The sequence below is a fragment of the Xenopus tropicalis genome, chromosome 8 (genome assembly GCF_000004195.4).
Source record: "Xenopus tropicalis strain Nigerian chromosome 8, UCB_Xtro_10.0, whole genome shotgun sequence".
NCBI classification, from domain to species: domain Eukaryota; kingdom Metazoa; phylum Chordata; class Amphibia; order Anura; family Pipidae; genus Xenopus; species Xenopus tropicalis.
In genome coordinates, this window is record NC_030684.2 from 80,068,256 (window position 1) to 80,140,344 (window position 72,089).

Here is a 72,089-nt window from a genome sequence, read left to right on the forward strand (position 1 = left end):
TGGTTAAGCTTCAAAAATATGACCTTATATCTCCAGGAATATTGTTTTCTGGTAAAGAGACTTGTTTTATTGGAATTTAAAAAAAAATCTGTAAAAAACCATTTTCTCATGCTCTTTATACACATGTATACACACACACACTCAAATACTGAGCTAAAGCCAGATCAAAGGGCTCATTTACTAATGCAATTGCTAAGTGCAAGGTGCAAAGCCAGCACACAAAATGCATATCTTTTTTACACAAAATGTGGCGTAGCCCTCAGAATTTCGGCATAATAATTTTTCAGAATATTTTTAACATGTATAAATTGATAAGTAGTTAGCAAAAAAGTAGCCTAAATAAATACTAGAATTCTTGAATGAATTAGAATTAATCAGATTAAATTATGTGTAGGACTTGGCCAGCTTTAAGTATATTGCAATATAAGCACAAATCATATAATTTTTGTTTTTAAGAGGAGGGCATTTTTGGTAGCTTAATGCACAGAATATCTCAGTGTCCTCAATATACTGATATGGGTGAGTGCAGAGGATTTCTTACATAATTACAAAGTTAAGTTGGGTTAAAAAAAGACCAAAATCCATAAAGTTCAACCCTTTCAAGTGAACCCCAGCATACACACATAGACCCATACTGACCCATCTATACATAAACTATATATACCAACATCAATACTAATTGTAGATTTTAGTATCACAATAGCCTTGGATACTATGTTCAAGAACTCATCCAGGCTCCCCATAAAGGCATTAACAGAATCTGCCATCACAACATCACTAGGAAGGGCATTCCACAACCTCTCTGCCCTCACCGTGAAAAACCCCCTACGCTGCTTCAAATGGAAGCTCTGTTCCTCCAATCTAAAGGGGTGGCCTCTGGTGCATTGATCGTTTTTATGGGAAAAAAGAACATCCCCCATCTGTCTATAATCCCTTCTAATGTAAAGAGTAATCATGTCCCCTCACAAGCGCCTTTTTTCCAGAGAAAACAACCCCAACCTTGGCTATAACTTAAGGAATGAAAACATAATTTTGCCTTTTTATAGTCCTCCCCTTGAGTATGCAGTGCAGTTTTGGCTCTAGTCCTTAAAGGAGAAGGAAAGGCTAAGTCACTTGGGGGTGCCAAAATATTAGGCACTCCCAAATGACTTTAAGCGCTTACCTTGTACCCCGGGCTGGTGCCCCTGTTCGGAGAAAACCACACCAGCCCAGGGTACCTGCAGCGAGCTTCTCCTCTTCCTGTTCACGCATGTGCAGTAGAGTGAAAAGCCGAACTTTAACAAAAAGCGCTCGCTGCAGGTACCCCAGGCTGGTACGGTTTTCTCCTGACAGGGCCACCAGCCCAGGGTACAAGGTAAGCGATTAAAGTCACTTGGGGGTGCCTAACATTTTGGCACCCACAAGTGAATTAGCCTTTCCTTCTCCTTTAAGGACTAGAGCCAAAACTGCACTGCATACTCAAGGGGAGGACTATAAAAAGCCAAAATTATGTTTTCATTCCTTAAGTTATGGCCCTTTTATGCAAGACAGTACCTTATTTGTAATGATGTGCGACTTTTTTTTTTTATGTGGCCGCGACTTGTTTGATGCTAGTGCAAATTATTCCTCACCATCATTTGTCATTGCACATTTTTGCGGCTGTTTCGCAAAAAAATCGCAGATGGCAAATTTTTCCATGCCTGCTGAGAAATTTCACTCATCGCTATTTATTTCCTTTAGTAGCCATGTAATGACATTGCCTGGAATTAGACAACTTGTTATCTACAAAAATCCCCAGATCCTTCTCAATTAAAGATACCTCTAACAAACTACCAGTGTGTGTAACTCGCATTTGCATTATTTCTACCAAAGTGCATAACTTTGCACTTTTTAACATTGAACCTCATTTTACAGTTTGCTGCCCAGTTTTCCAATTTTGTCAAATTGCTCCGCAAAGTGGCAGCATTCTGCACGTGTTTTGCAGTGCCAGGCCAAACCGGCCGGGCTACCTAGGCCGGCCCTGGTGTTTTGCCAATTTAGTATCATCTGCAAAAATAGAAACAGTACTTTTACTGCCCACTTCCAGGTCATTAATAAACAAGTTTAAAAGCAAAGGACCAAGAACTGACCCCTGTGGTACTCCACTAACCACACTGGTCCAATTAGAAAATGTTCCATTTACTACCACTCTCTGTAAACTATCATTCGGACAGTTCTCTATCCAAGTACAAATATTATGCTCTGGGCAAATATCCCTCAATTTTATGATTAACTTTTTGTGGCACATGTTGGCACAAACTCACAATATTGTGATTTGTAATGTATTCAAGTACCCAATCCCTTATTACCCCTTCCAAAAGCTTTCCTACCATTGATGTCAGACTAACATGCCTATAGCTGAGAACAGGATTCTTTTTTGAATAATGGCACCACATCAGCAATTCGCCAGTCTCTTGGCACCATACCAGACCTCAATATATCCTGAAAATTTAAGTGAAGGGGTTTGGCAATCACAGAGCTAAGCTTGTTAAGTACCCTGGTATGAATACCATCAGGTCCTGGACCTTTGTTTACCTGTTCAAGTCTCTTTTAAATTTCTTCCTGAGTGACCCATGCATCAGTAGTTATATTGCTAGAATTGGGTCTATTAAAAAGGAAACTTTCATTAGCTGGCTCCTCAGTTGTGTAGATAGATGAAAAAAACAAAATTCTGCTTTTTCTCTGTTCTCATCGACCAACTGACCTCTCTGTGATAATAAGGCTTCCACCCCTTCTTGCATCATTTTGCATATACATATATAGGCTTGATAAAGGAATGGCAAGCTCTAAACTGTTGCCTTTGTATTTGCCTACAATTTTTAACAATAAAGTGAATAAAGAGTGCAGGACTTTTTTTGTGCATTTTTATACATATATAGTTTATACAGCTTAAAAATAGCGATGAGCGAATCTGTCCCATTTCACTTCGCCAAACAATAAGTGAAATTGCTGAAAAATTGCAAAGTGGCGAAAAATTCACAAAATGTGGCTACCACATAAATTTTTGATGTGTGCAATTTTTGTGACGCAACCGCAACTTTTTTTAAGCTTTTTCCTCAATCAGCAAATTTTTGTGGCAGTTTTGCAAAACAATTTGCTGCAAATCAATGCCTGCCGAAAAAATTTGCTCATCACTACTTAAAAAACAAAGATTTATAAAATTAAGTATCTGAAAAATTGTGTGGATAAGGGAAAGTAACAATCCTAAAAACTAAATGGTAATAGGCAAAGGAAACGCATGCAGGTTAATTACGAACATGCAATACAGTATTTACATAGCCACTCCCCTGGGAAATGTCAATTATTGGTACATTTAGAGTAGATGTGTTAATAGGACCATTTGATCCAAGGTGTTACTGCAGGTGAAAGTGTTTTGTGGTCTGTGGGAACAGGGCTGCCATTCTAAAAAAATAAGTTTTTTATAGCTTCTCTGGCTATTCCCTTTACCTGAGGAAACATTCACATGCTTTCATCCTGTCAGAAATACCAGGTATTAGAAAACCCTGAACTGCAGCTGATCACTTTCTTTTCTTGTTAATGGAAAGAATGCAGTTTATGGCACACAAACATAGTTATCAGTTTAAAAGCCTTTACCAAGACAGTTGTAGGCATCTTGCTCACTGCAAACTTCCCTAGGAAACTCCAGTGAACTTGCAATAGGACTGTCATATTGAATTGAAAAGCGAACACATTGGGGCTGTAACAAACCTTTGTTTGACTATAACATACAGTTAGACAAAGACTACTGCATCTCCTGCCACTTGAGTTCCTCTCTGAGGTACAGATCAGTTTGTTACACCCTAAAACCAACAGGCATTGCAGACTATAAGCCTGAGGGATCCAGTCAAATACCACCCCCTCCTCCACTGGCCCCCCTTAATCATAGACAAGGTTCAACAAGTCAAACAGCATTATGAAAGTTCTTAGTTTTCCTTTTAAGCTTTACCCTGTTTCAGATTTCAAAATCCTATTCCTTTTTTCCCCTTGTCCCCACGCCTGCTCTGCCAATAAGGAGAGGGGTCCTGGGGTCCTGCCCTGCAGCAGTGATCCAGCACCATAAATTATCCAAACTCTGCCCCATAAAAATCCACAGAGTCAAGTGTTTATTTTGTGGCGTAAAACCTTGAGATTTGGGGTCAGGGAGAAGTGAGCATTTTAAGAATTTCTATTCAACCATTTGCCCCCACTATTTTTTTTTATTACAGACGACCATGAGCTAGAGAATATGTATTTATGGCAGGGCAGCTGGAAAACCAAAATGCAACCCAAATCTCTGACCCACTGTTGCACTCTCTGTGGGAGAAAGTAACCCTTTCAGCTTACTACCCTGTAACAGGCCTGCACGGTAAATCTGCAAGAAGCTTTAGTTGTTTCAGATGTTAATGGTTTTAAAAATTAGGTTAAAAGAGAAAAAAAGTTCATTATAGGATAATAGAATTTTTTTATCCTGGGGAATATCCTGTTGGAACTTTAGACAAATATCACATAGTTTTGCCCTTCTATGGATTAATTTCACCAGGAGAAGATTTGTAAAGGGTTGATCTTATTTGTTTTCTAACTTTAAATAAATGCAAATTAAATAGCAGAATTCAATTAACATTGTAAAAAGAATGATAACTAGATTTAAAAAAAAAAATGTTCTGGTAAAAGACAATAAGGGTATAACCCTATTTCTGCGTATAGAACTAATTTTGCTGAAGTCTGTTGAGCCATATACAGGCTGATCATTATAAACAATTCCATTATCAAACTGCATTATCATCTGTTTGTGTATGAGCCCCTTAACGAGCAATTTTAGCTAGTTAAGTTTGGTACAGTAAAACTAAATTATGATGTAAATGATTTAACTGAAAAACATTTTAAGATGGTAACGCTTGGCTGATCCCAGTGCATTGTTAGACCAAGGGCAGACGTACCATGTGCAATTTAGGCACACACAGATGGCCCTATGCTAAGTGAAGAAGAACTCTGACCACCTAAATTTCCTTGTTGGTGGATAACTTCCTACATTATTGTTCTCAGCTTGTTACTCAGATTAAATCAAGCTACAAGTTGGTTGCAGTGATCTGTTGGTCATCTGCCCCAACAATGGGAAATCAACCTATTATGCCATCAAGAGCTTACCATACATGGCATACAAACAATGATTTGTATATATTTAGTGCAGCACTACTGTATATTGCTTTTCTTTGTCTGATATGTATGATTACAGAATAATCACAGGCATGCACATCGGACATTGGATAATTTTATAGCAGCAGAAAATTACTCAGAAATACATTATGGTAAAGGACAAAGCATGTATCTAAAGGTTTTTAAGGGTGCTGAGCTTGAATCTACCATCCTATACTCCTAAAATCCCAGGCCTATCCATTTGATCAATGAGAATGCAGAGTACTATAATATCAGAAAATGATTTATCAGCTTGTTGTTGCATTGTAGAAAACAAAAACGCTAGATTCTAGCTGTCTGTATAAAGTAAGTAAAGTTAGTGAGCAGTGTTCTTGATCTAGCCTTTATCTAAATCATTACTTCTTGCTGTAAGGGTAATGATGGCACACAGGATTTTTTGTCACCCACAATAAATCTTCGCTACCACGACAACAAAACATCCCTTGATTCCTTTCAACTGGCTAACATGCAAATCGCTGGTGGGTCAACATAAACGCTGAAGTTGTCCGAAGGTATACTATAATCACATGGATTTGTTTGTTTTCTTATCACCTCCACTATAAATATATATAACATTATGCTGCTGGCTTGTGATATCAGGGCTCAGGTACATATGATGCAATGAAGATTGGGGGTGCTTTCTGTGAGACCTGTGACGGTCTAAGGGCTCTGGCACACGGGGAGATTAGTCGCCATTGAAAATAGTGGGTCTGTATTTGTTTTTATCCTTCTTCTATCCTCTCATCAACTGCCTGTGCAAACTAGTTCTGGTAAGTCCTAAATATATACTTTATATACCATATTGAGCTGCATGTTGAAATAAAATCTCCTATTCACTAAAATGGTAGCAACTAGTTGTCACAGCTATAAAACGCCACGCTTGTGTTGTTCTCCAAAACCTTTTCCACTTGAATGTGGGTCACTGGTATAAAAGGTTGGGGATCCCTGGTTTAACGAAAGGATAAATGGAAAAATCAAGAGGAGACGAAAGAGAATGTGAAAAGTGGAGAGGCAAATTGAACAATTGTGACAGGAGATAAAGATTTACACTGTGACAATTTGTATGATGAAAAAATTATTTTTTATGGATCAAGTGCAGTCACTTTCGCAGCAATTACGTAAATCTAAAAATAGAAATGAAGGGAACCAATGAAGTGAATAATGTCAGAATCAGTCAGAATGTAACCAAAGTAGAGAAGTGACTGGTGAGGTGGTTGAGCCTGGCAGTGCCTATTACAGAAGACATAGAGAAGCTGTATGATAGGGCAAACTACTTCAGGCTTTTGAGTTCAAGCCCACTTTCCACTCCAGCAGCTAGTCGGACCTCCCCCCATCACTCATAACAGAGATACATAAAACCATTGTTACAATGATTATTTTGCTTTAGCTTCAGGATCAAGTGAAACAGCAAAAACATTTACACCAAGTTTGATCCTAATTGCCTTTCAGTTTAGGGGCCCCAACTACTGCCTTGGGACACATTTCTGAAACCTGTGCCAAAGCGTGTTGCCAAGACGTTGTGTAATGAGGAAGTGATAGTCTTAGTGAGAAGTATCTGCTGGGAAGCAATGTGCTTTTCAGACTGCCAGTGGAACCAACCATGCTTACGGAGGCACCTAAGCAGCATGATGTGATTATAAAATGCTAGTCATGGATGTGCTTTGTACAGAAGAGGGTGAAGCAAGTATCATGTCATTTTTAATAGCAGTAGGGATAAATAAATACACATCTATTTTGGCTAAATACCAAAGCAAAAAACCCTAATTCAACATTCATTTGAAGGAAAATAGTGGGAAAAGATAGTGGAATAACAACATTTTGTTTAATTTATGGTTCACTATGTACTGTACCTACATATTTTGTTGTTAATACTGTTGAAGAGGGACTGATACTGTGTCTCATACCACATGGCACTTATATATATATATATATTTATTGTATTTATTTATTATATCATTTGTCCTCCCTGTGTGTAATTTTGTATTCTGTAAGATTGTACAGCGCTGCGTACCCTTGTGGCGCTTTATAAATAAAGTTATACATACATACATACATATGGGAAAGAATTATAGACGGACTGAAGAAAGTGAATGAGAGGAAATTTCTCAAGAACAGGAAAATGAAGGGTACAGACATATCTTACTCATTTCAGTATTTAGAATCACAATTTGCATCCTAAATACCAAATATCTATAATTTGATCGGGAGTGTCCAATTATTTTAAACATGTTTGACAAAATCATATGTTTGACTCATGGTCACTCATCACCAATAGGTGTATATGTTCATACCAAACAGGTTTTGCCCCTTTCCATCATTTAGCTGAATGTGACAAAACATAACTAAAAAGAAATTGATTTTTCAAGGGAAGATGGTTTATATTTTTCCAGACAAATATTCAGTATGCTTAGATCAGGATATTAGTGCACGCACCTTTCCCCTCCTTCCTTCCTCATTTACATCTTCCTTCCTATTTGTTATCCCAATTTCTATGAACTGCTCACATACAATTGACTGCCTTTTAAATGGGTTGTTCACATTTGAGTTAAATTTTAGTATGATGTAAAGAGTCGTATTCTGGGACAAACTGCAATTGGTCTTCATTTTTTATTATTCGTGGTTTTTGAATTATTTACTTTTTCTTCAGTGGCTCTCCAGTTTGGAATTTCAGCAGCTATGGGGTTGCTGGGGTCCAAAGTATCTTAGCAACCAGAGAGTGGTTTGAATGTAACACTGGAATATGAATAGTAGAGATCCTGAATAGAATGAGTAATAAAAAGTAACAATAACAATAAAATTGCAGCTTCACAGAGCTGGAAAGAAGGAGGCAAATAATTCAAAAACTATAAAAAATAAATAATAAAGACTAATTGAAAAGTTTCTAAGAATTGGCCATTCTATAACATAATGAAAGTTACCTCAAAGTTGAACCACCCCTTTAACATTTAAAATGGTAGTTACCCTTAAAATGAATTTTTAACATGTAGTTTGTAGTATGTTAAGAAAATTTGTCCTCCAAATATAACATTAATGGCACAAATAACCCAGCCCCTTTAACAATGCCATGTTATTTAAACCCACCTACACTTTCACCCCTTTCCCTTGCGCATGTTGATCTGCTCTTCTTTGTAATGACTTCACCCAGTTTCATCCACTTGTAACCTTTTCCATTGTGATCAACATATCTTTGTCCCCTCCCCATAAATGGTCCCACTTTTGGCAACGTATCTCTCATCCCATCTCCCTGATCCGTTAACTGCTGTCCTTCTATCCTAACTAATTCAAACTCCTGAATCTCTTGGCTTTTGGCACATGTAGAGTTGCATGTGCCAATGTATTTCTGCTGGTGAAGATATCTGTCACCGCTTGTCCTCAGACTCACCCACTTACCCCTTTCTCCAACTCTTCCTCAGGCACTTAAGTCTCACCTTCATCCATTGTTCTAAACTTTCTTTCTACTGATTTTTTTCTCAAACATCTTTTTGGGAGAAGATTTTTAGGTTTTTAGCTTCCCTGATTTGTTTTGTTTGTACATGGTATTAACCCAGAGGTCAGTGAAAGGCCAGTGATTCCTTTTACCTTCTCCTTTTTTTTGGAGAGGATCCAGATCTTATCTACCACATGCAACAAACCCACACCTCTGTTCTGGAACAACATGTCTTTGAATTCCCTCCACCCCAGGAGGCACAAACTGTCCCCAAATAGACCCTGAATACTGATGGCAGATAAGTACACACATAGTCCACTCCTCCCTCCATTTGTTCCAGGCTTTCCCATTGTGTGCTATACTGCAAGCTTTATATATATATAATGATCCCATTTGCTAGGGATGATTGTTCAGCAAGTAGAATTTTCAGGGAGATAGATGATTGTTTGGGGGAGATAGTAGCTTGGAGAAAAGGTCCCATATAGATTGTAAGCTCTACGGGGCAGGGACCTCCATCCCTTTTTTGACTCTTATCACAACTGTATCTTTGTGTTTATTGTAATACTTTGTATTTATCTATTATGTTAATAACCCCCTGTTTGTATTAATGTATTCTACTGTACACCGCTGCGTACATAAGTAGCGCTTTATAAATAAAGATATACATAGAAGGTGGGTTGGTGAGATGTCAGCTGGAGGACCTCTTTAGTTAAATTTGTTCTGCATTGATATGCATATAGACTAAAATTCCCATGATGCATTGTAAGGTCTTTATTTAAATAAGGGAAACAGTCCATTGCATCACTCTAGTCATAATCTTTCATCCTTCACATTCACAGAAAAACTTAATTTCGCCTAATGCACTGAAATGCCATTTCATTGCTAAATATGCTGTGCTCAAAATGTTGAATGGACAACAAAGCTCATGAGTACGATGAGGTATTTACTCACATGAGGGCAGTATGTGCAACAGCCAGATACTGTTATTGCTGCCAACACATTTTTCAAACTGCAGTACCATTGAATTATGGTCTTTGGTCACAGGCTTGTGCAAATCTCAAAAATGCACTTATGACAGTTCTTCACGTTTGGCTGACAGGAGCAAATGTTCAAAGGGTGACTGTGACCCTGAATAAAGATGAAGGCTTATAATATTTAATGTGGGGTCAGTCAGTAAGTTATAAATAAATAGCCAGTGCACTCAGCCGGTTAGCTTTTTTTCACATCCTACAATGTTACATGCTTATCTGCATGGAAGAAACTGTAAATATAAAGGCATTTTATCACAATGATTAGAAATAGAGGTCCTGCTTGGCATTTTCCCAATGGAGCCACCTACCCCTGGCACTGATTATTTTGCTGGAAGGTAGTAAAGGTATCAGACCTTTTATCCAAAGTGCTCGGGACCTGGGGTTTTCCAGATAAGGGATCTTTGTGTACTTTGGATCTCCATAACTTATGTCTACTAAAAAATAATTTAAACATTACATAAACCCAACTGGATTGTTTTGCCTCCAGTAAGGATTAAATATATCTTAGTTGGGGTCAAGTACAAGCTACTGTTTTATTATTCCAGAGAAATAAATCTTTTTAAAATTTTTAAATAATTTGATTAAAATAGGGTCCATGGGAGATTACTGTAATTTGGAGCTTTCTGGATAACAGCGGGGGGGAAACAAGGATCCCATATCTGTGTTACAGTGCACTAAAGGGCACTCTATGGGGCACATTCATTAAAACACGAGTTTGAATCCCGAATGGGAAAAATTCGGATTGGATACGATAATTTCTGAAGATCGCAAATATTATGAAAATGCTTACGAAAAAATCGTATTAGTCACGATAATGATCCGAAAGTCAAAAAATTTTCATACCAAATGATTGTAAACAGCGGCAGAACCTTTCCAAACTTTTCGCGCAATCATACGAAAAAGTCGCGCGGGCGTCCGAAAAAGTCGCGCAAGCACGAAACAATTGCCGAAAATACGCTCGGAGCGTTCGTGTCTTAATAAACCTCCCCCTATGTCTTGCACTGGTTGTGTCTGTTAGTGCATCTATTCCAGAGCACAGCACAATCAGGTGCAAGGAAGCCTTACGTTAAAACCCTGCCATGCATTAAGTACAAGGACATGTGTCTATACAGACACTCTGTCTTATGCTTTGTGTATGATGTCCAAGATTCATGCATGTAAAAGGTCCCTGATGCACCACACCCAACAGGCAAAATTTGCTTTTTTCAGAACCCTGACCCTGGCAGGCAGCAGATTTGGTGGGTGTAAATTTATACAGCAGCAAAACATCAGTTAACTCCTCAAGTTTTTCGCACCAAAAATGATGAATTAAAATTTCTGAAACGCAACTCTTTTGAGAATTATTAACTGCAAAAAACACAGAAACACAAATTAAAAATACCACATCTTAAAGCTGCCAAGTTCATGTAGCAGTCAATGGGAGCTATACTTTCAAATTGTAAGCTATTTTGTATTTTTGGTATTCAAGAAGAGTTTGAAATCATTGAAAATGAAGGGTAGAATGTAATTTCACAGCATTCCAATTTTTTTTTTTTTTTTTCATACTTTATGGCAATCAGATGACTTATGCTACATTGTTTCAGAAGTCAGAGCTAGGAGTTTGTAAACAGCCAGGCAAATACTGCTTTTAATAAAAATTACATTAACAAGTATATTTAATATGTTTTAAAAAATGTTATTTAATAAATAAGGGAAAGTTGCTTAAAATTATATTGTCTTTGATTATGCATAGGTAGGAACATGCATAGGGAGAAGATTGTTCCAGTTGTATTGTGTGAAAATGCACCATGTAATAACTATACCTTACAAAGTGGAGGCAGACAGAGTTGTGTCGTGGCCATGGTTACAAATAAATACCATACATTTGTTGCGTATTTAAATAATTGACAACTGACAATAACGTGAATTGATCAATGCATTTTTGTGTTTATGACTAACAATTCCCTAGAAAAAAAATTACGGACAATTGGCTGCCCCGTGTAGAGATCTGTGTAACTCTGGTGGGAGACGGCATGAATATAAAAATGCAAACAGACTTTTCATGCTGTCTTCTCAGTAAAGGCAAAAAAATCAGGGTATTGTTCAGGTCTATGTGAATTCTGAATCTAGAGCAGTTGTTGTTTTGTTAGCAAAGTAATAACGTAGAGCCAAACAGGATTTTCAGGGTAGATAACAAGCAGTCTTCCCTGGGCAGAAGAATTCCCTCCATTTGGCTAGATGTGAATGCTAATTGCAGGGCAGTAGGTGCAGGGATTGCACAGTCACACAGTGTGGGATGAGGGGAGGGGGCTGGACCCAAGCTCACTGGCTGGCTGAGAAACAAGCCCAGTGACCAACACTAGCAGTGCAGGAGTTAAAGGCCCTTCTATTTCCGGATTTGCTCATTGCTGAAGGCTTGTAGTGGAGCTGGAGAAAGAGGGAGGGAGACAGGAGCATCCCCTACACACAGCAAGAACTGAGCATCCTCCAGGAGGAAGGTAGGAGAGGAGCTGCTGCACCATGCCAGTCTGACACACAGCCTGTGTTTGTTCTGTCTGGAGCTCAATCTCATCTCTGTCTCCATACTCACAGGAAGGCAAAGAAAGGGGGTGCACTGACTGGAGCACTAAGAGAGGAGGCTGTTTGGGGGGCTGCCGTTTGCACACCTCCCTCCTCCTTCACTCCCCCCACCCACTGCTCCTGAAGATCATCAGTCATTTGGATTTTGACAGATCTTGCAACCTTGATGGACAGGCAGAAAGAGCAGCTTTAAGATACCAAGAGAGGAGAGGGGGGAACGCACAGCTCCTGTGGCTCTCCATGCTCCAGTCTCCAGCTTGGGCTTCTCCCTGGACTCAGGTCCCACCTTGTTCCCTTGCACTGAGGGCACTTCCAGTCTTGTCCAGGAACAGCTGCCCTTCTTCCACAAGTCTCCCAGGCGGACCCGACTCGGAATGGCACAAAGGGTAGGTGCTTCCATTGTGACCAGTTGGCATGCACCCTAGGCCAGCTGGAGGTGGGAGCCTGCTCTGCTGGGTTCCACTGGCTGCGCCTTGGCTGCTTGTATTGTGTTTATAGTGTTACAGATTTTTAGCAGTCTGCAATTTTGTTTCAAATGTAAATTTGTCAGTTTTACTTTATGGAAAACACAGTGGAATTTATTTAGTGTGTTACATCTTTTAGGATAGTAAATGTCTAAAATGAAATAAAACATGTTTTGCATTTTTTTTAAATTATCATACTAACAGACTCACATATGATAGGGAACTGGGTACTCCAAATACATAATTAAAAGTATGATGTAAAGGGATTCCACAAGGTTTTACTTGTTACCTAATGTGTCTGATTAGGTTACAATTTTAACACTCAAATGAGTACTTAAGGGTGCCCTGTGCTCCCCATGCAGGGCAGAATATGGGATTTTGGGGCCAGAAGTACATAGAGCAAGGCAGGTTTGTCAGATTGGGCTTGCAGCATTGTGTTTATCCCAGCCAGTTAGTTGCCCGGTAAGTCTAAGTTTAAAAACTTTCTTTTCTAAGCAACCGATAGGCGTTAACATTTCTCCCCCTGCAGCCAAAACATAACACGATCAAATGAGCAGATCCTTATCTCCTGAGCCTACAGCACATTCTGCAAAAATGTGTGTGATCAGTTGTTCACAGGGCAAACAGACTTACATTCTTAGAACATTTTATATATATATAATATATATATATTTATTTTATATGTATGTGTGTTTGTGTGTATACATACACAGAAGCAAATGTAGATATCAACACAACTCAGCAGCTTTACAATTAAACTTTTCTTCAAATAATCCAGTTTTACTAATGAGTTCAAGGTAAATTAGCATTCTAGTGCAAGCCTCTGTAAATGTGTGATTTACACTTATATGTTTGTATATATTTGCAAAACAGCCTTGGGCATGTGAGAATAGGCACTGTTAGAAAACTTTTTGCATTAAAATGGTCTCTCTTTAAATTTAAATTACCCCTGCATATCCCATTTCATCTCTGTGTAAAAATAAAATAAAGCCCAATTTGAACTGTTTTCAGAAGCTGACCCTTCAGCACATAAAAGCCAGATTTACAAGCATAAAAGATTTAACTGTCTTTGGTGTTGATTACAAATATTTATTTAAAACATAAATATATGAAGCCTAAAAATAGAAAATTAACCATTGCTTAATGCCCCAGATGCATGTGTATGCACACTCACACCCACATTAGCACACAAACACATACATATATATATATATATATATATATATATATATATATATATTTATATACACATGAAAGCCTATTTCTAAAAGCTATAAACTAACATTTCTACTGAGTACTGAGCACCGAACAAAGATAGGATTATTTCATAATAAATACCAATGAGGTTAGAAAATCCCTTCTTAGAATTCTGTTTAAATTTTGGTATTAAGAGGGAAAAAAGGGCTACTTGTATCAAAAAATCCCCAAAAAGCCTATCACACGGTCTTTTCACTGGATGTAAACTCTACAACTGCTTTTAAACCTCCAGGGCAGGGAACAGGAAAAGTTGAAAATCCGAGCTTGCAGGGTAAACACAGATATTTAGATTTCAGGAAAAGTTCCTGAACAGATCTCAAAAGTTTATACTGAGCAAATCTCCGACAATGTTGTGAGATTAAATGAATAGAGGGTTTTTAATGGGCAAGAATGGCAGTGTGAGGGTGAAGAATAAGGAGGCTTTAAGCGCCTGGTTAGTTTGTATCTGTGTTTGTGTTCAGGAAACACACAGTAAAGAATTGCTTTAAACTTGGATAAACTGGCAAGTTTTTATATTTTTATTTGATATTTTTAAATACTTCTTTCAAATGGAATATCATGCTTTTTCATTTTCTTATAGGCCACAGCAAAACTCGCATTGCAAGGAGTTAAAGGATTCCTGTTTTGCTAGGCTTGTCATGTTACTGTGCAATGCCAGAACTTTTACTTTTACGCTGTAAAATTGCAGTATTTAGCTAAAGCAGATTTGGAAAAATTAAATTGAAAATTAAAATAGTTTTTTAGGAGTTTTTCAAGAGTTAGCAGTTCTATGGAAAAATACTTGTTGAGTTTTAGAAATGCAGCAATACATGATGTAGATCAAGCACTTTTCATTTTATTCATTTTATCATATTATGGATTAATTTCACAGTAAGTTCTTTGATCTACATGTAATTTTAGGAGGGTGACTTTATTTATTGTCACTTATAAGGCAGAATGGCTGTTTTTTTTTCTTTGCAAATGTATTTGAAATTAAGTTCAGTAAATGGCATGGTATTCCTGTGGGACATATCCAAGAGTAGGTTGCAAGCTAATGAAGCTGTTTCCTTTATATGCGTTACTTGGAATAAAGGCCAGATTTTTCAAGACTGATTAAGAGTCTAAGTAATTCTTTTTAGAATCTGATATTATGATCAGTAGAGTTATTTATTTAATTCATGTTTTATGTTTATTGCATGTAAAAAAATATACGGACATGGATTATATATTTTTTTTATTGCATACCTGTTATGTAATTAGTTTGTAGATGTACACATTACTGAAACCTACTGCAATAGGTTCATGCTAACAATACAGGGCTCATTTAACTCAGAGTATGTGTATCTTATAGTAACATGTAGTACCTGGATCAAAAAGTAATCAAGGAGTGTAAAATAAAGTGTTCTTTTATTTTTCCCTTGGATTTTCCCATTAGATTGTGTTTATAAGGAAAAAGAACTGCATGTTATTGGAATAATATAATTAAGTAGACACCCCTAATATGTGTTTTTCTCATCTCTCAGTATGATGAGATGGTGCATTACCCAGGATTGGATGGGATGCCTCTGGCAGGATTTGGGGATGCCCACACAGGCCGAGCACTACAGCACCACTCACTTAGTCAGAGTGCACCCTATGGATCTACAGGAGCAGCTCACCGAGTACCAATGCCCCCTGGAATGGGCAGCAACGATGGTCTGAAAAGAGAGAAGGATGAGATTTATGGGTAAGTGAGATATCTCTCAGCCTCTTGCACATGGTGCTACTTGGATATACCCTGATGTCCTTTAACACTATATTTCTATACAGGACTAGAATTCTTTTCAACTCCTCCTATTAAAAAAATAGAGAAATCTGTATGCTCATTCACTTTTTTTAACGTGCTTGTGTCTTATATATGTATATGTCTTGTACACCTCTTTATTGTTTTCCATTGTACTGGCTATTTGCCTGGGGTGTAAAGGATTATACCATCAATATTGCTGTTGGGATGCATTCTGAGGTTAACCAGTCAGGTCTTAGTTATACAATCATACTGATAAATATAACGTGAAGGATAAGGTTAAGTATAATTAAGTATAGTGTGAACTGGAGTACTTATGTTACATTTCATACTGCAATACGAATCTTAAAATCAATAGCTTAATACAGTGTTTATAATATATCTCTAAGACTGTGATGCCCTAAATAGGGAAAGGGTTAATTGGGGTAGTGTTGCCCCTGGGCTACTCTGGAATAGAATACTTATCTCAGTAGCCGTGGATACTGTATTCTCTGCATATTCTGGCTGGCATTGTTGTGTATGGCACCTCTTTTCTCATAAACCAATGTTTCCACCAAGCTGTAAATTCTCAAAATATTGTCACTGTCTCTACCCAACATTTTGTTGCTTTATGTGTAAATCATTTACTCAAGCAAATGGGTGTCTCTGGAAATATATTCAGTGCATTGATATTTATAATGTGCCTGGCAGTTTAGCAATGTCCTGCCTGTACATAATATGGGCAGGTTCACTCTGTGCATTATAAGAACTAGTAGCACTGAATAACTAGATAAATAGAAGCAAACAACTATTTTATAGTAGTTCTCTTTTTTTTGGTTGCGGTTATGTTGGAATATAGAATTCTCTGCAGCTCGAGTTTGATCTTTAACCGTATAGCAGGCCAGGCGTCTGGATTCTGTAGATCGGTCCTGGTAATTCTCAACCATGTCTCCAGAACATATTTCTTTATTATAACCGAAGCATTAGATTACAGGAGCCCGCTCTTACTGATGCGAGGCTCACATAACTTTAGTGAATAAAACCTAGATTCAAGTGCTGCGTGTATTTGTTATTTACCTTTAATATACAGAGAATGTGCATGTGGATTTGGATATATTGTTCTTAATCGCTCCTCAATCCTTGGCAAGTTAGAAGCTATACAAATACATATTTTAACATTGACTGGCTAATGGTTAAAGGTGGTCAAGGACTCCTGTGGATTTTTTTTTTTTAGTAATAGCTTTAAAAAAGATTTTGGATCAGTTTTACATACCCTTTATTGAAAATGGCGGCATGCAGCTAAAGAGTTAAAAGATTGCATATGTCATTAAGGCATCAGCAGAATGAGGAATGTTTACATTAGAAATGTGGAAGTAATGCACTGGGGACAGTGCAGTTTATCCTCAGTCAGTTCATGTAAACAGTGTGTGAAATAATGCGAGAGATTCCTCAAACTCCAACCAACTGACCCTCAAAACTTGCAATCTAATTGAAAAGGCAATTCATAATTATTTAAGATTCCTTATTTGTGGGCTTTAAAGGCAGAGTGAAATTTCATATAATGCAGTCACTATTTCTTACACATATTTACATCACAGTGTGTGCCTGAGCGTGTATGTAGGTTCACATTATATATAAACAGAAATATGTGTGTAAATACATATACCCCACCATTTTTTTTTATAAAAGATAATACGTTTTGTATATGCTAGAACTTGGTACATGCATATTTAAAATATATAAAATGTATGTTCTTGCACACAGAGATGCCTGCTCACATCCAGACATATGCACTTATACAAACATGTTTTTTATATTTACTTCTTATAGTGGAATCCATACAAATGGAATAAAAAAAACCTGGTCTCATATCTTGTTTTGAATTTTTTTTCATCATAGATCTTGTATGAACCTGGCTGTCCAGCACTGTTTAGAGCTTATATATAAATATATAGTGGCAGACAGCATCAGATTGATAGTCACACGGCGGTAGATAGCTATACACTGAGCTAATCATAAAAATGATGCATATAGGAAATACAAATAATCAAATGAAGGAACAACGTGTATATCGGTCTGTGTATGTGCTTTTGATGCCCACATATGTGTGTACATACACCCTCAGACACAACCCACTTTCAGAACGTCACATAAAGCTATAAATTAATGTCACTAATAAGTCGCAATTCCTGTAGCATGCATGAGAAACTGCAGTTGGATTCACACTGTGTTTATGCAAAAAGGATGGTATTTTTTATTTATGTCTGTATTGTTAACAACAAATACTTCAGTTGGCTTTAGTGCAAGTATCTACTAGTACTGAGATGCCTTATGGTGAGGGCTCTGCTATGTTGGCTTTTTTCACCCTAATGTGGCACTCCCAGCAGACATGCTGATAACTTTCCCACATCTTCTATAGGCACCCTCTGTTTCCTCTGCTGGCTTTGGTGTTCGAGAAGTGCGAATTGGCTACGTGTTCCCCCCGCGACAATTCAGGGTCATTCCCAGGGGGTGATGTTTGCTCTTCAGATTCTTTTAACGAAGATATCGCTGTTTTTGCCAAACAGGTTAGTTTTTCTTTCTGTACCTCCATATACAGCCAGGTGACTGACTTGCAACAGTGTGTTGTGTGGCCTTTAAAGCAAAAGCCCTTGCCTGTAAACAGAATCTTGTATGTGATATTGTGTTCCCCCAAAGCCTCTCCAGTATGTACTTCCCAAACTAAACAGCAGATAAATGAAGAGATCTTCAAGATGTACAGCACTTTGTGCACAAGGAGCATGCACAGACAAGAAAGGGATTCGTATGTCATCCACATGAGTGAGGAAAATAGGAACAAGCTGTAGAAATGACAAGGAGCTGCAATAATTAACTGTTTGCAAAATAATTTTACAAGATAGATATCTGCAAAGAATTACTAGGCTGCAGAGTTTAAATTAGGAATAAAATGCATTCCAAAAGTTTTTTCTTTCTAAACAGAAAGACATTTATGACTTTTTCCAGCATCCTCAGTAAGCCTCATTTTGACATTTCTTTTCTTAAAAATAATCACCAGAGTGGGTAAATGTAGTCAGACCATGTGAAGCCAAAATAGCAACAACATTTCTGTGAGATTATTACTGACTGCGTTCTCAATTTTGAAACACAATAGGTTAAACAGAATTTTTTCTTTAGCTTATAAAAATCTCAGAGCAAGGGGGAAAAATCAATAAAAAAGGAAAAAAACGCTAAAACACAAGATCACTCTCAGTGCTCCCAGCAAATGTTTCTTCTTGAACTTAACATATAGAAAAGGAATCAGGTCTCTGAGTTTATGTTTTATGGATGGGAAAACGGAGAGGATTTAAGACTTAAAAGGAAGGATGTTGTATTCTGCTGTAGAGAGGAGAGGTTGGATTCGTTTGCCAGGGTAATCTATCCTTTAGGAATACACACAGCATCACCATCAACAGTTTAATCGATTATTGGGAAATAAAGAAGAAAAGTTTATCTGGTATAAAAAGGAGAGTAGGGGTTGAGAGGACAGCCTTAGGGACAGAGGGCTTTCTATTCAATGAGCCAAACAAATACATATTTTATTCTGTATTTCCAGGTCAGAACAGAAAAACCCCTTTTCTCTTCCAACCCAGAGCTGGACAGTTTGGTAAGAGGAACTTTTATAATTATTAAATTACTGATTGTAAGATTGTAGGTTTTTGTGCCTTAGCTTGGATTTCTGTGTTTTCTTGTAAATACCCTTCTGCTATTGTACAATATGTTGTTTGTTATATAATAATTAGGTTTGTTTTTTTAAAACCTGAGCACAGGATAGGAAAGATATTATTTGTTTATTATGATCTCCATGGGACTTTCTGATTATCATTCACTTTGTAGACAAGAATCTGTGTTTATGTGTCACACTGCAGGGGGTTGGAAATAAGACCAGACTAAAATCATGCAAAAAAAAACAAGAAAAGTACCTTTTAATGGCAGATTGGACAGGTCTTATAATTATTGTAATAATTATTTGTCTCTGGAACTCTTTGCCTCGGCCCATCAGACTCTCCCCTTCCTTCCAAACCTTCAAACGCTCCCTAAAGACCCATCTGTTTAGGGAAGCATATGCAATGTATCTTAACTGATCAGACATTTATATATGTATCATCAATCAGTATCCACATTCCTTTTGTTTCAATGTTCCTCTAACCCCTGTAGATTGTAAGTTCTTGGGAGCAGGACCCTATGATCCTATTGTTACTCTGTATACCCTTGTTTGTTAAACTTTTTAAGATCCCTGTTTGTTTAAATTTATTGTGAAGCGCTGCGTAATTTGCTGGCGCTATATAAATAAATGATGATCCAATTTCCCTGCTGGTCAGTAGACACTAGTGGGCATGTGACTGTTGACTAGATCTGATTGAATCATGTGACAGTAGGCCTTAGGGTGCTAAAAACTCTTGATTAAATGTTTCACCACAATATGAAAATATATAGTCTGTTGTAGTCAGTTGCTGCCCATATTTACAATGGGAAGCATGGAGCCTGTGGCCCACAAGAGCCTATACAGAGAAAAAGTGGATATGTTTTCATGTCATAATTGCTTCCATGTGCCTGAAACTGTGCTATTGTCAAGGGGGCTGCAATCCTGGCCTCATCAGCTCCACCATTCTTCTGAGTAAATCACAACAATTAAAATGAGATTGTGAGCTCCTGAGACTAGACTCATGCTAAAAACATTCCCTGTCCTCTTTTCTAGATGATACAAGCCATTCAAGTTTTACGATTCCACCTGTTGGAGTTAGAAAAGGTACGTTCTGCTCTGTAGAGACATATTGTATCACATTCACTTTACAACAATTTGCTTTAGCAGGAAAAACATAACACAAATGATGTATTTAGGAGATCAAAGCTGTTAATCCTCAGAGTTGCTGGCAGAGCTCTTGAGCTTTTATCCTGCATTTGCATGTAATCAGGAGGAGTTGATATGTGAATTTCTCCGATTCCACATAAACAATCTTTACTGTCTGCCAAGTATAAATAAGACAGGCCATTCCTTGATGTCTGATTGCTTGGAATGGGACGAGATCAGGACACTGGAATCCTATGTTGTTTCTTGGAAATCCTCCTTTATTACTAAGCATTCAGTATTAACAGAGGATGGTTATCAGGTACACATTTTTCCAGCAATAGCATGCATACTATTTCAAAACATCTACTTTAGATATACTGTTTTATTCCTTAAAAAGTAACTCACAAGTGTCCTTATATTGGTAGCATCTATACAGGGAAGTCTATTAAAGTCTGTTATTACCCTGCAGTACCACTGCTGACAGTGGGCAAGTAGGTAAAAAGCAAGGTGTCTCTTGGAGTTTCTGCCTTATCTCCCTTTTTGGGATTGCCTGGACTCCCAAAAATGGATGTTATAGAACAAGATTTTAGAAAACAGATGGCTTCAGCCTTTCAGTCAATCTAAAGCCGGCCTATTCCCTGCTACCAGAGTACAAGTAACGTGTTATACTGCTTTCTAAGGAAAGATAAAAATAGAATTATATTTGAGAACATGCCTTGTATTGTATAAATAAACCCAAGATGCTTCTTTGTAGAAGTTAGGATAAATGAAACCCTTTCTAATTAGTATTACCATCTTCCTATATTCAGCTGGCTTTTCTGGCAGCTTTTTGCATGGCAACTGGCTCACAGTCTAGATTGCTAGCTTTTAGTTTACACACGTACAATACTGGCGCTAATGCAATGCACATGTGTAAATGACTGAAACACATTCAGGTGCTATATGTGCCTGCAGGCAGGAAACAGTTAATTGTACAATCAAAGCACACTCCCCTGCCTCCTCCCATATGGTGAATCCCATTAGGCTTTGTATGAATTTTGCTGGCACATACCACTCTGAGAAACAGGGGAGGGGACTGCAGAGATGAAAGGCAGTTCTTCACTGTTGCCCCTCTGGTTTGATAAGCTAATGAGCTCATTAAAGGATACAAGAGGCACTGGGGGTTTGTAACCAGATAATCCTCTTGTTAATGTGGTAATTAACCCTTTGATTCCCTTGGTCAGCCTGCTGGGAATGATGAAGGATTAAAGAAGTGGTGCCTGGGGGAACCAAAGGTAGGGGGTAAGGGTACTTAGAGGGTAAGTTCCACACTTGCAGAGAATGATGCCTCCCATCTAAGTATATAACCCATTATTAGTAATAACAATATGTACTTCAATTTCTGTCAGAGGATCATGGGAGTTGTAGTTAAACAACAAAACCACATGTTGTATTCAAGTTGCATACTAACGATTGATTCAGAGACCACTCATTAAGTGATCTCTTACCTCTTTTATCTGTTGGAAACATCTTAATTCCTTCACACAAGAGATTAACTAGGTGCCTACACATTCAATGTTATCACACCAAAACACACAAAATCTGAAATAAAGAGATGAATACTGAACAAATCCTTTTGTGTAGATGAGTGTTTAAATAAGTGTATATCTTGTTATAAAATTGCATACAATACTGGAAATAATATATCTTAATGCATATGGTTATAGCTCAGAACCTTTTGGGACAGTGCAATGATTACAGTCCTGGTGACTGCCAACACAACAAATCTGGGCCTGAACTGACCAAGTTGTGCATAGTATGTGTGCAGCTACATTTGTGAATTTTGCTATGTGTTATATATTGCTGTACTCACTATATGAATAAATAGAATAAATGCATAAATAGAATATTTGCAATAATGCATGGATGCCATGGCATTCAGTAAATTTGTAGTTGTTGGGATTATATAAGAATGAGATTTTAATTGTTTTATATTCTTTGCAGGTTCATGATCTATGTGACAATTTCTGCCATCGGTATATCACATGTCTTAAAGGCAAGATGCCCATTGATTTAGTTATAGATGATCGCGATGGTTCTTCCAAGTCTGATCTGGAAGATTTCACAGGTTCCTGCACCAGCCTATCAGACCAGGTTTGTTACGTATTTTAAATGGGGCATCCCCCCAACTAAAATATCAGATGTTTGAGATTTGATAGGGCAACAGTGATTGTAGTATTATTGACAGGCACCATGGAATATCCTGTAATGCAGTGATCCCCAACCAGTGGCTCGTGAGCAACATGTTGCTCTCAAACTCCTTGGATGTTGCTCCCAGTGGCCTCAAAGCAGGTGCTTATTTCTGAATTCCTGGCTTTTGGGCAAGTTTTGGTTGCATAAAAACCAGGTGTACTGCCAAACAGAGCCTCTTGTAGGTTGCCAGTCCATATAGGGGCTACCAAATAGCCAATAATAGTCCTTATTTGGTACCTCCAGGAACATGTTTTATGGTTGTGTTGCTCCCCAAGTCTTTTTACATATGAATGTTGCTCACAGGTAAAAAAGGTTGGGGATCACTGCTGTAATGCATGCAAATACCATGTGCAGCATAAACTTTTGCTACTTCACATTAGGTGAACACACTTGTAGCTTTAAAACACATTCAGCATCACTATATCATGCTACACTGGTTAGAATCACACACATATTGATAAAGCCGAGTAATTATTTGATGCAAATGAGTATCCAAGTGTAAAATTCTTTCATAAAAGGGTTATTAGTGCCATGATCCCAAAACATGGTGTTAATTCATTCATAAAGACTACAGTGGAGCTTTATACATTTTTTATACAGTTTTATAACTAGAAGTTACTGGGCTCAACAACAAAATCATTTTCAGGTTCTACTTAACTTAAGATACTTTTTTTGTCACATCTAAGAAGGCTTGCACCTCAAAAAAAGAATAAAAATCTCCTGTACACACTGGACACAGACAGAACCTGACTTTTTAGTAGCCCTTTATGTTAGAGCTTTTTGAAATCCATGGTTCCAGGGCCTCCAAAAAGTCACAGGGTCTGCATCCTCTATAGCAGTGCTGTCCAACTGGCGGCCCGCGGGCCGCATGCGGCCCTCGACCCCCCTCTGTGTGGCCCCCCACCTGTCTGGCTGCTTTGATGGCTTAAAATGGTATCAGTACTAACCTTAACTGGCCCCCTGCATAGTTATCACCTCAGATTCAGGCTGTAATCCCTCTGTATTGTTTAAAAATGTAATCCCCTGTGTTGTTCACACCTTTTAATCTCTGTATTGTTCACCCCCTGCAGTGTTCACACCTCAGGCTCAGGCTGTAATCACTCACATTGTTCACCTATTCACACCTCAGACATTGTATGTACTGCCTGGACTATGCTGCCTGTGTATAGGCAGCATAGGGTAGGCAGAGTATGGCACATAGGCAGCATAAGGCAGGCAGAGTATGGCACACACAGGCAGCATAGGAAAGGCAGAATGCTGCCTGTGTGTGCCATATTCTGCCTACCCTATGCTGCCTGTGGGAGGTGAACCTGGCAGGGGTTTGTTCTGGGAGTTTGTTAGCAGTTGGAAATAGCCATTAAATGGTCCCTAAGGTGTGTAATTATATGCTGGGGGTTGCTGTGCTATCCATAGGGGAGGAGGCGGCATATGGATTTAAGGGTGTGTCTTAATATGACATAATATCATTCTTTAACATATGAATGATGGTTGATATCCCTGCAGCGACCATTGTGATAAAATGGGTGTGGTTTAAAATGGGGGAGTGGCCAAAACTGGCTTCCATTAGCGGCCCTCCACCATGTATTCGAGAGAAATTCCGGCCCTCGGCACCGCAGAAGTTGGACAGCGCTGCTCTATAGCTATTCCCCTGGGCCCATATGTCCCTTCTCCAACTAAAGTATTTAGTACAAATGTTGCACATCTGGGTGCAATTACTAGGATGGTAGACAATCCATATTCATCTAAATTGTATTCTATCTCTTCAGTCACATCGCCTCCATTGCTTCTTTATATATATATATATATATATATATATATATCCTTACTGAATGTGTTCCCTTACACACATATTTACCCTCCCACACACATATGTAAGAACATGCATTTGTAAAATGTAATGCAATACCAGCTTTCTTTGAGCTATACTTGCTTCATAAAGAAATTGTTTGTGAGGAAGGGCAAAATACAGGCTCAGCTAGTAAATGCATAATTAATGAGTCCCATCCCAAGATTATTAATTTCTAGTAATGCACCCCTTCAGATAACAAGGGTCTGCCATGTTTCTCTCTTTATTTCTATCCCCTTCTGCCTAAACTAATGCAGGGAATGCATTTGCCTATAGTTAGACTGATGCATTTTTAATATTCCTCCAGGCTACAGAGCGAGGAGGGTAGATAAAGGTCTGGCGCTGAATGCACTAATTCCAAATTCCAAGCAGCAGCCCATTGTGTGCTTGTCACCCCTGTGCACGGCACAGCAAGTCTTAACCCTTTTTATCCATAGACTCACGGATCAAGAAATGCCAGCCCAGCTGCTAGAAACATTATAACCTAGATTATTTTAGGCAGGCAATACCCAGTGGTGTAACTAGAAGCTATGTGGCCCCACAACAATTGAACCCAAAAAAATGTCAGATTCAAAAAGCATTTTGGCATTAGTTGTTATTTTACTTCACTTTAAGCCTAGTTTTAAAAGAACTTTCTTATAAAATGTCATTTTTTTATTTTCTCATTTCTTTATTTTCTTATTGCTTTACCCCATATGGTGCTCAGTGCATGCAACAGTGCTCCACAGAGTTCAGAGCAATACATATACAGACTTGGTCAGGCAGTTTGGCCTGTAGGATTGCAGATGATCAGACAAGCTTGAAAATCAAATCTGCCTTTGCACCATGTTAGTGAGTGCATGAATCATCAGCAAAGTCTCAGCCCCTCTTCCTGCAGTTTCGATTCAATCTGTCTGCTGGCCCAAAGAAACAGAACGATTAAATATACAGGGGCAATAAAACACTCAGACTCTCCCAGTTTGACACTGCTCAGTGCAACAAAGAGATCTTGCTGGTCAATATTTGGTAGCTCCAAGAGCAGGCAGCTTCCCATACAGTTTCATTAAACAGTAGTTAAAATAGTAGAACTGTGGCTTGAGTGACAGGTGGTTGCCATTAAAATCAATGGCGGTTTGTATTTATAAATGTACTTTAACATAATACATATGTCATAATACCCTGTAAACATCTTAGGGGAGTGATATTACTCAAGTATTAAATAGCACAAACCTCTAATAGTCATTAATGTGTCTAGTTGTTCAAGGGACTGACCAAATACCACTTCAGTTAGACAACTTTTCCCTGGACAGCAACATACAAGCATTGCACTACTATTAGTATACACTTGGTACCCATTTGTCCACAGTAATACACATTGGCCACAGGAGGGTCTTATTTGCTAGGCATTATAATATGTATACTTTGGCCACTGGAAGACCCATAAATATGTCACTGTCATTAGTATATTTTGACTATTTCACTGACTAACCCCTAAACAAGCCACTGCCCTTAGTACATTATGGCCCTAATTGAGGCTATCCCATAAACATAGCATTGCTATTGGTAAACTTTAGTTTCCATTTTGGAGTTACAGAGTAGGTGCTGTTAACATTTCAAAGCCCTCTGTGTCTGTACTTCATTTACATTTCATGTCTTCACCAACCCCCCTGGAGCTTTTCAATAAGAAATCTGTGCTCTTCAGAGCTTTCCTTCCCATGGGTTGCAAGGCGCCTGCACACTCTTTCCTTATCCCACTGTGAATCTGGGGTTCTCCTTATATGTACCTCAAGGTTAAGCAGGACAGGGTAAAGGGTCACAACGCTGTTATATCCAAACCTACCCAGCTGGAACCCAAAGCTTTCTGTGATCACCTGAAAGCAGCAGCTAACTACACTCCACAGGGGAAAAGGCGCCCAGCCAGAGCCTTAAGGCAGCAAGTGCCTTTGAATGCAGGATTAAAGGGTCAGCAAGGGTCATTTCAGCTCCCAGAGGGGGTGTATGTACAAATGAAAATGACCCCTTACATCTCAAGAATGGAGAGGATTGTCTTTCATTCTCTCCTTATCTCTCTGGTGTTCTGGATTTCAAAAAGCTCTAACATAAAGGGCTACCAAAAAGTCAGGTTCTGTCCAGTGTGTACAGGAGATTTTTATTCTTATTTCGGGGTGCATGCCCTCCTAGATGTGACAAAAAGATAAATCAAATGCTTATCAATGAGGTACACAGCTATTTTCATGAGCAAAGTCACTTTGGTGTAATCTTTTACGTTTTATATTTATGTCCCATATTTGTCACCAACCCCTGGCCACGTCTGTGAATGTGTGGTATCTATAGACTGCTGTATAAATTGGCCATATTTAAACTGGCACAGAAGAGACTGAATCTGCTACTGCTACTTCATATTCACTTAAATGGGAAATGCATGGCAGAACTGGAAAATGACACAGTTTCCCATTTGAATAAATGGAAAGTGGTGCAAGTGGATTTAAACAATTTTACTACAATGTGTGTGCTTCAGGTATTTACTCCAATATAAAATGGTCATTCTAGTGCCACCCTAGATTATCACTATCTGTGTGACCCCAATGGCTGGCCTAGCATGTATTGCAGTCCTTTTCTAGCTAGCCACACATTTGAGGTTATGTAATATAAGGCACTAAGTTGGCCTAGAGAGGAGCAGTAACACATAGCAACCAATCAGCAGGTAAAATATAGCAGTTACCTGTTTAAAATCAGACGTCTTATTGGTTGCTATGGGTTACTGATCCTAGGCAAACTTAGTGACTTCATTATATATAGGAGACCGTGTTTTACTTCATTGTTGTTCATGGAAAAAAGGTTGTGGGACTCGGCCTCTCCTGCATTTTAAGGTTAGTGGCTTGTAGTGCCAAATCCTTATACAGAGCTCTATGCAATTATTAGAACTATATAAGAATAAAGACGCCAATAACAAAAATACATGTACAAAAAAGACAAATATCATTATTTTCAAATATAATTTTTATGCCCAGGACTTTTTACTCCGCTGATGCTGGGCCTACATGTGTTTTGAGAACAATTATACCCCTTTGAGACTCAAAATACTTTGTTTACTACATTTTAAGATCCCTTCAGTTTAATTTTGGGGATGGCTTGTTACAGAAACTAATATGTACATTTTGTGCCCTCAGAATAACTCATGGATACGAGATCATGACGAGACAGGCTCGACTCACTCAGGTACACCGGGTCCTTCCAGCGGAGGGCTAGCTTCCCAAAGTGGAGATAATTCCAGTGAACAGGGTAAGACAAGCATTGATTTCTGTCCCACGCACTTTACCCTTTAAATGTTTGTTGTGGATTTAATCTTTTTTCACACAGGTGTTGCAAGACCAATTCATGAATAGACCACCTTGTCTATGAAGTCAATATTCTTCAGTTGCTGCAATGCTCGTGTCTGTGTAGCATGCATAATGTGTGTGCATAATGTGCTGCATTACTCTTGCTGCTTTTGCCACCTTGGCACAGTTGATAACACATTGAAAAGAGTGGAAAATCAAATATGGCATGCACAAAAGTTTAGAAACCTTTAAGTCAATATTTTGTTACACCGTCTTTGGCAGAATTAGCAACTTCCAAATGTTTCCTGTAGCCGACTAAGAGCTCTTGTAACTTGGGGATTTTCTCCCACACTGCTGTGCAGAACTCTTCCAGCTCAGACATATTTTAGGCCATCTTGCATGCACTGAGTGTTGGACCTCAGCCAACAATTTTCAGTTAGATTGTAGTTTGCGAGGCACAGTTTTGAACGGTGTCCTGCTAATTGTCAGCTTGTTTATAGCTTCAGCTATTTCCCTGACCAGGGCATATTCACTTCTAGGTTTTGTTGATATATGGCTGACTCCATTCTGTAGCCTGTGCACAACAAATAGCAGGATATTCTTTATATGATAGCTTTTTTTCCAAAGGTCTCTTATGTGATTGCTCCAGACATTTTTATGTGCCATAAGCACACTAGTTTAGCAAGGTGCTCATTTTGTGCATTTTAGATGATGACTTTGGGCTGTAGAAAAGGCTTCCTTCTCAAAAGCTCTTTGATGCAGATGAATGTTGTTTATTATGCCAACTATTCCACTGGCAGCTAAATTTGTATAGCATGTTGATTGCATTGATCTTTGGGTTTCTTTGCAGATCTGACCAGGTTTAATTTCTAATAAGGCCAAATACAGAAGCAGTCAAAACACCCCAATCTGCTTGTTACCAATACATACGTTTTGGGCAAAGCATTTACATAGTATGTAAAGCTATTATAAGATGATTGGCACATTTTGAAACCAGGAAATAGTAAGCATGACAATCTCTGCACTTTGTATGGTTTGATATTTGTATGGGACAACTCAGTTAACCCAAAATCCAACCACTCAATGGACATCAAAACAGATTTAACTTAATAAGGAAGACAATTTGGAGATACAATTATTTGCCAAAGGAGGCATTTATTAATAGTAAAAAATGTCATAATCTAGAAGGGAAACCTTTTAATGGACACCTGAAATGACTGCAGTCTGCAAGCCATTGTTTGGCTCTAGTGCATGAGCGCAGTATGGCATTTCTTCTGGTAGTTCAGCAGTTTAGACTGTTTCTACTTTAATAATGGTGAGCCATCAAAACACTGTCACTCCTTTTTCTATGAAATGCTGGTAGAACTATATAAGTATAGCTACAAGAAAGATCTGAGTGTATATCTGATCTGCAGGCCCCTCTGGCTGTATAGAAATCACAGCTTGTCTTTCTCCCTCTGCCAAACCTATACCCCTCCCCTACTGAGCCCCCTCCTTCCAAACTTCAAGGTCATCAGATAAAAGTGTGGAGTCAGTACTGTGCTTTAACTCAGCTGCCTAAGATTTTTTTTCTCATCTCTGTAAGCTGCCTCTCATTCATAAATCTTTGTGCCCCCTCCACCCTTTAGCAAGCTCCCTCTTCCTTTCCCCCTCCCCATGCTGCTTCACTGCCTGTCTGCTTCATTGACTCACAGCGAGGGTTGCCATAAAGCCACAGGGAGTGTTGGTTAATCACAGAATAATCCTTGGGGGGGTCCTCCCATCAGCCCCTAGATCTGGTATCCCTTTCCCCACTCTCCTACCCCTCACCACTTCTCCTTCATTCAGTCACTTCTTGCAGTATGTAAACGGGATTAGTGTAAAATAAACAACTTGGGGAGTTGCGCTGGCTGTAACATAACCAGAGACTTAGTGTGTATATATAGCTATATATATTTAGTCCGTGGAACAAAACAGGATACAGTACAACAGGGACAGTTTCATAGAAGAGTTGTGATTAGCAGGGCATGACTTTGTGGGACATGGACCAGCAATTAGGGGGATTATTTCATCATCGTCGTCATCATCATCACATAGTCTAGATTCTACTGTATTCCTTTTTTGGTGGCTTACGAGATATTTTATAAAAGTATATATTTTAAAAGTTTGGGGAGTTATATAACAGCCTCAGATAGCCCATCTGTCCCTAGCTGCTTCTTACAGCCATAGATGACCAAGATATCAGGATGGATGGAACTTTTTCACATTTTTTCCTTAGAACAATGCTAATTCTCACAATCTGATGTGTTGTTTTCAGTCACAAAAAAACCTTTATTTTGTGACTAGTGTCACCCAAAAGTAACCTGGCACACAAAGCATTGTTATCAGTGCAGTCCTCTCAGGAACAGCATCAGTCGATCTTAAATTACTGGTAGCCACTTACAATTATTTTAAATAGGAATTATGATGCTCATGGTATAAAATAACAGGTATGCAATGACAACTAGGAACTATGTGTTCTATACTTGATGTAGTGTCATAGACAGCATTATTCTCTCTGGAATATAGTGTACTATAGGCAAGAGGATCCACATGAAGAAAACCTGAAGCAGCTGCCATTTTTTCAGTTAATTTTGTAAATGAAGGTTCTTTCCAAGAGGCTAGTAGAATTTTAAAAAAATTGTGTGCCCCTATTACTGTTGCTTATATAAGTTGGAATTTTTCTAATTAAAATGAATTATTTTTACAAATAAATATTTAGATTGAATAAAAGAGAGAGTGCGTAGGTAGAAAGTAATGAAGGATCGGGCTGGCTACCTAAACCAACACTAACAACATTTCTACCAACACAGGGCAGAGATATTATACATTGAATTGGAACTTTTTTTATCATTTAATGTTCTAGGAGGTATTATACGTAAAATTGGCACAGCATTTATCCTGCAATGTGTTCAGGGGAACTTGGTGCTGTATTTATTTTATTATATATTCTATTATGTATTATAAATTAAATAAGTAAGTTGTCATATGCCCTGGGATATTACACATAAAAATTCCACTGCATTTATTCTGCCATGTGTTTTGGGGTATTGTATATGGAGATGGTCCTGGGATACTATCAAGGAATCTTCGTAGAGTGTAATAGGAAACCCATCATTATTTAGGAGAAGTGCCTAAAAATTGAATTTTATTTATTTTTTTTTTTTTTAAAAAAAGCATACTTTGGAATGATAGTATCCCTTCCAGTTAGGATAAAATATAGGTTTATTTAAGTATTGTAAGACAGTTAAAAAATGCTTGGCAGAGGCTTTTATGGCTGCAGCCAGATGAGCAAGTATAACTCAAGAATGCTGCCAGTAGCGTTTCCTCAGTGATGCTTGCTTGTCACTAGGGAAATGCCAAAGTATTCTTGCCCAGGGTGTACTATGCACTATAAGAGTTGCTGTGCACAGAATGTTATATCAAGCCTAGCCTCTTGGCTCCAAACTGCTGGGTTATGCTTTTGTATGGCATAGAATGGCTACACACAGGCTGACACGGCAATCATTCGCAATTTGTCGATACATAACAAAATCTGTGATAAGATAGATAACGAAAAGGTGAAATAGTCAGTCATGTGGTCCAGGTCTAAAGTGATATACTGCAAGCTAGTATAATTCAATTAGATCAGAATGGCTACATGCAATTGTTGGATTATAGTGCACACCCATGTTTTAGTTATTTTCTGTCAGTCAATATCCAAGTTAAGTACCAATATAGTATGCTGAATTGTCCAGTAGTGCGAATCCTTGGCTAGAGAATTCATCTTTTTTTCTGTCCCATTCCATTGCACTGACACCTATCTCTTATGTTGACCAATCTGAGGACTCACCCCCAAGTGACCCTTATCCTTATTAGAACCCAATTAAACCCTCTCGGCCTTATCCCTATCCCTCTGTACATGTGAAGCCTTTGTTCTGTACATCCCTTTGTTCATGATGTTTAGCATTATGAGAGCACATCAGTAAGGCAAGATTTTGCATAGGAAAGTCAACCAGATGAATAGAAGAAGATGGGGGTGTTGAAGAGGTGAGATGGAGCTCAGTGAGACCTTGTAACACAGGCCAAAGAAGGCACAACTCTGATACATAATTTACCTCCCCTCCAGGCAAGCTTTTAAGCTCTTATTTTGCCGCAGGTTATTGGAGCTGAGCAGCTGTTATTTGGTCCCCCAGACTCCCCCCCTCTGATTTATGTTTATAAGACAGGAGGCTGTGTGTTTGCCTGGGCAGGAAGAAAGAAATCTTACAAGGCAGCAAATTGTGTGCAATCTGAAAGGGATGTCCACAGATTAGTTACAAAGGTGAAAGTATATTCACATTAAAAGTAAGAAATAACCATGGTCTGAAATCATGAACCATAAATAGGCTGCTGACTCTATAGAGACCTAAGAGAAAACTAGGCCATACCTCTACCATACCCTTGTGGATGTTAGATCAGCTTTTAGTAGCAAGGTATGGGCCTTGCATATACAGAATAACTGCTGTTTGTAGCTAACAATTATGTCTCCATTCACTTTATGTTGTGTCTCTCCCACAGGTGACTGTATGGATAACAGTGTGGCATCGCCGAGCACAGGGGATGACGACGACTTAGATAGAGACAAGAAGAGGAACAAAAAAAGAGGCATTTTTCCCAAAGTTGCCACAAACATAATGAGGGCGTGGCTCTTTCAGCACCTCTCGGTAAGGCCATGGAGTCTGTATGACACTGTTTATGGGGATGCTGCATATATGGCTCAGTGTTATGCTCCTTCTGTAATTATATGTCCAGTATAATAGTTTTAACAGACAGAGAAAAGGCCATTGATATGTATTCCATCATTCTTTCTATACCAGTTAGCCATAGAGCAAGAGACAAACCTTCTCTTTTTTATTTATATGACTTGGAGCTGTAATATTATTCCTCATTAGAGCAACCAATTAAATATGATCCATTCATTTCACTTAAGCTGTGACATGAAGTGTTCAATTTGTCATTCATTAAGGGCAATTGCACACCTAGTGCTTTGTTGCCATTCCTGCAGCAACAAATTGGTCTTAAAATAACTTTTAGTACAGAAGAATGCAGAAGGCGGCATTTTCCCACTACTGTTCCTGACCATCACATGTTAATCCTTCTGAATTAAAAGGCATTTTTAGAATCTTTGTCACCATTGCACAAAAGCTTAAGTACCTTTTAGACTATCTTCTTGGCCCAGTTTCAAAATGCACAACTGTTTAGTTTTGGCGCAAATAAGCAGATTTCCTGTGTCATACCTGATAAGAAACAGCTGGACATTTGGAGTGAAAGTAAACTTGCTTCCTAACAACCTGTTAAAAAAAAAAAAATCACGTGCTATAAAATGACTCTGGCTTTCCATTCATCAGACCGAACACCTAGATATGCAGTTATATATGCAGTTATAAAGAGTTATATTAAATATTAAGAGAATGTTGTGTTAGGGTAATAATCCCCATGACTATAAAAACAATATTACTCTGCCTTCATCTTCTCTATAGAAACCTGTCTAGTTTGCCAGTGTAGAACAGTTCCAATTAAAATTTACCAAAGCGCAGAATAAAAGCTTTGAATCTCTACTGTTCTAACCCATTGAGGGAGCCTCGGGCAAAATTTCAGCTTGCGAGGTAGAGAGAAACAATTAGTCAGAAGGAAGCTTGTCCTTGCCTAGTTAAACAAAGCAAAGTTAATGAACAATGACCAATTAGTTACTAATTGTCAAAGCTATAAACCTATTAGAAGCTGGTAAACGGGTAATCAATTCTAGGTAATTACCCTGAACCTTCTTAGCAGAAAGCACTGGGTAGAAAAATCAAGAGACCGATCTCTGAGAATACGTTGCAGGAATCATTTCAAATACAGCATCCTATATGGTAGCAATTGCTAGTTTATTGGGCTTATTTATCAATTTTCGAGTAAATTCAAATGTGTTATTCTAAATCGAATAAATGTGCATGTGCTTGCTTATTTATTAATAAACAAAACTCGTTCAAATAAAAAAACTCATACCTCAAATTTTCAAGTTTACAAACTTGAAAAAAAAACTTGGAAATATGGCTTAACTATGCCTAGGACAGAAAGATTTTACATTCAAGTTTTCATTGAATTTGAGTTTTTAAACCATAATCCAAATTCAAACTTGAACGTTGATAAATCTCCCCTAAAGTGTTTTTTAGTACAAGAAAGGCTTTAATAGTATAGCAAAACTATACATCTATATTCTGTACATGTACAGTTCTGCTACTTGTTGTAAAGGACACTAAAGTCTTGGCTATATATGTATATTTTGGTCAAACATTTGGTGGGAACCCCTTTGCTCTTAAAGAGGTTACAGAAATATATAATGTGGTCATTATTGTCACATCCCTGACGTTCCAGTTTGTCACTGGAAGCCTTCACCCTCAAATATCATCCTAATTGGCCTTTATACCAGACCCCCCTATGGGAACCAGACCAGACAGTTTTTAAACCATTGTCTTTTAGGGATTTATTAACATAGGGTGTTTCTATAAAATAGCCTGGTCCAGATGTCACCCTGGTAAAAGACAGGCTAGTCATACCGTCTGCATATAATGTATTGTGCAGCATATTATAACTGTGCAATGAAATTACGTTTAAAGTTAAAATCCATCCCTGACATATATATAGCAGATATATTAGTCGACTTCTGCTATTGCACGTTGCTCCCACCCTTAATGCTTATGTCAGAAATATTTCTGTTTGTGCTGTATCTTATTTGTGCCCTCGCAGGGAGAGATACAATAGAAATCAGCTCCTTGTTTATTCGCACAAAAAAACTAAATGAGGAAAAACAAATAAAACCTTTTTGTGAAGCTGCAAATATTTGCCTATCAACAAAGCTCTGGCCTGGTAACCCTTAGCAACTCTGAAGACCCGTGCATTTCTCCAACCCCCACTTTTATCAGGTCATGCTTTTGGGCCTAGCGCCTGTAGAAGCCTGTGCCCATGCTCTTCATCTGTCACCAGGCTGTCAGGGGAAGGTCTCCTCTTGATGGCAACCTTAGACCCTCAGTCTCATCCATCATGGCTGGCCTTGACAGCTCCATAGTATTTTTCTAGGATCCTCTAATCAACCTAGAGGCCAGTTGTACATTTCCTGGGTCCTTGCAAAAGAAAGCAATGTTTATGCCTGCCCATCTGTTCCAAATCTAGTATAGATACCCAACAGAAAACAGCTTTCCCCTCACCCCCCCCCCCCCATCTTTCCTTTAACAAACCAGATGGTTATACATTGTTGAAGGGGGTCTTTTTTTGTCTTCGCTTCATTTGGCTAAAATGTAACAAATAGTATTGCCTTTAATGAAACCCTTAAGATAGTTTGTAGGCAGTGACCGACTTTTATATGATCTCTAGTTGCCTAAACAACAAATGCTAGACATAAGTAGTTGCAACAACTGGAATTCAGAGCACTATGCATTTGGATCACATTTAATATACTTTTGCATTAACTGTTCCTCAGTACAATGACAAATCATCATGATGTACAAAATCAGAGCCAGGGGTGTAACATAGTTCTTTTCCATTGCAGCACCCTTACCCCTCTGAAGAACAGAAAAAGCAGCTAGCACAGGATACAGGGCTCACGATATTACAGGTCAACAATTGGTAAGTCATTCCTCTACTGATGCCTAAATAATACAACCAAGTAAAGCAATTCATCTAATCTAACCATCTAAACAAGATGTAAAAAAATGGCAGGCTAAAGAAGCAATCTGCCCTTTCTTCCAGGCACAGAATATATTGACCATTTATTCTCTTTTAATGCAGGTTTATTAATGCAAGAAGACGCATCGTCCAACCTATGATTGACCAGTCTAATCGCACAGGTAAAAATAGGAATTGTGAATATTACTTTTCCTAAACATAAGTTTTTTAAATGTGACAAAAGTTAAAAACATTTTTTTTTTACTAGTCAGTCTGAGACCACTGTTAAATGTCACTGTTAATAAGCACTGATAATTACCATTTAACGATTGGCAATTTTCACAAAGATAATATACCTAGTATTATGAAATGGTCAGCATGAACTGATTGCATAATCAGTTCACAGGGATTTAAAGCATTTAATTGCCCAAGCATAGCTGCTTGGGGGCAGGACAAAGCACTCAAAATAACCCCCTACCCCATATACTTTAAATGGGAATTACAACAGCCTATATGGTAGCAATTGCTAGCTTAATGGGCTTATTCAGTTAAGTGATGCTTGAAAAAGCAGCTCTCTGCATTTTAAAGCAATAAGCTTTTGTCAAGCATTTTTCCCTGTCTATGTTGCTTCAAAACACAGAACACTTAAAATCTTTCTGTGTCCCACTATCTATAGAGTTCAACCAGCAATATGTGATTTAAGTTATGTGTCTTGTTTAATAGTTGGACTAGTAAGGTGCACCCACACTAGCCATACAACCTAAAGGTTATATGTACGTTTTTATTTATAAAGCTGTCACTATATTATATTCCATTTAAGTGCATTAAGGAAGCAAGGAAACGCTTACCTGTCAAATTTAAAAGAACTGTTGGAGATTGGATAACGTATGGATTTTTCCATTGTTTTCCATTTACAGGGCAAGGAGGAGCTCCCTACAGCCCAGATGGTCAGAACATGGGAGGATATGTCATGGATGGACAACAACACATGGGCATTCGACCCCCAGGTGAGAAAGTTATTTTTATTATCTAGATATTATTTATGTGCTGTCCTGAGCTCCCATTGGTGGTGGATTCTGCCAAGAGTCACATTAAATTTTCCCACTTCAAAACCAATGGTGATGGGTAATCAAAATATTTATATATGGATACTTAGTGGACCAGAAAACAATCTTAAAATCTCATTCTTCAATAGTTGATGTTAATGATATTAAGTGGAGGGGTAATGTGTTACTTTATGCAGCATTAGATATTCATTAGGCTTTCACAGCTGCAAATGATGGCATATTGAAATATGTAATCTGTAGCGCCCAATAAGATATTTAGTACTTATGTTTATTCTAGATGTTTGTCAAGTTTTAAAGGAAACAATGTGGATTTGTTATTGCTATGCAAGAGACCTAAAATTAAGGCTTTCTAAATTCTAGAGTTAAAAACTGTCAGTACAGTTATGTTTGGCTGGTAAACCCACAGTTCTACATAGAAATGATTCCAGGACCCAGCTGTAGTTCACCTATATTCAGAAAAAATATATTCCTCCGCCCTTCTCCATAGTCCTGGTTAGGGTTGAAATTATTAGGAGGTAATGTAATAAACAATCTTAAGTTTGCAACTTGTCTTGTAACCCATAGCAACTAATCAGGATATACTGATCAGCTGTTTGAAATTAACCATCTGATTGGTTGCTACTGGTAACTAGCTATTGGCAGATTTAAGACATTAAATTATGTTACCCAATTAGGATCTCCAAATAAGCATTTTGGTATACAGTATTTCACAAAGGGAGAGGGTTCATGGGTTTGCTTTTATGTGGTCTCTTGTGGTCTTAGTTGCCTGTCTTCCCCTTAATAGGAGCCATGGGAGGATTAGGCATGGCCGTAGGTATGGAGGGGCAGTGGCACTACATGTAACCGCTGCCATCTTTCTCATACTAGGGATGTAAGTAATATTTCTCTCTCTATATATCTCTCTGTATATATATTCTGGTCAGAAAATGGTATGAAGGAGTGCTTGTCAATCACAACTCCTTCTTACCACCCATCCTCCCAAGCACACAACCCAATATTCCTTTTGTTCTTCACCTCACACTGGCTCATTACATGTAATGTGTGTAATTTGTATTAACACTCACTTGCATGCATGTCACTGCATGTGTCCTAAACGGGAAGCTGCTGTTGTAAAAGACTTTTAAATGCAACATACCTCTTCATATGTCGGCACAAATGAACTTGACCGTGTAGGTGACAATAAGTGGAGAGAGCTTCATTTACCAAAACTGTAATACAGGAAATACAGGCAAGGATTTTTTATAGGGTAGGCAGGATTGATGAAGGAAAGCAGAAGAAAGATGAAATTTAGGCAGTATATTTTTATTGAAATAGAAGCAGGAAGAGGTGGATATAAATGGGGCAAGGGGATAAGATTATATAGTTACAGCATTAAGAAATTAGTTCATAGATTCCAACCTTAACAGGGACCAAAATATTAGGGGCAAAAAGATTTATTAAAGGGAGAGGGGGCCTGTGCTTCTCTCCTTGTCTGTCAGAGTAGTATGTAGCCGCAGAGATCAGAGAAGGGTAATGTCTATGTGTATATACAGTGAGATGATACTACACTAGCTGAGAGAGGGGTCTTCTGCAGACAGTGGGAGGTTGAGGCAGCGAGAGACAATTAGCTACAGAAGATGAGATAGTCAGGACCCCGGCAGCAGCTAATTGATACGCACCAAGCTAAATACTCCGTCTTCCTTGCCGTGTCCAATTGCCCTGACTGCACAGGTATGTAGATTTCTCTGCTTCCGAGCAGCGCTTCATCACGGGTCAGTAAAGGCCTCTCACTGCTACAGCAGGAAGCGATTCCTTTTATTAATCAGGAATTTTGTTAACCTCTTCATAACAATGCTACAAGAAACCATATTTTTGGAAGCATAGTGTACATAGAAGTTTTGGTCGAGAAGGTAATTTTGGTTGGTTTAGCTCTAAAGAACTGACCGGTTAATATAGATGTATTTATTTTTCACAGTAACTTTTAGTGTAACATTGAGTTGTACAGAATAGGCTAAATTTAAGGGGATTGTACTGATTCTGCTTGCAGGATTTATTTTCAAGAATTCAAATGTGTGCAGGCCCTTGTGTGTGAAAGTAAATAAGAACTTCCAGATCCTTAGTGCAAAAAAAAAAACCTATAAGAGACCTTTGTTTGTGCATAAGCAGCAAAGGCACAATATGCTGCTTCCATGAATCCAGCATGAAGACAAGGCAAGTCTGTGCGGGCATTAAAACTATAGCCCATAAAATTCCACAAAAGTGTGCCCAAGACTTGTGTGCAGTTTAGGGATACAGATACATATTAGCATCCATATTGGTATATTGCAAGCACATCTCATCAATACTGTGCATTTAGTGTGTCGGTGCAACATGCAATGAGAGCCTCAATGTAACACCTCCATAAGGGAACGTGTTATTTTCAGGGTTCTTATGTGTCTGTGCTCCCTGTACTTTGCACTTTATGCAGCCAAGCAGGAGCAACCAGCATTTTATAGCACAGCACAAGCACAGAGGAGCATATAAATGAGCAAGAACCTTGTGAATAGCATTCTAATGGGTGTAGTTTTGCTCTTTGTACTGCACCATGTGAAGTAGTGAATGTAAGTTAGCCCTATAATCTCTTCATCTGATTTGCTTTAAGGTAAAGTTAACATGTGAAAAATAGAAAATAGAATATCTAGAAAATTTAGATTAGTAAGGCTGTACTGATTGCAAGTCATTGCAATACAATGCAGCCAAGCAGCTTACATTTATTAGAATTATTACATTTTCAAGTGATGCAGACATTTTCATTTAAGGTAACTCTGTATCACTCTATTTTCTTCTTGGCACTTTCCCATGGGTGTCAAGCCTATACCTGGTAACTTAAAGAGTCTAATTTTCAAATGTTTTTCTGCAGTTTCCCTCTCAGCTGTAACAATACAAAGAGCCTATGTACAAACAACATGCAGAGCACTATTACTTTACTGCCTTACCATCATTATCTGAATGGAATTAAAAGTTTGGTCAAATGGCTAATGGTTCTTTATTTCTCTTGCAGGCTTCCAAGGAATTCCTGGGGATTACACAGCAGCCCCAAGCACTATGCCCATGGGATTCCCACCGGCTGGGTACACACCTGCCATACCGCCACACTCAGCTGGTCTTCGCCACGGACCGTCTTTACACTCCTACCTCCCAGGGCACCCTCACCACGCCTCTATGATTCTGCCAGCTGGCACCTCCCCACACCACCTGGTTTCAGCGCAGAGTCCGGCGGACGCACTTCTAAATGGTCAAAACATAGACATTCACGCTCACTAATATTGGACACCTTGGGCGTTAGTTCAGTGACATTTTTATTTTACCTCCAACCTCAGTTTTTTAAAGGGTGTTGGCTAAACTTCATATGCTTGTTCTGCAAAAGGAATAAAGCAAGTGTTCAAGCCTTTATCCAGCTAACTGTAGCTGCAGAGTGGTTAGAAACAAGTGGATGATAACAGGACATTCAAGAGAAAGGACACAGGATGGAAGCCATTCAGGTGGAAGAGAAACAATGGCAAAGTTAAGCCAAATGGGCAGTGGCCCTTCCTGGGAGTCTGCGTGAAGTCATATCCAAGGAAGGAATAACAGTCTAATGGAGGAGAAGAAACATTCTTTTTAAGCACACCCTTCATTCCCACTATTTGTTTTTGGAAGGACCAAGACAAGATGTTCATGTATGGACAGATGAACTGTGATTTACATTTTTAGGGACTTTTTTTTTTTTCTTTTATCTTGTCACTTGAAGCAGGGACTACGTTAACTTGTACATTTTTAAGTAATATAATTATTTGGGTTGATACATGTCTTGTTTTACCTGTTTTTTATGATAAAGGAAAAGAACTTGAAAACAAAATGCCACTGTGGATGTATATACATATGTAAAAATATTTATAGCACCTATAAAATTCAGGGTAAGCAGAGGAATTTTTGTTTCATGTTTTAAGTATTCTCCCCATTCTAGGGTCATCCAGGTTTTGGGCAATTATCCCAGCAGTAGATTCCAAGTTAATACAGTGCGTATTTTATACACACTGCCCTTTCCAAACCAGATTATATAGGGGTTTATATGACAATACTGTGATAGTCTTGGAAGAAATCTCTTGGAGAAAGGCATGTCTCTATGGATATAACTGACATGCAGTTATGTTCCACGATATGTTTCTACGGTACAAATACCGTAGAATGAACCTAATATTATATATTTGAGTTGCACTGCACTGAGTGGGTCAGTGGTGATGAGCCAATCTGGGAATATTTTAGAGTACAGTTGTGACTGGGAGCCTGTGGTTAAAAGGGATATCAATAAATAAAAATGACATAAACTTGCTCAGCATGCTCTTCTGAGCACTTTTGCAATATACTGAACTTTCAATATACTGCACTGCCGGCAGCTCTGAGTTTGTGTCCAACTGGCTTTTCTGAGGTAAATGGGTGAACCCTGGAACATTTATTCATAAATTAGAATTTATCAACACATTTCTTGTTCTTTTTGCACAATTCAGCTTCATTTGTTAGTATGCTGCTGCTGTAATGGAGAGTAGATTTTGAAGGATTATTATTACCATATATCTAGTTAGCACCAGCATATTCTACAGATTCTACAGTCCTCTACATTAGAAGGGTGTACAGATCAAACATACATTTTACTTTCAAAATAAGCGGTAAAATGAACCTAGCTCTATCCTTTTCTTTCCTTCACCCTCATTCCTCTTTTAGAATTTAGGGCCACAAATTTAACTATGGCTGATCATACTTGAGCCAGTAGACGAGGGTTCCCCAACCTTTTTTACCCATGAGCCACATTTAAATGAAAAAAGTGTTGGAGAGACACACAAGCATACAAATGTTCCTGGGGTACCACATAAGGGCTGCTATTGGCTATTTGGTAGCCCCTATGTGGACTGGCAGCCTTCAGAAGGCTCTGCTTGGCAGTACATTTTTATGCAACCAAAACTTGCCTCCAAGCTTTAGGGCCACTGGAACATTTAAAGGGTTGGGGAGCAACATGTTGCTCAGTAGCCACTTGTTCACTGCAATAGACAATCAGCAGCTTACTGTTCTGTCTATGGGGCAAAAATGACAGCCTCCCTGACCAGTATCTGCATCAGTTACAGTTGTATCATTGGCACAATGTGATGGTGCTGTTCTGTTGCTTCATGATATTACAAAAAAATGGTCAAACTGCCTGACCAAATCTGTGGTGCCTTAACACTGCTTACCTAAAAAGTTGTTTTTAGTATGATGTAGAGAATTCTAAGGCAATTTAAATTTGGTCTTCCTCGTTTTTTCTTGCACAGTTAATATTATTAATTATTTAATGTTTTTGTTCTGTAGCTCCATAATTTGGTATTTCAAGTAGTAACCATGCATTTGTCTACATGTCATGATGGAAATGGCATGATCACTTGAAAATGCTTCCTACTGCCTTTTCATTCCATTACTGTACTGGTAAGGATGGAGTGATTTCGATTATTTTTAAAACAAAGGTATTGGCATTTGTAACCCAACGTACCAGTGCAACACACTAGACACAAAAACATTTCTGCACTTTTGTATTAAGTGTGAAGCTGCAAGTTTGGAGTAAAGCTGATCAGTGTCATTAATATTTTAAAAAGAAACCAGGTCACAGTGAGGTAAGTATATGCCAAAAAAGCTTTAGAGGTTTCCAGTCTTTGGTGATGGATGTTAGCCAACCAAGACTATATTTTTATATGATTCTATATATGCTTCTTGTGGGAGTGTGATTAAATCATGAATTAAGAAAAGTAAAATCTAAGGCTTACTATAGACAGTCTACTTTGTGGACTGAATCCATAACGTTAGATTTGTCCAAATACCTAAGCATAATTTTCATATTCGAACGAATTTGATAAATCTAAAAATCGCATCATCTGTCAGAAAAAATGGTGTCTAAAGCTTTAAAGTCACGTTTTTGTGTTCAGCAACTGAAGCTAGACCCTAAAGGTTTGCCTTTCGAAAATCGCTGGTATCTGTTCAGATCCTAGATTTGCTGCATACCTACAATATACTATATATTTACTGCTTCCCCCAGAATCAGTGTTACTCAGTGGCTTAGATCAGGGGTCCCCAACCTTTTTTAAAACATTAGCCACATTACAATGTAAAATGAGTTGGGGAGCCATACAAGAATAAAAAAAGTTCTCGTGAGTGCCAAATAAGGGCTATAATTGGCTATTTGGTAGCCCCTATGTGGACTGGATACTAACGGAAGCTTCTGTTTGGCAGTACACCTGGTTTTTGCAACCAAAACTTCCCTCCAAGCCAGAAATTCAATAATAAGCACCTGCTTTGAAGCCACTGGGAGCAACATTCAAGGGGTTGGTGAGTAACATGTTGCTTGCAAGCCACTGGTTGGGGATCACCAGCTTAGAGCACAACACTGCTGTCCCCTTTCCCCACTGCAGCTTTAATTGGCAAAAGACCAACTACTTGGAAACAGAAACAGCTAAATAAAAGTGGCACAAATTGAATATAAGCTATTTGCCTATTTGTTATTATTTGTGTCTTACAAACTCCACCAGAGACTTCTTATTGGAAAAAGTCACAGCTATCATACTTAGAAAGGGCCACCTTAAATAAGGTGATCCTTTTCCCCCAATTGTGATACCTCCTGCAAACTTCATCTTTACTTTAGGGTGAAGACACACGGAGCTACTTAGTAGCAGCTACTTTTTCACGGCTACTTAACTCCAGAAAATACCCTGCCATAGACAATCATGAGAATTGCCTCTGCTAAAACACATGTAGAGACAGTTATAAGTAAACAATCAGAATTGTCTATTTTAGTAGCCATGACAAGTAGCTGCTACTAATAGCTCCATGTGTCTTCACCCTAAAGTCAAAAATGACAAGTGGGTCTGGGGAAAGTTTAGTTTCTTTATTTGGAATATTAAGGAATGAGAAATGGACCTTCAAAATACTATGGCAGGATCAATGTTTCACTTAGCAGATTTTATTTAGCAGCGCAATTAGTGCTGGCCATACACATAAAGACCTGCTAGAAAAATAAATAAATGTACAACCCATCAAGTGCAAAGTTGTAAGAGAACGTGTGCAGTACTATTCACATAAGTCCCATGGGTAGTTGTATAAAGAGTGAGTTCAAGGAGTTTGAGACTGGATATGGGGAAAAGGGTTATATTAAAAACTTCACTTTTATTAAGCGATTAGATAAAATAAATACAAGTAACAGTGGGTTCCTATTTGCAGAGGAAAAAAAGGAACTTCTTGTAATAACTGACACTGCCTTTTGCTCAGTGCTTTGCTTTCAGCTCGGTCTCACCCTGTACCCATTATTCCAGTCTATAAAGTACCCATGTGCAGATCTCTAAGTTGGGTTCCCATATGGGCAAACTTTTTTAGGGTGAACAGATGAGTAACACAAACAACTGAATGTGTGGTATGTAGAACTGCACATTGTTGCTATGATCCTACCAATCCCCTCAGTATAATACCTCTAGCTGGGCCTGAACTGTGTACTAACCAGCAATGTACAGCTCCAATTTACACTAGTCCTGTGATGGCTATGGTTACACCCAAATCACTGAAGAGAAACTGATTATTTAAAATCAACAATTTATTAAAAAAAACAAAAACACATTCAAAACCCCATTAATTATGCCTGTGGCACCTGTCGGGGGGTCAATTCTCATTGTGGTGATATTGACTGTAAATTAAAAATCCATTCACTTTCATGTGATAACAAAGCAGTGTCTAAATCTCCTCCTCTTATTCCTAAAGTTATGTGTTCTAAACCTGTGGCCTTTAATCCACTCCTTCAGTTAGTTATGATGGTTAACAAAATGCTTGTTAAGTTTAAAAAGTTTAAAAACTTTCACTAACCCCAAGTTAAAACAGCGCAGCAGTATACCTGGCCGACATCTTCCCCGCAAGTTGTTAAACTTAGAAACTATGCAATAAGGGAGAGGTTAGGGGAGTCAAGGCAGTGATAGTTAAGGGGGCTTTTATAGCCCGGGGTAAAGTTTCCTTTAAAGGAGAACTAAAATTTAAATCGCCAGGGGGTGCGCAGTTAGGCAGAAGCACCAGCCTGGGGTATCAAGTAAGCTATTGGGAGGTGGCTAAAGTTTGCCCCCCCTACCTTTGTGGACTGGATTCAGTCCACAAAGTAGACAGTCTATAGTTAGCCTTAGATTTTACTTTTCTTAATTCATGATTTAATCAGACTCCCACAAGAAACATACATAGAATCATATAAAAAATATAGTCATGGTTGGCTATGCTATTAGGCATATACTTATACTTATACTTTGTGCTTCAAGGCTAGAACAGTACTAAAAGACCCCCCATCATCCTTACTCCCCATTGATGAAAAACTTATTGGGCTCCATCCTGGTTCATTTTGTTTATTTCTATCATATCATTTCTTGACACCTTTTTCACTTGTTGCCTCATTTTCATACAGTGCCTGTAGAATGTAAAGACAATATATATATATATATATATATATATATATATATATATATATATATATATATATATATATATATATATATTTATGAAAGGTCTGTGGAGCAATAGAACTTAGAAATGGTGCATTTTATTTGCAGACTGCTGCATACAATGAGAGATCTTGTACTATAGAAAAAGCTTTATACAGAGTTGTGTATATACATAGCAGTGTGCGTGATTACTAAAGGTGGCCATATACAGGCCACTAAAAGCTACCAATGGTTGAAGTCACCAGTTTATCAGTCTGTGTATGGGGCCCCCAGATGGGCTTGCCCAACCTATATTTAACCAAAAATTGAGCAGGTTTGAAAAGCATTGATGTGGTCCTTGGTCCAAGAGCTTGTATCCTTTGGTCCTTAGGCCAAATGATCAGATCAACCTGATATTACCCACCTCAAGGTGGGAAAATTGGCGATTTTTATGTGTGTGGGCACCTTTACTTCCGTGTGTTCTTCCAAATAGTAAAGCACCTCAATATCTTTAAAATGCCTTTATTTCCTTAATGGCAACACAATAGTAACACCACTTGGGCCACAGTCACACGAGATCTGCTCTAATCCACATCTCCATGTAGCTGCATCTGCCTGAATGCAGCAACAGATAGGGGAGATCGGCCCAAAAATACATGTTGGTGTTTTTTAGCACAGCTACACAGAGCTGCGGATGAGCGCAATAAAACTTCGGTCAGGTGGTAGCTCCAGGGTTCCCTTTACGGCCAGCATAAATAGGCAGAGCAAACTTGCACCTGAAGAATTGAATATAAATGTCACTCACACACCAAACACCAGAAATGATAGCAGGCAGGCTTCTACGCAACTGCGGTAGGCGCAGTGCAGTTCCGCCAAGCACATCAACCCCCTTGCCACTGTAAGTCTGGGGAAAAACCCCACTGCATTGTGGGAAAAAAACATGGTAATTTCGCTTAAAATTGCACTTTGCCTACGGCATTTGTGGATGTACATTTGCCCTCAGATCACATGAAATCAGCGGTTCAGATTTGGTCCAACTTAACACATTAATTTGACCAACCCCTGAAAAAAGTACTGGTATCTGGGAGTATCCAGACCCAAATCCTAGATGTGGTGCATCAATAATCCCAGGATATAATTATTTTTTCCACACTTACTTTTATTGAACTTATACAGCTCTAAAATAATAAAGATAAATATATTATTTGACTCATAAAATTATAATTCTTTGATTTTAGAAACAAATTTTCTTATGTCCTTATAACACCACAGATTTAAAAGAGGGTGTAATTGGTGGATATTTTCTCCATGCATGAGATTCCCATAATACTTTCAGACATGGATTTTGATGCAGTCTCTCCACACAGTTTGCCTTTATACCCAGTGAGCAGTGGTACACTCCCTTTGTGCATCTCTTTTAGCGTTCCTCTAGAATTTAGTCTGAACAATTTAGGGCCCAGCAAAGAACACATTCCAAGATAAATCTTTATTGTGTTAAGTAAGACAACAGTAGTAGCACTGGTACATAACGGTAATTATTTTCTTTTTTCCACTCTTAAGAGGATTGAATTAACTGGAATAAAGAACATCTGCTTCAGTACAACTGTATTATGTGTACTGTGGAAATAGGCAGATAACGTCGGATTGGAAAGTTAATCCAATAGAGAGATCCTGGGAGAGGCCAGACAGTAATGCAGCTTACCTTCAGGGCAAAATATTTATAAGGTGTTTTTAAGCATTGATTCTAGGACTGTCATTATATATCCTTTTTCTAATACAGTAAATATTTTTTTACCGTTTATACTTGGACCATATACTATAATTTTCTAACTTATAGTAGACTAATGAAAATATAATTGATGATTGGCTGCTATGAGAAACAGCACTGATGAAAATGAACACCTACGCTAGTAAATTAGTCCCTCCTTGTGTTACTTTTTTACATAAATAGCTGTTGGTGTGTTTAAGGACATTTTAAATGCTGCATTTTTAAGAAGTTTAAAATATGTCTCCAAGCGCCAGAGTCTGCACCCCTATACTGAAACTGCATACAGGCACATGTGCCAGCCCTTGCCTTGCCATTCGCCATTTGTCTGGAAAGAAGTGTGCAAACCCACGGGGCGGAAGGGGATGTTTTTTCGATGTTCTGGTGCCATATTTTTGGGTAACTTGGCTCTCATTGTACGTCTAACATGGCGTTCATTGTACGTGTAACATGGCGCTCATTGTACGTGTAACATGGCGCTCATTGTACGTGTAACATGGCACTCATTGGACGTGTAACATGGCGCTCATTGTACGTGTAACATGGCATTCATTGTACGTGTAACATGGCGCTCATTGTACGTGTAACATGGCGCTCATTGTACGTGTAACATGGCGCTCATTGGACGTGTAACATGGCGCTCATTGGACGTGTAACATGGCGCTCATTGTACGTGTAACATGGCGTTCATTGTACGTGTAACATGGCGCTCATTGGACGTGTAACATGGCACTCATTGTACGTGTAACATGGCGCTCATTGGACGTGTAACATGGCACTCATTGTACGTGTAACATGGCGCTCATTGGACGTGTAACATGGCGCTCATTGTACGTGTAACATGGCGCTCATTGGACGTGTAACATGGCACTCATTGTACGTGTAACATGGCATTCATTGTACGTGTAACATGGCACTCATTGTACGTGTAACATGGCATTCATTGTACGTGTAACATGGCGCTCATTGTACGTGTAACATGGCGCTCATTGTACGTGTAACATGGCGCTCATTGTATGTGTAACATGGCGTTCATTGTACCTGTAACATGGCGTTCATTGTACGTGTAACATGGGTTTCCATTATCCGGAAACCCATTATCCAGAAAGTTCTGAATTAAAGAAACGCCATCTCCCATAGACTCCATTAAATAATACTAATTTTTAAAAATGATTTCCTTTTTCTTTGTAATAATAAAACAGTATCTTGTACTTGGGTTTAAATATTGAGTTTAAATAATGTTAATGATTTTTTGTAAACTTATAGAATGAAGATCTAAGTTAAGGAAAGACCTCTTATCTAGAAAACCCCAGGTCCCAAGCATTCTGGTCCCATACCTGTATAAAGCTGTGATCTCAAACTGCAGCCTCTCACTACTGAGCTCAGGCACACTGTAAAGCAGACACACTAGGATTTCTTGACATATAATGTCAAGAGCAGGGACCCCCTAAAACATTGCTAGCCAAACCAGCACAGGGCCCCCTAAAACATTGCTGGTTCTCCCCCAGTGTCCCCATACTATGGGCCGCTCCCCACTGCAGCATCCTCCAGCTCCCCCCCAGCATCCACCCAACATCCTCCAGCATCCCCCAGCATCCACCCAACATCTTCCAGCTACCTCCCAGCATCCTCCAGCTCCATCCCAGCATCCTCCAGCTCCCTCCCAGTGTCCTCCCCACCGCAGCATCCTCCAGCTCCCCCCAGCATCCACCCAACATCCTCCAGCACCCCCCAGCATCCACCCAACATCCTCCAGCTCCCCCCAGCATCCACCCAACATCCTCCAGCTCCCCCAGCTCTATCCCAGCATCCTTCAGCTCCCTCCCAGTGTCCTCCCCAACATTCTTCAGCTCCCCCCTAGTATCCTCCAGCTCCCCCCAGTGTCCTCCCCAACATCCTTCAGCTCCCCCCTAGTATCCTCCAGCTCCCCCCCAGCGTCCTCCCCAATGTCCTTCAGCTCCCCCGCAATGTCCCCCCCAGCTCCCCCTTAGCTTCCTCCAGCTCCCCCCAGTGTCCTCCCCAACGTCCTTCAGCTCCCCCCGCAATGTCCTCCCCAGCTCCCACTTAGCTTCCTCCAGCTCCCCCCAGCATCCTCCCCAACATCCTTTAGCTCCCCCTTAGCTTCCTCCAGCTCCCTCCCAGTGTCCTCCCCAACATCCTTCAGCTCCCCCCTAGTATCCTCCAGCTCCCCCCAGCGTCCTCCCCAAAATCCTTCAGCTCCCCCGTAGCTTCCTCCAGCTCCCTCCCAGTGTCCTCCCCAACATCCTTCAGCTCCCCCCTAGTATCCTCCAGCTCTCCCCAGTGTCCTCCCCAACATCCTTCAGCACATTCTTCTGCACCGCGGGACATTTACAAGTCAATCCGGGACAGCGGGACAGCGTGGCAAAATCGGGACTGTCCTGCGTAAAGCGGGACAGTTGGGAGGTATGAGTATGTGAGATTAACAGACTGTCAGTCAAGAGGGGGAAATTAACAGGCTGTCAGTCAGAAAAAAATAATAATAATAAATCCCATCCCTTTAAAGAAAATCCCTTGAAAAAGTCAGAGGGGGGGAATTGACAGGCTAAAAAAAAAATAATTAAATGATCTCTGAGATTCATTTAATTATTTATTTTTCTTTTCTTTTTTTTCTGATAGGCTGTCAATTCCCCCCCCTCTGACTTTTTTTAAGGGATTTTCTTTAAAGGGATGGGATTTATTATTTTTTTTTTCTGACTGACAGCCTGTTAATTTCCCCCTCTGATTGACAGTCTGTTAATCTCACATATTAATCATGGCATATATGCATGCCAATATTAAACATATTAATCATTAAACTTGTAATTGATATCAGGATAAACTGTCTGCACCAATAGATGCTTACATTGTCTGTATTAATGGATGCTTATACTGGTTTCACTGCTTTATTATTGTTATATGCATATGGGTTAAAATTTCATAAGGAAGTGACATCACGAATGATGCTACTTGTGCATGCCTTTTAAACCCTGAATCGTTTGCTATTGAATGTACCTATGAATACGTGTGCAGTCACACGAAACATAGGTTTTTATCCTCAATAAAGCTTTTTTGAATTTTTATCCGCTGTCCTGGAGTCCGACAAGTACATGCTGGTTTGTGCTGGCTATTAAAGTTGAATCTCCCCATGCTGCGGGTCTGGGCCATGGCACCCGGGCCACCAAAAGGAAGCGGTGAGTATTTAATCATTGATCCCCCCCCAATCATTTGATTAAAATGGAGTCTATGAGAGACGGGCTTTCCGTAATTTAGAGCTTTCTGGATAACGGGTTTCCGGATAAAGGATCCCATACCTGTACTTTGTTTTCCTTCAATCACCCAGACATATCTTGGGGAGCTTTGAATTCTTTTAATTCTATTGTTGTAATTCAATTTCTATTAGATCACAAGGTTGAAGGAGAACACTTTTTTTATCTGGAGCAGATCACTCACTATACATCTTAAAGTTAGGCTGAAGGGCAACCAAAACACTTTGTGACACAGTGAATTGTCAACCATGGAAATAGGCCCCACAATTCACAGCAAAGGCAACTGTTCGGTTGGGAAGAGTCCACCGTTATAATAAAATACAAGGAATTTCAGAATCATAGTTATATATTTAAAATGTCTATAATGTTTAACAGGTGCTCAACCTTTTCTATATTGATCCAAAAGGCAAACAAAACCTTCCTGGAAGAAAAATGCTAATTTCGCTTTACGGGGGGAAAATTCTTTCTTGTCTTCAAAACTGGGAAATGCATCCAAATTGATCACTCTGCTAATTTTATTCAATATTAAGCTACAAATATCCTCTATACTTAGAAAATGATCTGACCTTTTTTTAAGTCAAAGGAATAGCTATTTTACTCTATAAAGATAGTTCATTCTGTAGAAGAGTCCTTACTATTAAGAAATCCTTCCTATACTAAAAGCTACTTTCTTCGAAAATAAATAAATGTGTCACCTGTATGTAGAAGTATTTAATTACTGGACTTACGGTAGCAATACACATTGAGATTGCGAGGTTGCCAAATGAGCAGATCTACTGCTAATACGATATCAGGCTAATACAATCGATAGAATTACAACAGCGGGCATAGGTGCCATCAGACCTAGAACCGATGCGCCCCTGATCTAATGGTAAAAACAAACCAGCCTGATTGACACCTAGCCGATTTTTAGCCAGATATGGATCGGAGAGGCCCATTGGGGGGCAGATAAGCTGCCAAATGGATCTAAAGGACTCGAATCAGCAGCTTAAATCTGCCTGTGTACCTTAACATAATATAACCTGCTTCTGAAATTGCTGTCAATTGCTATAAACAGCCTGGTAGATGTTTAACGTCATACAGAAATGTTATATTTCACTATAATACATAAAAATATTGTCAACGTCTCCCTGAGATAATTTTAGGCACATCCAGGCAATAATCTCAACTTATATGTCTTTAAAGGTGGCCGTACACTGGTTAATACTCTACACCATATATGTCAAACACAAGGCCCGGGGGCCAAATCCAGCCCCCCTGGTTGTTTTATGTGGCCCTTGGTGAGTGTGTCTGACCATCCAGCCTGATCATTTTCCTCACATATTAACTAAGACTAAGGGGTATATTTATCATGCTGTGTAAAAAGTGGAGTGAAGCATTACCAGTAATGTTGCCCAAGGCAACCAATCAGTAATCAGATTTCAATAGTAGCAAAGCATCTATTGGCTGCTATGAGCAACATCACTGGTAATGTCTTACTCCACTTTTTACACATTGTGATAAATATACCCCTTAGTATCTTACTAAGTATATTAATAAAAAATTTGGCCCACGACTTAGCCTGTGTTTTAGATTTCGGCCCCCTTATGTGATTGAGTTTGACACCCCTGCTCTACACTATTGGCCTGCAAGCCAAATGGATGGATCCCATACAAGTCATACATAATATTGTCACCATTCTACAGTTCTTTTAATTTAAGCAACAGTGCAAATAATTGGAACATCAGAGAGTAAAAAAAAAATCTGCAGCACGTATGGAGAATTGGCAGAAGCAGGGCCAGAACTAGGGGTAGGCAGAATAGACACCTTTCTAGGGCGCAATGGTGTGGGGGGGGGGGTTAGGCAGGTACCTCCCCCCTTCATCTGTGACATCAATGCACAGGCTTCCTTGGGGGCCCAGCCAGCTTGAAGAAAATCCTTTGCATTACATTGCGTGTATATTTGTAAGTTTGCATGGGTTTCCTTCTACACTCTAAAAACATACAGGCAAGTAAATTGGCTTCTGATAAAATAGGCCATAGTGTGTGTAAATGTGCTGGGGACCTAAAGAAGATACTGACACCAGAAATTAAACCTCTCATCGCATTGTCTTTTCCTTCTATTGATAATTTTGCCTTAAAAGTATTTGTCCAATGCTTCTACATTGCCTATCATATCCCCCATGTTCCCCTATGAGGGGGCTGCTATATTTGTGCATCAGTAGTCCCTTATCTGACAGGTTATCCTTGTGCTTTAATTATGAGAAACAGGATAGGAATTGAATGGTTCAATATCCAATGACAGCAGACAGAACAGTGGGGTTTTGGGACCTTGTCTTGGGTTGAGAACTGTCCAACCAGCTGCACTCCCAGTTTAACTTTATCAAATACTAAGTTGTTATAATAACAACTTAAGAAGAATAATGTTGTTATTCAATGCCATTACCTTGTGGGAAAACCACTCTATAGACACACATCGAATAAGCAAGATCCACAGGTTGCTGTACTACCTTTAGGAACACAGTACTATAGTGTCTCACCTCTCTCTAGAAGAACAATTAGACTGTGTTATAATTCCAGGTAATTCATCAGGTCCTAGAGCACAAACCATTTTTTGCCTTTGCAAAGTGAGACATGTATCCTGTTTATCGGGCATTTGAAACAGATATTTTTATTACCAAATTAGACACTGCTCTTGTCAATTTTACAGCACTATTTCTTTTTTTCTGATTAAATGTTACATTTAACACTTTTAGTTGTTTTATGTTGCTGGTAATGGAATAAAAAATTGTAAGGCAGCACATAGTTATAATTTTAATTTAAATGCCATCATTACAAGCAACAATTTAGTCTATAAGAAACCCAAGATAATGCAGTATTCCTTGCAATGAATATGTGCAGTCCACCTTAGAATAAATCCTCTGTGGAAGAAGAGCAGAGAGACTGATCTGCTCAAGGATTGCCAACTGGTCATAACCCCCCAACTTTGTTATCTTTCTCTCTCCCTCTGTATAGGAGAACAATAGGGAACGATGGTGAAAGGGCTGCTAGGAAAACCCAAAAGTAATCTACAAAAAAATGAATTTTCCATCAAAGACTGGATCCTGCTTTTCATGGTCAACAGCTAAATAAGAACAACTATGGAAGGATGATAGGAAGATCTAAAATTAAATAGAGTTGATGCTATTTTAATCCCTCCTGGAATGTTGGGGTATAAATGATAATGGTATTTATTTAGTTCCTTTACCCCTTTTAAGAAGGAATGCTTAAGGAAGAAAGACAAATGCTAAGGGGGCCTTTACTTTATATGCTTCTCTATTCCATTAGTAACAGGGTGGACGGTGAGATAGACTTGGTATCCCTGTTTGGGAAAAATGTCATGACTTAGGGACAGATTTATCAACATTTGGATTTTAGTTGTTTTAGAGGTTTTTGAAACCATGAGTAAACTCAATTCTGCACAAAACACAAATGTCTAGGCATTTATTAAAAGATCTAAATTAAAAAGGCACCAACAGATAACAATAACAATAAAAACCCAAAATCTATAAAACCATGAAGCAGAGAAAGATCTTCCAATTGTAAAATGGACACCTGCCATTGACTTCTACATGATCTCAACAGCTTTTAGATGGCTTTTTTTGAAGGTTTATCATAATTTTGTCGCACAATAAAGCATACAAAATCGTGTCATATTTTGTCCCCGAAAAATATGAATTGTGAAAAAAAAAACAAATGTTAGTAAATGCCCCCTTACTGTTTGGCCTTCAACCCTTGCACCCTGGGTTTTTTTTCTTAGAGCTCAATTTAAATAGCAAGAGCACAGAAGAGATCTAATATCTGCCAGGCATCTAAACAAGCATCAGAAGTAATATTGCTCTTGTAGCACTGTTCCACATATCTGTATGTATTATTAGTGCAAAATTATAACATCACCAAACTGTCCAAAACGAACTTAGGTTTATTAACAATTAGATATTTTTTAACCTAATTGGAACAGACTCACCTAATATTCCAGTCTAATCCAGTGCTGGACTGGGTCACCTACGATCCAACACATATTCTGACATCAAGGGAGCAGTCTTTTAACAATTCCTTTTTTAAATGTTATAATGGCTATGGAAATAAAAAGGGTTAGGGTACAATAGCAGGAAGGTGGGACCTGTTAGGGATTGAACAGATTATTATCAGTATATGCAAAAAAATCTTATCACCAGATGACTGCATTAGCCTGTGCATGCAGTTATCAAATGAGCAATTTATGGAGCCCCTTAGTGATCATGTGGCTTAGACCAATGCCTGAAATTGAGATCTATGTCTTTAATAGTTAAAATGACCTTCAATATGAGAATCTGACCACAGACACAGTGTTAGGGTTCCTGACCACAGACTGTAAATTTAGTAATCCGTGGGAGCCCTCCTGCCAGGACAAAGACGTAATTACGGGAACAAGAAGGACACGACCATAATGGAAGTTCTCACTTGTTCAGTTTATTCTTACGTGCTCATAGTATTTATACCCCTTGTGTACATGCAGACAAAGGAATCATTATAACATTAGCTTTAGAACAAAGATGGTCTATTTCATCATCTTCAGAGATGGCCTTCGAGGATGGCTAATGTGGGACAGGAATTTTAAGGAGGACACAAGGAGTAGAAGTTGCGTCAGTGCATAGATAAGATTATATTTCGTAAGGTGCAAGCTGTGCCCTTGCAACTATTATGGGATGTTCAAGCCTTGCTGGTTGCTGTTACAAAATGGAGATACATTTCTAAAATGGAGTATGATATGTTAAGCATCAAAGTGTATCAAAGTATCAAAATACATGCATATATGAATATATGAATATGAGAATATAGGATATTATATCAAACCTCACACACAGGAGTTTGGTATTTTGGTAAAATGACTTAAAGGAACAGTAACACTAAAAAATAAAAATGTTTTAAAATAATTAAAATATAATGTACTGTTGCCCTGCGCTGGTAAAAGTTGTGTGTTTGCTTCAGAAAGACTACTGTAGTTAATAGAAATAGCTGCTGTGTAGCCACGGGGGCAGCCATTTAAATTGAAAAAAGGAGAAAAGGCACAGGTTACATAAGAAGAAAACAGATAACAGTGAAGAATACAATGGGAATCTATGCTACTTATCTGTTATCTGCTTAGTAACCTGTGCCTTTTCTCCTTTTTTCAATTTAAATGGCTGCCCCCATGGCTACACAGCAGGGTATTTATATAAACTGTAGTAGTGTTTATGAAGCAAACACACAACTTTTACCAGTGCAGGGCAATAGTACATAATATATTAATTATTTTTATACACTTTCATTTTTTGGTGTTACTGTTCCTTTAATGTGCATGTGTGTGGCTAGTATAAGGCCTTCAAGATTGTATATGGGGGTGCTCTAGAGGTAACTATGTAACATGTGCCCTTCCCTCTGATTTGCTTTATAGTATAAGGTCTTGTCTAAGCATGACAATTTGCAGATCCTGTATAAATAAAGCAGGGGTTTTCAGACATCTTTATGTTTGACCACCCACTTTGAAGTCAAGGTATTATCATTATTATTAACATGTATTTATGAACAGCCAACATATTCCACAGCGCTGTACAATCAATGGATGGTTAAGGGCCCCTATAGCTTCTCATAACATTACAGATACATAAAGAATTTTCACCCTGCAAAAGATCTAATAGTATCCAGAACAGCAAAGCGATACTCACCCCTAAATACCTTTTCCCATTATGGGAACCTCTAAAATAAAACATGATGTGGTTTCATTCAAGATCCAGGGAGAATTATATGTTCACATTCCACAATATCTAAGGCAGAGGTTCCCAAAATATTAAGTGGGTGCTCAGTATAAAGACTGTTGATGAAATTTGATGAAATTTCATATTTGCTCTTTTAGACAATCTTAGAAGCCCACCCTGAAGACCAGTTAGGGGGAGATGTACTGTAAGAGCTTATTTGCTGCATGGATTTGCTGTATAGCATAACACCCATGTTGCACTTGTTGTTATTATATAATTAGAAGGTGCTAGCATATTCCAATAACTGATATATACATTGAACAAACAAAGAAAAACAATGAATAACCTATGGAAGAGCGAGAGAAGGCCCTGTACAATGTAAAAGACTAATAAATCTATACAGGTATATATATATATTTATAGGGGTCTGAATGCTGTGTCACTTATTGCTCCTAATTCACTGTGTCACTAATTGAACCCACACATCCCTACTGTTGCAAGCAACCAATCACAATTAGACAGCCTTGACATCAGTAGCAATGTCCTGGTGTTTCCCTGCTTGCTTGCACAGCCAGTATACAAGCCTGGCCTCATAGCTTAACTGAAGGCAATTTCTTGCTACTAGGAGGAATGACATTGTTTTATTGAGCAATTATTATTATTTGCCCCAAGTGATTTTAGGCTAATTTATATGCTAAGGCAGAACTCTTAAGTAAACGGTCAACATTTATATACAGTACTTTGTTGCTAAATTCTCAGATGGGTCTGGAGCTATTTAATCAGTAGAGATAATAAAACCTCAAATAACAAATAGGATTTTTATTATTAACAAGTGAGGTGAGATATTTTGCAACCTCTCTCAACAATGGAAGGGTATACATATGAAAGTGTTATTATTAAAATGTATTTATATTGCACCAACATGGCCTGCAGTGCTGTACAATAGGCACAGTTTAGAGTTTACATACAGCTGCAAAAGATCTTGGAAAATGTTACATAATTTATGATTGTATAACCTGGACCTAAATGATTCTATAAAGATCAGTATGAACTGGAAATTTGCTTCCCCTGGGATTGCCCTGAAGTGAACGGCAGCTGCAACTTAAGGCAACAGTTGTAACAGCAGCATATACAACCCTGTAACAAATACTGTAACCTATTTTATCTGGAAGTGCAAATGAAACCATGCTTATAAACAAGGATGAACTTGTTATGTTATTTTTTCATTATGTCATTACTGTCCAGCTTATTTTTGAATGTTCATTGATCTCATACTTAGTTTTCCTTTCTCCATATTATTATTATTATTATTAAAATTTATTTATAAAGTGCCAACATATTCCGCAGCTCTGTACAATTAGTGGGTTTCATACATTGGACATACAGAGTAACATATAAATCAATCAATAACCGATACAAGAGGTAAAGAGAGCCCTGCCCAAAAGAGCTTATAATCTACAAATAAACTAAAATCCCCAAAATTCTCATTAACTAGGTGATTCATGGAATCCTTTATAAAAATACTTTGGCTTGGCCACTAGGTATAAAAAGACAGACATTTGCTCTCCCTGAGAAGGCTTCCTATATATTTTATAAGAGCCCTTTCACAGAATAGTTCCTCAGCTATTAATTTATGTGATACAAAAGTGCTATGTAACGGTGAAAGGCACTTTGCTTTGCTGAATTATGCTAGGAGTTTAGGAGTGATTTGAGGAGGAAAGGAAAACTGGTAAGGAAGCAAGGGCAAAGCTTGTGATACAGCACCTCAGTGGGTTTAGAGTACTTTGGAGGGGATGGGACAGACTAGGACATGAGGTTCCCATCTGACTTTGCATTGTATGTTTTTGCTATTTTGAGACCACCAGTGATAAAGGGAGGCCTGCACGCTTCCCAGCTGCACTCTCACGTGTACAAGCCATCATTCTCAGCCTTATTCTGCTGGACACAACCCTGCAAAAGAGTCAGTGTGGCAGCAGGGATGGTGGTAGAGGGTGGGGGTGGGGGTGAGCTGTCCGTCTGTCAGGCCAGTTGATGGATGAGGGTTGGTAAAGCTGCAGGAGGAAGCATTACACACAAATACTAATAAAGGCATTAATCATTCCCTGACAGTTGCCAGTCACCCCTCTCCAACCCCTACAGCTGCTCCCTCTGTTCTCAGCTACTCCGATACCTTGCTGCATTCTCACCAGTCTGCTACTTTAATATTATTATTAATGTATTTATAAAGCACCAACATATTCCACAGTCCTGTACAATAAATGAATGCATACACTGAACATACAGATTTACATACAAAAATACAACCAATGACCAGTACCAGAGGTAAAGAAGGTCCCACCCAAAAGAGCTTGCTACATAGTATGTATTATTATTATTATTTCTAAAGCACCAACATATTCCACCGCAGTGTACAATAAAAGGGTGTACACATTAATCATCATAAGATTACATACAAATAACGACTGACACAAAAAGAAAAGTCAGCTTGCTTATAATTGCTTACAATCTAAAAGAGCTGCCTCCCTGAGTAATGCCACAAAAAACCCTTAATACTCTCCTGACCTGTAGTTATACTCACAAAATATTGCTGCAAACTTTTAATGTCTGCCCTTTCCCCATAACATAGGAATATAACAATATAAAAATTTAGTGTATGTCTCTATCCAGGGATTCATTAATGCAGCGGCATGAGAATATGAGTAACCAGTAATTAAATGGAATGGTAAGATATTTACACTGACTCATGGAGTTGACATCCTGAAGAACGCCTCTTTATAGACACGTATGATCTGATTATTGAGACATAATGAATGGAAGATTCTGCTTCCTATTGCTGCTCTGATACTAATAGGCTCTTTCCTAAGAGCTTACAGTCTATGTAAAGTAGAGGCAAAAGGAGACATTTGAAATGCTGTAGCACTACACCTCCTGCCACCCTGGACAGTGACTGTTAGAGGTCCAACAACGTCTGGAGGGTCACAAGTGTCCCATCCCTAATCTATATCTATACAGGGAGACACCACAAACATGTTTTAGAAAGGAGGGACTTTGCAGTCTTCATAAATATGGAATATACATGGAAGCCATCAGCTCTGCCTTAAAACAGACATATTGGATAAATGGGAAAAACCCTAATTTTATAGCAATTAGGAATAATATATGGTGCTGGTTTCACTTTGGGCTAAACACTAATCCTATCTGTAAAAATGGCCCCTTTATTGGAGCTCCTTATAGATCACTTCTCTGACCATGTTTAAAATGAAGGGTGGGCGTGTCCTAATGGTCCCTGCCAGAAGCAGAGTAGGAGGGGGAGAGCCAATCACAGCCCTGCACTCAGACAAGCAAAGATAGGCTTCAGTTCAGCCTGAAACACAAAAAATTTTTTAAGCACAATCCTTCTATATCTAGAGGAGTATAATTCACTGGTACATTCATGATTTTTATAGGATATGTCTCCTTTAAGGGTCCTTGTTGCCCTGAGACAGCCAAGTTGATGCCGTCCTGCATGTGCTGCTTTTTTGGCATTGGAGAGGGTCAAGGAGGCGCCGGGTCACTAGTGCAGAGAGATTTTTTGCCACATCTTTGTGTTTTAACTAATCATCAACATATATTCATCATTTCACCTCTGTTACCAAGACTTTATCTGATTTTTATTGGTTTTCCTGGTATTTTAAGGGCATTGCCTCTGAGTCCATTGAATTGACAGAAACAGAAGTTATTGACACAATGAAGTATCTAATATATAGGACAACGATGCAGTGTGGGCCACTGCTCCTGATAGCCATGGTGTAACAGCAGACATACAATATTTGCAAACCCAGGTTGGAAATTGGAAAGATACTACTGGGCAGATTTAAAATTCCATCAGGTTACAAAATAGTGGCATACTGATGTGGACCTTGTCTGTCAGATATGCGCAAGCCATTGTATTATCTGATTGTTGGTCCCTAGTTCAGGATGACTTTGCTCAGTGCATGGGTGGAAGAGATCTGCACTTTTGGCTGCCCTGCCAAACAAGCAGATCCCAGTGTGTATGGCCACCTTAAGCCTAGTGAGGTCCAATCTGGTGAAGGCGCAGTAGGCTGACAAAATTATGAAAGAATAACATTATTTGTGAACAGTATGTCCTCTCTGCTTATCTACATCTAGATTATGTTTTTTACATTCAGCCTTGTTCTAAACAAATGGTGGTGTGCTTTCAAATTCTATAGAGGTAAGTTAAGTTTAGGGTGCAGAAGGACTGCAGCCAGGGGCCCTGTTGATGCAGAGGGTGCAAACTGCCACAAAAGATATGGGGATACAGGGGTGGAGTTTTGGTGTGTCAGAAGTAGGCCCAGTTGGGCATAGTGGGCCTATGACTGCTTAAAGGGGACCTGTCACACATAAAAAGCTGTATAATATTATTTATAAAATTAAACATGAAATCCAAATTCCCTTTTTTATTAAAACATCTATACCTGTTATAAATACATGTATAGGACCCGTTATCCAGAATGCTCGGGACCAAGGGTATTCTGGATAAGGGGTCTTTCCGTAATTTGGAACTCCATACCTTAAGTCTACTAAAAAATCAATAAAATATTAATTAAACCCAATAGAATTGTTCTGCCCCCAATAAGGATTCATTATATCTTAGTTGGGATCAATTACAAGGTACTGTTTTATTTCTACAGAGAAAAAGCAAATCAGGTTTAAAATTCTGAATTATTTGATTAATATGGAGTCTATGGGAGACAGGCTTTCTGTAATTCGGAGCTTTCTGGATTACGGGTTTCCGGATAAGGGATCCCATACCTGTATATTTAAAAATCTAATCTGTCTATCATATATTGGCAATTTATAATAAACTTTATATATTGTTTTCTTTTTCTTTGCTGTGTATACTTTTCCAGAACTAGAGTAGCCCATGGCTTTCCAAAAAGAAGATTTTGCTAAAAATCGACAAACTTCTGCCAAAAGTTTGTATATTTTGCTTGTGTTTGCAAAAGTTTCCCCCGGGTACCCAAACTGCAAAAACACAGAAGGTTAACTGGCTCCTGATAAATTTGATTAAAGTGTGGGTGAATATGATAGGGTCCTGATATTGTAAATTCCACTGGGGCAGAGACGATGTATAATCTATGCTTTATAAATAAAAGATAATAATAATGTCTAAGCAAAAAACTGTCAAAATATTCTAAGAAAAAATTATTTCTGACATTGAGTTAAAAACATAATAAAGCCCTAAAGACATTTGCCAGGTTTATACTTCTACTTCTGTCCTGCATTCATGTTATTTTTAATGTGTTAAGAAAATACAAAATCAAATCGGAAATAATTCTGCAAAATAAAAGGTGAATCAGCAAGAAGGAAAAAGTGACTTTTTGCATGTGGCGTTTCCATGTATTACCAATAGCTTGCTTTCTGATGTTATACTTTCAAAAAGGACAATTATGAGGAAAAAAGTCTCTGTACCTGTCAGTGTTGCTTTCCCCTGGCTGTGAAAATGTTAATTTCCAGTGAGGGCCATAAAAGAGAGGCTCTTGGCGATGAAGTTCACTCAGACGGTAAGAATGCAATAATGCATCACCACTTACCCCCCCCCCCAACCATTTAATTAACAAAAACTACCAAAGTCTTGACAAATTTACAGTTCAGAAAATGCAAGTTGAGCCTTGAAGGAACAGAAAACACTTAGGATCTGTCTATTTTGCTTGTTTCTTTTATAGAGCAAGAGATTTATGCTTGCGTGGGAGCTGTTAATAACCCAGAGCAAAATCCCAGGCTGGCCATGTGATGTATGGCTAGGAGGATACCAGCTAATGGAACAGGGTCCCCCACCACAATAGCCTGGCTCTGAGCACGGACAGATAAAGCATGGTCCAGTTGACACAAAAGCAAGAGGTGAATTATAAGTAAAGCTTTATTCTTCATGATAGGTTTGACTTATTTTATTACAAAACACTTGTATTATTTAATATCCCCTACAACAGGAATTTCAAAAATGTGGGTCTGGCTTCCATTTGTGTTAACCAAAACAGTGAAAGGGGTGTCCATCATAACATTTTGACTAAATGCTTTTTTTCTGGCCTAGATAATCTTGGAACTCTATAGCCCTCAAATGTTGCATGTTATGAAGGATCTCATCCATCGATTTTATGTATTTTGAGACAATTATATCACAATATTCAATTTAAACCTTACTAAATGGGGCATTAACCTATCACAGCTATGACTGTTCAACAAAATGTTTCTGGACTACAGCTGCCCATGAATTCATAAAGCAATATGGCTCGAAAAACTATTCTCAATCTTTGGCCAAATCAATAACTGGCGCATTCAGTACTGATACATAATAAGAACCATTAGACCAGCTGCACATAAGCCAATTCTCCATAATGTCATGATGTGTATAACCATACTAGAATGGTGCATGAAACTAGTCTCTCTTTAGCTGACAAACAAAAGGCAAAGACTAACATAACATTATTGCACACACATTTGTGGGTGCCAAGACTAGCTTGTTCCCACTGCATTTACATATTATACCAATAAGCAGACTGTTAATACACAATGCCATTCAGCCAAATGAGTGATGACTTGGCAAAACTACAGGGATTTTAACAGTTGGGCATTTCGAATAAACATCCACATGCTTTACAGTAAGACAACTAAAATACACACAATATCTTGGCAAACTTCCTAATAAAGCTGGGTACATACAGGCAGATAAAAGTAAACACATCTGCTTTGTGTTTTCCATGAAATCAGCTCATTTACTATTAGAATTTTTTGGTACTAATTCTGATTGGACATGCTGGTAGGTCTATTTTGACAATGAGTTGCATACATACAATCATCTGCCTACATGGGCCTCTACTGGCCAATCTGACAAATCATTAATGCAATCAATATGCTTGGCGTTAAGGGCAATGGCAGACGGGACGTTTCGCACCCACGATTAATCATGGCTACAGCAGTCAACAAAGCGTCCGTTGTTTCCTCTCCACCGACTAACATGCGAATTGCTGCTGGACTTTGCAGCGCAAAGTTGCCCAAAGTCTCCTCATGAGGAAACTTCAGGCTACTTCAGAAAGTAGTTGCGCCACTTATGTTTCCACAGCAGAAGCCCAATACTTTGGGACTTATGGGACCAATGCCAGACTTCATAAGCAGCACCACTACATTTGCTTTCTGACTCAATGTAAAAGCAGGTTCTGGACCAGGTTGTGGATATAAATGATGGTGCCTGTTTCTTTAGCTTTAGGTCCCATCACAAAGCAAATTCCAGTAAATAAATGTGAAGAAATAGACACTGTGCTGCTGTCTTCTTTATTTAACACAACGTTTGGAGCTCAAAACATGTGTTAAATAAAGAAGACAGCAGCACAGTTTCTGCATAAGTGTCTGTTTCTTCACATTTATTTACTGGAATTTGCCTTCTGAGTGCCAGTACCCCCACACTTAAGCCAAAGAGGGCAACCGACAGCTGGATCTATCATTTTAGGGGGTGACATTCATTGCAAAATCCATGATATGAACTGTCCTCTCTACCTGCCCATTCCATGTGCCTGCACCCAGGCCAGGTACAGTAACAGGACAGGCAGATAGTAAATGGGTAACATAGATGGACCAACAGTTCCTATCTGCCACTTTATTTATCTACCTACTGTACATGCAACAAAATTATCTTACATAAAAACAATGAAATGTGGTGGCATTCACGTTTTCAAGAGGGCTCTTTTGCTAGATATAGAGCAGGGTAACCACAGAAACCAACAAGCAATATATTTATAATACTAATCACATATAAGCTAATTTTAGACTGGCTGCAAACTTTCTTTGATCAGGCACAAATTTAACCTATGTCAATGTCATTAAATAAGCTTTATGTAGTCTGTCTGTTCTTATCTCAGCTTAACTTACCCCTTTTCAGACAGTTCTTCCGTCAGTGTTTTTGGTTTATATCCCTTCAGTTATAGTGATGTCCACTATAGTTCATATACCACATTTACCTTATAAGGGTTTTATTCTGATTTACTAGGCTCCAAAGTAATATGTTTTATTATCCGCCCACATCGATTTTCACCTCATTACAATCTGTCTGAAGTACCCATGTTTGCAAATTTCTGCTAAATGGGTTCATAGCAAACAATAGGCAAGGCCCATTTTTGGCAGATGGACATTGGCAGCAAAACTGTCATTCCTCCATCAAACTGCCCTACCCCAAGCAAATAATTTGGGGCGAGCCTGCGTGAGGTCATAAGGTGCAAGTATGGGGAAGCATCTCACAACAGCTTGCTTTCAGGGGGATGGAAAGGAGTCGCCATTTGGACAAGGCCCAGTTCAATTGGAGGGTAATGAAACCACATCAATCACACAATTATTCACCTGTCAGAGGGTCAACAATGGAGGAATCACAGTGTGTTGCCTAAATGTGTGTGTGTGTCTGTTTGGCAGGGGGAGGCTAAGGGTGGGTAGGAAAATCTGTACACCCCCAACATATTCCCTAGGGTTTTGAGTACAAGATTCAATCAAATATGTATGTGGTATGTATATATATATACAAGGCTGTGGACAGCCGAAACGTTAGTTCCATGTCACAATAAATTACCACTTTTATTCAAGTCCTGTGAGTGCGGAATCTATCTTTATGGTCTATGTGATATCTGCTATACTGCACCCAGGCACATTGGCTCCAGAATTATACGTGAGTGCCTTTATTATCATGTATTATACTGTATATATATAAATAGATTGTAAGCTCTTTTTGATTGCTTTATATGTTACTCTGTATGTCCAATGTATGAAACCGACTTATTGTACAGCGATGCGGAATATGTTAGCGCTTTATAAATAAATGTTAATAATTATATATATATATATATATATATATATATACACACACACAGGTATGGGACCCATTATCCAGAATGCCCGGGACCTGGGGTTTTTCGGATAAGGGGTCTTTCCGTAATTGGGATCTTCTACTAAAAAAATTATGTAAACAGTAATTAAACCCAAAAGGATAGTTTTGGCTCCAGTAAGGATCAATTATATCTTTGTTAGGATCCAGTACAAGGTACTGTTTTATTATTCAGAGAAAAAGAAAACTATTTTTAAAAAATGTGAATTATTTGATTAAAATGGAGTCTATGGGAGATGGCCTTTCAGTAATTTGGAATTTTCTGGATAATGGGATTCCGGATAAGGGGTCCGATACCTGTATACACGTACATATCCATATATACATATATATATATATATAAAGGCTGCTGTAGCAGCCGAAACGTCAGATGCATGTTTGCTAATAAATTTTTCATTTGTTTCTGTGAGTGCGGAACCTTGTTCATTTCGTTGCATTACTTTAATTTAATGTACTGCACCCAGGCATTTTTTACAGATTTCTTAAGTGAGTGCCTGTTGAGACTTTGACTATATATATATATATATATATATATATATATATATATAGTATGTGGAAGCCCTCTAATTTCCCACAAAATGAGTATACAGATGTTTTAAATATCCTAGTAAGGTGAAGAATGGTTAAACTTGAAACCCATCAATGAAGTTTGGGACTACAGGAGTTCTGGTTTGAAACCTCTCTCCATACTAAAGTGTAGGACAACAATTCTTTGACCAGAAACTAACTGAAAATGTAAGTGAAGCACTGAGTAACTTTCTAATTTTTATTTTATTGTCCAGTTGGATTTTTTGCCTTCCCAGATGCTCTTTGACATAAAAGGGTTCTGTATTCCAGGAATTTTAACTCTGACATCTTTCTTTCAGCTTCTTTGTCACATTTCACCCCCCTGGGAGATTTCCTCTCTTACAGAAGGCAAATTCCTAAGATATTTCCTTATAAGAGGAAAGGAGTAGACTGTAGACACCTGCCCTGTCCTCTTTCAGAAGCATCACAGCAGCTGCCTTTGGTTGTTATGAGGAATAGTGTTTGGCCTATGAAAGCAATTTCAGGCTAAAGGCCACAGGCAGTTTTCTAGGGAAGGCCATTGTTATGCGTCTACAGGAGTCAGGTTAAGCGGAAAAGTTTCACTGCATTTACTAAATCTAGGTTCTAGAATGCGCCGCTTTATGCAGCTTCTGCAAAAGAACAAATCATCAATAGCATTTCAAGCTATTCTCTTTGCCATCACTCAAATACTTAGCCCCAGATGCCTAGCTAACCAACAACATTATAAATATGCACAACAACATTACTGGCCAAAACAACAAAGCGGTGGGAAATGGTATATACTTAAAACAACACTGTTAAAAATATAAAATATTCAAAAAGCAAATTAAGCAAAAGTTTCTTGATCAAAAAGTAAAATGGCCAAACTGGTGTATTTATAAATGTGTAAAATTCATACCACTCTACACCTGGTATAACCCACAGCAGCATACTCAACATCTCTTGCTCTGGAAAAGGAAAAACGAGTACATAAATAAGTAGCCAAAACAGAAGGGGCTGTGGGAGCTCTCCAAGGCTAAATAAAATACAAATAAGTACAATGGAAGTGCTACTGATCTGACCAAATTAGCAACAAACAAAAGAGAGGGAGATTGATCAATGCACATTCCCTGATACCCTGCTTTCTAAGTAATTTAGTATCTACAAAAGTACATGTATTTTCAACAACAAGGGTTTATACTCGCAAAGTTATGATCTTAAATTTAAAAAGCCACCATACTACATCAAGGTGGCTTGTCAATATTATGATCATAACTCTGTGACTTAAAAAACCCTGTTATTGAAAATACATGCACTTGCAGAGATACTAAATTACTTAGAAAGCAGGGGACCAGGGAATTTGCACTGATCAACCCCTTTGCTACCCCATAAATTCAGTGTCATTACATCTGCGAGATCTGGAAGATGCACCTGATGCAATTGCAACCTACACGTGAAAATGTGCACACATTTGCAAGCGCACTTCAGTTTGAATCATTGAGAATTTTTTAATCCCAGTTGGTGTCACTTTTGGTGCTCTGCAGAAAAATTACATGTGTTCAATTCTTCGGGTGCTGTGCAAATTGACACAGGCCGCTGTAGTAACCCTGGAGCTACCATCATCTTTGGAATTATTTTATTAGGGATGCCCATAAATTCACTTAGGAGCACTGTGTCCAATATATTTTTTGTGCATTTTCGCTATGTTAAACCATGGCTCATATATAGATCGAATGTCTCCTGTATGAATACTGTGTTTACCCCAATACTCTAGGCCAGGGATCTCCAACCTTTTATACCCGTGAGTCCCATTTAAATGGAAAAAGTGTTGGGGAGCAACATAAGCATGAAAAATATTTCTGGGGGTGCCAATAAGAGCTATAAATGGCTACTTAATAGCCCCTATGTGAACTGGCAGCCTACAGGAGGCTCTGTTTGGCATTATACTTGGTATATATGCAACCAAAACTTGCCTCAAAGTCAATAATTCAAAAATAAGCACCTGCTTTGAGGACACTGGGAGCAACATCCAAGGGGTTGGTGAACAACATGTTGCTCACAAGCCCTAGGCCCTAGCTACAGTTGGCATGACTGGGCACACAACCTACTATCACTGCTGCACTCATTTGCTTAAGGTTCACACAAAGTATTTTGTAACCCCTCTATAATATAAGATATCCAGTCCAATATCCAATAAAAATGTTTCATGATCTTGTTCTAGAAAATGGGATACAGTCCCAGTGTGTTAGGGATACATATACACATATATAAAACCTCTACATCTTGTCCCAAAAACTATATATTTTTATTAACAAATAAGTAGTCCACAATAAAGAACATTTATATACCAAAAGTAAATTATTGTACAGTGCTGCAAAATGTTGGCTCATACTCTTGTCCCCCTGTAACCTATCAATTTCCTCTGAGATTTATTGTGTTTGTTTCCCACCAGAAATGAATAGGAATCGGAATCAGAAAAAAAACCTGTTATAAATCCAAAAGTAAAATTATGCCATCTAAAAGCTGTCCAGGTCATGTAGAAGTTAATAGCAGGTGTCCTTTTTACAACTGGAACATCTTTCTATGCTTCGTGGTTTTTATTTGTGCTGTTTTAACAAATCACTTGGCATTCATAGTTTTATTAGTATTATTATTATTATTAGCATTTATTTATAAAGCACCAACATATTCCGCAGCGCTGTACAATAAGTGGGTTTCATACATTCGACATTCGAGTAACATATAAAGCAATCAATAACCGATGCAAGAGGTGAAGAGAGCCCTGCCCAAAAGAGCTTACAATCTTGAAAATGGATTTATTTATGGTTTCAAAAACCTCCAACACCTCGAAAATGAGGAAGTTGATAAATGGGCCTCCCCATGTTTTAATCACTGGAAATAACAATGCAAAGCAGAAGGAATTCTGAAAAAAGGGACCCATGTTCCCTACTAAAACTGTAATCATCCACAACCAGGTAGCACTGGAATCCTAATCTGTGCTCTGAGGCTGTATAAAGGATAAGAATATATAGTATATACAGTGGCTTGCAAAAGTATTCGGCCCCCTTGAACTTTTCCACATTTTGCCACATTACAGCCACAAACATGAATCAATTTTATTGGAATTTCACGTGAAAGACCAATACAAAGTGGTGTACACGTGAGAAGTGGAACGAAAATCATACATGATTCCAAACATTTTTTACAAATAAATAAGTGCAAAGTGGGGTGTGCGTAATTATTCAGCCCCCTTTGGTCTGAGTGCAGTCAGTTGCCCATAGACATTGCTTGATGAGTGCTAATGACTAAATAGAGTGCACCTGTGTGTAATCTAATGTCAGTACAAATACAGCTGCTCTGTGACGGCCTCAGAGGTTGTCTAAGAGAATATTGGGAGCAACAACACCATGAAGTCCAAAGAACACACCAGACAGGTCAGGGATAAAGTTATTGAGAAATTTAAAGCAGGCTTAGGCTACAAAAAGATTTCCAAAGCCTTGAACATCCCACGGAGCACTGTTCAAGCGATCATTCAGAAATGGAAGGAGTATGGCACAACTGTAAACCTACCAAGACAAGGCCGTCCACCTAAACTCACAGGCCGAACAAGGAGAGCGCTGATCAGAAATGCAGCCAAGAGGCCCATGGTGACTCTGGACGAGCTGCAGAGATCTACAGCTCAGGTGGGGGAATCTGTCCATAGGACAACTATTAGTCGTGCACTGCACAAAGTTGGCCTTTATGGAAGAGTGGCAAGAAGAAAGCCATTGTTAACAGAAAACCATAAGAAATCCCGTTTACAGTTTGCCAAAAGCCATGTGGGGGACACAGCAAACATGTGGAAGAAGGTGCTCTGGTCAGATGAGACCAAAATGGAACTTTTTGGCCAAAATGCAAAACGCTATGTGTGGCGGAAAACTAACACTGCACATCCCCACTGTCAAATATGGTGGTGGCAGCATCATGCTCTGGGGGGGCTTCTCTTCAGCAGGGACAGGGAAGCTGGTCAGAGTTGATGGGAAGATGGATGGAGCCAAATACAGGGCAATCTTGGAAGAAAACCTCTTGGAGTCTGCAAAAGACTTGAGACTGGGGCGGAGGTTCACCTTCCAGCAGGACAACGACCCTAAACATAAAGCCAGGGCAACAATGGAATGGTTTAAAACAAAACATATCCATGTGTTAGAATGGCCCAGTCAAAGTCCAGATCTAAATCCAATCGAGAATCTGTGGCAAGATCTGAAAACTGCTGTTCACAAACGCTGTCCATCTAATCTGACTGAGCTGGAGCTGTTTTGCAAAGAAGAATGGGCAAGGATTTCAGTCTCTAGATGTGCAAAGCTGGTAGAGACATACCCTAAAAGACTGGCAGCTGTAATTGCAGCAAAAGGTGGTTCTACAAAGTATTGACTCAGGGGGCTGAATAATTACGCACACCCCACTTTGCAGTTATTTATTTGTAAAAAATGTTTGGAATCATATATGATTTTTGTTCCACTTCTCACGTGTACACCACTTTGTATTGGTCTTTCACATGGAATTCCAATAAAATTGATTCATGTTTGTGGCTGTAATGTGACAAAATGTGGAAAAGTTCAAGGGGGCCGAATACTTTTGCAAGCCACTGTATATATATATATATATATAACAGAAAGAGTGCCGCACTCACAGGGACTTGATACAAAAGAAAAAGTGTTTTCCAGGTTTCAGGGACAAACCTCAAGGAAGAGCACTGGTTGTGCTCGAAACGTTGTAATTTTCTTCAATAAAAACACTTTTTCTTTTGTATCAAGTCCCTGTGAGTGCGGCACTCTTTCTATTATATTTTAGTTTTTGACCTGCACCAAGGGCATTTGGACTTGTATAGGGTGTGCTCCTCCCTGTGTACTATATATATATATATATATATATATATATATATAGCATGAAATAATCCATGGCCGGCACACCCTTAAAATTCAAAAAAATTTTTTATTGAAAACTCATTGTTTAAAAACCAACGTTTCGGTCCTCATTAGGACCTTTATCAAGGATCCTTGATAAAGGTCCTAATGAGGACCGAAACGTTGGTTTTTAAACAATGAGTTTTCAATAAAAAAAATTTTTGAATTTTAAGGGTGTGCCGGCCATGGATTATTTCATGCTAAATACTCAGATTTTGGCTGTGCACCCCACAGAATACTAAAAGCCTTGGAGTGCAGACACCATCAGGACTGATGTATATATATAAATCATAGCCAGCACCAAGGCTTTTTTTGGGACCCTTGAAAAACGAAACGTTCATGCAGATTTTGTGGTCACACCTCATTGTCATTGTATCACTGCCTAATCATTTAAAGTAGATCAGTGGTGAGCACTACTTTCCCTTCTGCTAAAGTTTAATCAGAAACACTGCTTAGCACCCAGTTGTAGCTCCCATTAGTCCAACTTCTGTCAGGTGATAGAGATGTAGCGAACTGTTCGCCGGCGAACAAATTCGCGCGAACATCGGGTGTTCGCGAACGCGTATGTTCGCGAACCTCTTTTTTTTGGTTCGCTACATCCCTATCAGGTGATCCCTATTATGTCTAATCAAGGGGCAATAAAAGGGGCAATCATTTGGGAGTTTTAACTATGGAAAGCAAGTTGCAGGTAAAACGTAGCCCTTATAAAAATGCAAAAATAAATATTAGATTTCTTAATGAATCAGATAAAAGTGAGTACAGGACTGGCCACACTGGGGGTGGCGTTCATGCAGTTGGTCAGCTTTAATATATTAATAAGCAATCTCTGTTCTGCTTAAATGGGAGGGCATATTTGGGTAGGTGTATGTACAAACTGTCTCCTGCGATAGCATTCAATCAGTTCTTCAGTCACTTCAGAAAGTACCCAAGCAAGAAAAGCCATTCTGATTCTAGAAATGTATGTAAACAATACAATATAGTCACTTCCTCAGTCTTTTAGGAAAAGAAAAAATTTAGAAGGTCCCATGAAGCAATGTTCCATCTATGATGTGTTTGGACTTGTAAAAGTTATGACATAGCACGGAAATAATATGTCATGTTAAATCAAGTTATGTAATATTAAGTTAGTATAATGCTAATTATGAATGAAAAAATGATTAAATTATTATAATTGTTAAAAAATGAAAATACCTGTTTAGTAAATTAGGATACGTACATTTCAGGTAATTAGTCCAGGCAAACTTTATATATATATATTTCAGCTTGGTATGTAAATAATTTTATGGGGAGCACCCAGCATGTGATTTTGGAGTGGTGAGTGCCATCAATGGAGGATATATATATATAGTATAAAAAAGACCAGCAACACCGGGATTTCTTGTGATAAAAGTGAAAACGTGTATTTAAAATAGCATGAACAGCTCCATCTCCTTCTAAGACCTTTATCAAGACCACGTCCACATTAAAACCAACACATGTATAAATAAGTAAAAGAACAGGCTCTCACCCAACAGCGTGTTTCCTCCTAATCATGTGACTGACTCAGACACCAGATGAAACCCTGCACCAAGGAGAAAAAAAACAGCCAACACAAAACACATCAAAAGACTACAAACATAATTTGATCATAACTGTAAAGTATTACCTATAAAAAAATGGCAGCAGAGCATGTTACATGTATAATAATGAAAAATCATCATATCAGGGATAACTTAGGGTGTCCATTACACCTTACCATTGGTTAAGGAAGCATAGATATGAACAGTACTCATTTAATCCAAATGGTGATAGTGTATTGAGAGTCTTTATCCAAAACCCTTCCCTTTGTAAGAGAAGTTTAGACCTGTCGCCCCCCCCCCCCC

At 38.6% G+C, this 72,089-nt stretch overlaps 1 protein-coding gene across 2 annotated transcripts; it reads left to right on the forward strand.

Moving 5' to 3' along the window:
- Window positions 1–11,567: 11,567 nt before the first annotated feature.
- meis3 (Meis homeobox 3) lies at window positions 11,568–40,547 on the forward strand. Of its 2 annotated transcripts, none has more exons than XM_012968235.3 (13): window positions 11,568–12,593; window positions 15,431–15,633; window positions 18,089–18,236; window positions 19,262–19,312; window positions 20,405–20,455; window positions 22,481–22,630; window positions 27,725–27,836; window positions 32,432–32,577; window positions 35,442–35,518; window positions 35,681–35,739; window positions 36,475–36,564; window positions 37,409–37,495; window positions 39,644–39,870. In XM_012968235.3, the coding sequence occupies exons 1-12, from the start codon at window positions 12,582–12,584 to the stop codon at window positions 37,465–37,467; spliced, it is 1,158 nt and encodes a 385-aa protein (XP_012823689.1). In that variant the 5' UTR covers window positions 11,568–12,581; the 3' UTR covers window positions 37,468–37,495; window positions 39,644–39,870. The 2 variants fall into 2 exon arrangements, with proteins under 2 accessions (XP_012823689.1, NP_001006782.1); NM_001006781.1 differs by lacking the exon at window positions 37,409–37,495 and having other exon boundaries at window positions 12,098–12,125; window positions 12,220–12,593; window positions 39,644–40,547.
- The last annotated feature ends 31,542 nt before the right edge of the window (window positions 40,548–72,089 follow it).

Coding starts and splice junctions, on each gene's coding strand:
- meis3 (NM_001006781.1), top strand. Junction 20,456..22,480: donor ACCTGTTGGAGTTAGAAAAG/GTACGTTCTGCT, acceptor TATTCTTTGCAG/GTTCATGATCTATGTGACAA. Junction 32,578..35,441: donor GGCTCTTTCAGCACCTCTCG/GTAAGGCCATGG, acceptor TTTCCATTGCAG/CACCCTTACCCCTCTGAAGA.